The following is a 61149-nucleotide window of genomic DNA, read 5'->3' as shown; positions in this document are numbered from 1 at the left end:
TTTAAACAATTGAAGATTTGGTTAAAATTTTTTAAATATTAAAAATCAAATTAAAATTTAAATCAAAATTTAAAAATTATTGTTATTAACTCAATTCAAATAAAGTTAATGATTGAATTAGTTAACCTAGTGACTTGAACCTTAAATTTAATTCGATTTTGTAATTGGATCATTTATTCATTTAACATGATGAAACCCAGATTGGCTCAATTAGGTTATTTTTATTGATCTTGATTAGTGAAATACTGTTTACTCTATCCTCGAACCTTTAATCTAGTGATTAAAAACGTTTGAAAGGACATTAAAAGCCTTGTTTCGAATTACGTGTCTCTCATTCCCTTGTACAAAACTTTACCTTCACTTCTCACTCTTTCCCATAAATAATGTTATAGTTTGACTTTTAAATGTCAAAATTTTAAACTTTAAATTAATTTCATTTCAAATATTGCTAAGTAAAGTATGAGAAAATATTTTTTAAAAACTTTGAATGAGAAAGTTTTCAACTACAATTTTATAAAAAATTAATTCAATAAAATATTTAAAATATCAATAATTAAAATTATACTATTTAAAAATCAAATCAAAATAACTTGTAGGAAGGAGTATGATCTTTTCTTTTACTTTTATTAATGTAAAATATTTTATAAAAACGACAAAATATCTATTTAGTATTTAATTTTTAGTATGTTATGAAGAAAATTTACAACAAAAAATTTTTTATATAATTCTTTTAGAACGAAAAATTTTGTACTTATTTTTTATATATTGAATTTTGTTTGTTTATCAAACAACATTTAAATAAATATTTTTTTAAAAAATTAAACTATAAAAAACTAAAATGAAAAAAACAAGCTTTTTATGCTCAATTTTTTAATAATAATGAATATTTTAAATCCTTTAATCATAAAATTTTACTGTACAATTATTTTATAATATTTACATAATCTATAAATTTATAATATTTTAGGGCAACCTTTTGCCTCAAATCCAAATTATTTTTTTAACTGCCGTGTTTGATAAAAAAAAAGTTTGCGAATAAAAAGTTAATGTGAAAATTTTTATTATGTGATTTGAATTGTTTTTCTAGTGTCACTGTACTTTTAGCTCTTTAGTTTTTAATTTTTTCTTATTTAATTATAATCATCGGTTGAAAGATTGAATATGTCAGAGGTCAATGCATATCTTACGGCTACAAAAAAAACCGCCAAATCCAAAGGCTAAAGACACAGGACCGCATCAGAGTCAGACCTCACAGCAATTGGATGCAATCGAACCACCCCATTTCGGTGTGATTGGACCACTTTGCTTACTTTTCCAAAATTATCGTCTTCCTCCAACTTTCCTCTGCTGTTGTATGTTGAAAATGACCACATATTGTTACACTATAAATAAGAAGATCATATTTGATCGGATTCATCTTCTTTTCGCAGTTACAATGAAGTCCCCGGCCTCAAAAGCGCAAAGGCGTGGCGAATCGTCCCAAACAAAGAGTTGGGTAAATTTATTATTGTTATGGTCTCTTATTCTGATAATCTTCTTCGTATGTACTAAAACAATTTTGTTGTTCCCGTTTAACCTATGTATCTCAGGATTTGTTTGGTAAGAAAGATAAAAATTTTGTTTATTTAATGATTAAAATTCATGAAAACATTTTTACTTTGTAGCTTAATTATTAAATTAATAATTTTTTCGTTCTTAACCTTTTTCTTCTTTCCCTCCCAAGCAAACGCCAATGCAAAAATCTTCGTCAGGAAACAGATCTCATAATGCAGCAGAGTGCCCTTATTAGATGAAAATTTTATGGGTGTAGGATAGTTTCAATTTAATGGATTGGATGAAGGGAGATTTTTACTTTATCACCACTTAATATAGATTACAATACTAAATTCCTTTTTGCTTTATTTTTCTTTTATATACAGTAAACTGGGTGCACAGCAAAAACCAAAATGACCCAAGCTTTGGAACCAAGTGGGTAGGACAAGTGACAAATAAATGGCAAATGAAGCACTAAAGAGGATCTGTTGTCCAAATAAAAGTTGAGCTGTTCCAATAACCCATGTTTGGTCTCAGTGTTATTTTCTCTCCTTGAGAAAGTTCAAGATTGGAGTTCTCTCTCTCTCTCCCTTTTGACTTCCTTCTAGGTAAAGTTCAAGTGTGTTACCATAATTTTTTTTCGTTTTTTTTAAACCTTACCTTGTTTTTACTTTTGTTTTTTTTTTTTTTCATTTGGTTTCACTTAATTGTATTTTTTTTAATTATATAGACAATATTATTTATTTTAAAAACGTAATAATTTTTTTATAAAATTATATGAAAATAAAATTTTTTTAATATATTTTAAGTAAAAATCACTTTTTTAGATTAAAAACATAATTTTTATTGAAAATATGTTATGAAAAGAAATTATATTTTGCTTTTTATAATTTAAACAAAGGTCATGGTTTTTTTTTTTTAAAACATGATTTTTGTTGAAAATATAACAAATATCTTGTTTTAATCTAAAAAAAATCTGTTTAAAAATATATTAAGAAAATTTTTTTTTTTAGAAATTTATAGTTTAACAAAGATATTGATTTATTTTTTGGAAGATATATCTATACAAACGAATTTCTAATTTTTAATTTTGATTATGGATTTTTATATCCCTATAAATCGAAGGAAAGCAAGATGTGAAAGGTTTTCGCTTTTTCGGATTCAAAGACCTGAGAGAAGCTCCGACAGTCATTAGAGCTTTGGACGATGTTATATGGAATGGTTGAAAACTTAGTGTGAGTCTAGCAAAGTACAGACGGGATGAGAAAGTTAGGCCTTCTAACTTCGCTAGAGCATCAAGTAACAAAGGAATGGGATTCCTACATCAATAGGACAACACATGTACTGATAAACCATTTTACGCGGACGTGGTTAGGGGTAATAGATCAAAACAGGTGGGAAGCATCTCAAAGGACTCTTAGGATGGAAATGAAGTAATGACCAAAGAGGCAGTAAAGAAACCAGATACGGTGATAGAAGTAGATGGCAAGAGCTATGATCCGATTGTTATTGCAATGGAAGATCTTGATGCAGATTAGCTGGAGAAATGTGCAGTGGCAGAGGTGAAAAATCCACAAGCAATACGTTTTCTTCAACGTCAAATTATTAGCCAAGGAGTTATGGTTTTTCTGGACAATACCATGGAGCATATACTTAATTTCCATCGAAAAGTTTGTTTGGTTGATACTAGAGAATATCCCACTTCATGAATGGAGCTATGGTTTTTTTAAGAGAATGGGTAACCAATGGGGTAGTTTTATCTCAATCTATGATAGTACAATGAGAAAAAAACGTTTGGACATTAAACAGGTCCTTGCTCTGGTTAGGAAAGATATCTATATTCTAAGCTCCATTCAGGCGATTATAAATTGTAATTTTTACTCCATCAAGGTGGCAACCTCCAGATTTTCTTTGGAATTCAAAAGTGAAACAGATGCAAAAGGTTACACGGCCTCCATCATCTATAAGCTCAAGTTCATCTGAAGATACTAACGAGGGAGATGAGGTCCATAGCCAAATAGATGTTTCCTCTAATGGTTTGATTGATGCTGGTGTAGAAGAGGAACAACCCAGGGACAGAGTTAGTGGAATGAACGACCAACATGATGGTGAATTTTCGGAATCAACGAATACAGCTAGAATAGTCGTTAATAGGCCGCCGAATTCAAACGGATGTTGTTTGTACTGAATATCGGAAGACGTGGACTTACTTTTCAAAGAAAAGAAAAAGCGTTGCCATTTATTGAAGCTCAATTGTTGCTGGACGAGGCAATTCAGGCTGTGGGGATAATCCATGTTGAAGCAAGTGGGGACGAGCCAAATGTTAAAGATGGGCCAATTGATGGTACAAGCCCAAATGCCATTGGTGCATGTGATGGTCTTTTGTCAAGAGAAACCTTTGTACGTAAGACCCAAATCCTCATGAGAGTTGGGATGGCCCACAAAGTGAGGAGGTACAGGCGTATAGCTGAAACGATCCAAAAACTGAAAAAGATCTTGGCACAAGCAACTATTTTGCCCATGTAACATAACATCGTAATACGAATCCGTGGGAAAGCCTGGGATGTTAATCGCGTCCCCAATCACTACCCGAACAAGGTCAGGCATGTTCCATTCTGGGGGTAATTGCTTATCGGCTATCACCATCCACTCTGCGCATTCATCGCAGATTCTATCAAATACCCGCAACAACTCTGGTGGAGCGCTTTGTGCGTCCGACCTAGTTGAAGAAAGAGTTGACGAGGTACTCGAAGAGAAAGACAGATCCTCATCTACCGTAAAATTGAGGTCACTAGGCGTTGGATTTCCGTAAACAACTATATTATTCATTATAGAGCGCACTTGCTTCTATCGCTCCTTGCTCGCGGAGCGGTATAACCAAAAAAAAAAAAAAAACCTTGTTCGGATTCGAACGGATAACTTAAGGCTCTTTCTTGTTGGGCCGTGTGACTCTTCCTTTTGAAGAAAGACAGAACTCTTCTTTATATTCACAATTCTCAGTCATATTCAATCTCGAAGGACCTCCGTCATTTCTTCCCTGTTCCCGCCCTAGGCCCACTCACTCCCGTCGACGAGAAGGGAAAGGAGGCACTGGGGCGACAATCCCATAAGGGAAGGGGTCCAATCTATCTGCATGTGTTAAGCACCGCGCATTTAAGAAACGGGAGAAGCTAGCGGATAGCGGACGATGTCGATGCATACGGACGATCTCTTGCCGCTGTTGGAATCATCCGGCATCCTTCAAGTTTCAAAAATAGACAACCTATTCTCTAAACAAAGAGCTTATTCTAGCAACGATAGCGTTGTTGGCCAGTGGGGATATTTAGCGTTGATAGAGTTGCCTATTAAAGCTATTTATTGAAGTAGTGGTTTGGCTTTTGTCTTCCTTTGTTGCTTATCCATTTCTTTTTTCATCGAGTTGGTCTTCATCACTGTAGCACTATCTGACCTTGGTTTATAAGAGAGAAAGTTCCTCAAAAGGCTCTATTAAGGAACAGTTAGTCTTCCATGACCCAAGACCGACGTTGAAAGGTCCTTACAACAAGTAGAAAGCGGGTTAACGGGAGCTTTGTTCCGCTGGCGGACCCTCTCGTTCTCAGCGGCGGGGTTGAATACACGGATCGAATCAAAGATCAAATTCCTTCGTCATCCAAATATGCCAGGCGTTAGAACGCTTCGCACCTTTCTTGGAAGTTCGAATTGGCCTTCCATATCAAGAATTTTTCAATCTCTAGGACCATAGGACTTCTACGATATGCCCGGAGGGAGAAAACCTTTAGCAAGGAATCCCTTCCCGCTGCGCCCCTCTTGAGGACCTTTCTCTCTTAAAGATGATCTTCTTGGCAAAGTGCTTACTACTCATACCGGGTCATTTCACTCCTAAGGCAGTGAGCTCGGTTCAGGCTTCGCATCTGCATGAATGTATTGTTCGAGACCGCTATGACCTCAGATCCTGAAGCTTCCTTTTCGTTAGTTATCGAAAGCTGCTAGCGAGTGAACCACATTACAAGCTCAAACTTTGTTTGTAAATGAAAAAAATGAAAAAAAAAAAAAAAAAGAGTTAAGCTAGTTTGTAAAAAAAAAAGAATAATAAAACAAAACAATAAAGTGGTGAAAAAGTAAAGAAAAGAAGAAAAAAAAAAAGTAAGCAAAATCAAAGTTTAAGGGTTGATTGTTTAGTTAAGCTTTACCTTCTTTTTACTTTGAAACCTCAATTATGAATGATCTTAGACAAGTAATGCATTGTTAGGGTACTTGTGCCTAAATAACTTTTATCATACCTTAACCCTAGCCTTACATTACAAGTTTATGAAAGTTCTAAATAGTCTTTGGTCTTGTGTTTATCTACATTAATGGAGAGATATATGATAAGTAAACTTATAGAACTTGAGCACACTTTATTGATCTTTGTTATTGAAGTTTCATGTTTTGCATAACAATACTAGATTTTATGCAAGGATGTGTGAGAGGGGTTACTTACTTGTGGAATCATAGGAATGATCTTAACTTAGGTGTATTCTTGTATATTAACCTTTGTTCATAATTTTGCTTTAGTTATATTCATTGATCAATCCATGAGAGATTCATGTTGAATGAGACATTGAGAGTATATGATGATTATTGCTTAATCTTATTTTGCTTGAGGATAAGCAAAAACTTAAGTTTGGGGGTTTGATTGCACTAAAATTTTAGAATTTTCATGCTCATTTTTAGTGCAACTTTTCATATATTTTAGCTTATTCCTTGAGATTTGTGGTAAAAATACTTCTAAATAAATATTTTTCTTATGTGTAGGTATAAATAGAGAAAATGAAAAATTTTGGACAATTTGATACATTTTTGGAGGATTTTTTGTGCAAGTTAATAAAATTGCCTAAACTTGTGTCATTAAGCTAATATTGCCTTATGAGGGATTTTTTTATTTTTTTCTATGAATTTCTTAGTTTGTTTCTAGAATTTTTTTCTAGCAATTTTTAATGAGAAAAATACTCATTTTATGGCTTGAATTTTGTAGCAAAATAAAAGCATGAAGTTGGTAGCTAAATAAAGAAGGATGAAGCAAAAATAGGCAAGCTTGGGGCATGAAATGTCGTGTGAAGTTGGTGCCAACCTTCCACCATTTGAAGAAGGTCAAATGGGGTTGATGACATGGCATTATGGAGTGCTCCTATTGGCTATAACTTGGACTTTTACAAGAGGCAAAACACATGAGGAGAAGGCTTGTAACCAAGGAAAGAAAAGAGAGCTACAACCAATTGTGTACCAAGGATGAGGAGGGAACAAAGAAGTCTCTAAAAGACCTATCATTTCCAGATATCTTGGAGAGATTTTTTGAGGCTTTATTCATCACTCACATGCCTATAAATAAGAGGAGAGCTAGCCATTTTAAAGAGACTTTAGCTTAGGATTTTATTTTTTGCACTTTTCTTTTATTATATTTTACTTTCTTATCAACCAAATAGCACTCGATCTTCACATTTTTTTATTGATTTTAGTTGCACTTTTATATTTCTTTAAGTATTTTTTTGTGCTCTTTATGATTTTGGTAATGAAACTTGCAAATTTTATTGATTTCTAGCTCAAATCTATAAGTTTTCTCGTTGGTCTCAAATTTATTTATGTATTTTTGTACTTGACCTAGTTGTAATGTTTTAATCAGAACTTAATCATTTTGTACTTTTTTTACTCCAATTTTTTTTCATAATTTTTGAACTCTTTAGGCTTTAAAATGGTAAAAAATTGGCAATAAATTCATTCCCAATCAATACAGTTAATTTTTGTAATTTGATGTTGAAACCCTAAAGGCAATGAGGATCAGGTGTGCAATTCAAGTTAGAGCTTGGTTCTTCTCTCCTTTAGGTGATTTGTTTGCTTCTTTAAACCTTTGATCTCTTATATTTACTTATTTACATACTTATTTTCATTTTGTTGCAATTTAATTCACGGATTTGTTGGCTATTTGGATGAATTTTGTTGACAGTGTTTTGTTTACTTCTACTTTAAGTAAATCTAGATATACTATTTCATTAAGCTTGTTTTTCTTATCTTTGTTATGATTTTCTTGCTTGATTTTGTAGTAAACTTGTTGATGTTGTGTTTCTTAGCTCATTGTGAGTTCATTGTGACTATAGGCTTCTAGATATAATTTTCTTTCATCAACTCAGTGAGTTGATGTTGGATTTTGAAATTCTTTTATGGTTTTCTTTAGCTAGTTCTTGCATTTTTCTTGCTTTTTTTTTTTCTTGTTAATTCAATTTTCCTCTTAGTTCCTTAATTTATCCTTCTAATTCCAAGTCATGATCATTTTTTTGAGTAGTATTTAGATCTAAAACAACTGGTGCAATTTCAGGTTACAAGTTAGTCACTACTTTTGGATTTATTGTTCTTTCATCAGTTTGTGCAATTTTTCTTCATCCTTTCATATTCATTTTTCATTATGTTCTTAGACAGATCTTTGAATTTCCAGCTTGTTTCCATTTGATCAGAGTTCTTTTGTGATTTAAAAATAGTAGCTTAAATTCATAATTCCAAGTTTACAAGATAGTTTTGGTTTTAGCTTCTTACTTAAGTTATTGCAATTTTTTATTTTCATTTGAGTTTCAAACATGTTTTTAATCAAGTTCTTTATGTGATTTTGTGTCTTTGAGTTTTAGTTCATTACTTTGTTGGCATTTAGATTGCTATGTTGCAAGTTACGATTTAGTTTAAGTTAGTTGAGAATTTTTGATTTTGCAATGTTATCTATATATTGCATTTTTATTAGTTCAATTTTACTTCATATTTGTTTTTACCTTGATTTAGCTATTGTATTTTATATTTTATATCATGCATTTACTCTTTGTTCTTGTTCATTTTCTCTTTTACTTAGCTTTATATTTTTTATGCTTTATTCATTTTTATTTTTGTAGTTACTTTTCATGTTTATTTGTTGATCGAGCCAACTATAGAGGGGTATAGGGATAATATATATTTTGTTTGGGAATTTCTTTACCTAATCTCTTATAAATAGTATCTTAATCGAAAAATAACTATTATTATTTGTACATCCTGTGCACTTATAGTTTTGTCCAATCAAGTTTTTCTAACCTTATTTCTTCTAGTTTCCTTCTAGAAAAATGGCTGAATGGTCTCACTTTGAAAAATGCTTTCTCAAGAATCTATGCTTTGGCTGTTAATAAAGGTAAAAACATCAGAGATTATGGAAAACTGGTTGGAACGGATTGGTGCTAGAGTATTCAACTAAGAAGAAATTTGTTTGATTAGGAAAAGGATTTATGGGGGCACTTGATGGATCTGCTGAACTTTGTTTTCCTCTCTCCTTGGGCGTCCAATAGATTCATATGGTCTCACACAAGAAATGGGGTTTATTGCAGTAAATCTTTTCGAAAGGAGCTAGAAAGTTATTGAAACAGTGAAACTTTGGTTGAAAGCTAGATTTGAAAAAGGATTGCACCACCAAAGGTTGAGATATTTTGTTGGAAAGCACTAAGGGGTTGCATACCAATGATGAAAATATTTCATGCAAGAGGTTGTCTAAGAAACCAAGTAAATAAATGTGTTTTCTGTAATGAACCAGAATCAGTTGACCATCTCCTGATATTTTGCAACTTCTCTTGGAAATTTAGTGTAAATGCTGCCAACAGTAAGGCATCATTGGGCAATTATTAGTGAAGTCTTAACAAAAACTCATATAGAAGGCTTTGTTATATGCCATTGTTTGGTTTATTTGGCTTGCCAGAAATAAAACGACCTTTAATTAGAAATTTGTTCGCTTGACCAAATCTATAACTTAATTTCCATTAGACTTGGATGGTGGATGAAAGCCAAATTTCCAAACATGAACTTTTTGGTCACAAGCTTCCAGTCAAGCATTCAAGATATCACAACTCCGCTGCCTAGAAAATCGGTCAGAATACATGTATTGTGGTTGCCCCCTCCATTTGGGAGATTTGGAAAATCAACGTGGATGGGTTTACCATTGGCAAGCCTAGACCTGCTGGTATTTGGTCTAGGGAACTTCTCTCCATTTAGTGAGAACATGGTTTTTTGAATTTTTTTCTTTGGTCACTGGATGCCCTAAGGTATCTTGGGCTTATTTGGTTAGAATCCCTTGCAATTGCTCAGCAATGGTGTAGCCTATAACATTTTGGTCAACAGTTCCTATTACCTTTTGAAAGAAGGATATTGCTTCTTGCGAAATCTGGTCAAACGTGTCCAGTCTCCTTCCCTCTGCATCCATTAAGACCCTTATAGTATTCTTACTTTGCTTCTTCTACCATCTCATGGAAATACTTTGTATTTTGATCACCTTCTTACAGCCACTTTATTCTTGATTTTTGTCTAAAGTAACTCTCTTCAACCTTAATCAACACTATGACTTCCTCATGTATACTTCTCTCCTTTCTCACCAATTCTACTGAAAGATTTTGAGATAAAGTAGCCTTTTGTATTGCATCTAGTTTTGCCCTTTTTTCTTTCACTCTTCCAGGTAGATTTCCATAGCAATTCAGGTTAAACTACCTTAGCAATAGGTTCAACCTCTTTAACATTTTGTGCGAGATTAACATTGAAGTACCCTTGATAGGGACTTGCCAAGAGTTCTCCACTACTAACTTGAACTTTAGATTCCCAATCTAGTAGTTAAAAAACTTTAAGGGCTTTAGTGGGCACTAGGTAGCCATTCTAAGCTTTGATTAGTGCTGCACAATGATCTGAAACCTCTGGAGCTAGATACTCAACATACGACTGTACGAATACTGAGAGCCATGTGTCATTTATCAATATTTTATCCAGCTTCTTTGCTAAGTAGTTTTTTGGTTGGTGGTTGGACCAAATAAATTGAGGTCCAACATAAGCATGATTAAACAGGCCTAACTGAGTTAAGCAATTCGGAAATTCCCTTATATCAGTATTTGAATTCTGAGTACCATTATAATCCAAGCTTTTAGCTAGGTGGGCTATGACATTAAAGTCCCCTGCTAGCATCTAAAGATTGCCTTGTATTGTGCCATTGACATGTGATAAGTTCAGCTACAAGTTCCTTCTTTGAACTCCATCATTGCTACTATATATGGCAGAGAAATAAGTTGCCCTGGATTCGTATGGTGTATGGCAGGTGATACTTTGTTTAGAGAGTTCCAACAGATCAATTTTCACATTATCCCTCCATAGCATCCATATCCTTCCATTCGAAGATATTGAGTAATTATGAAATATACCCCAAATTTGAAAGTGCTTATCTAGAACAGGCTGCATTTTATGTTGCTTTATTCTGGTTTCTATTAAGCAAATCACATCTACCTTTATTTTGTATATTCTATTTACAACACTTATTTGTTTTTGAGGATCATTGAATCCTCTTGTGTTCCATACAATCAGCTTTATGATAATGAACAACAAGGTTTACTCCCAGAGGCAAAGGCTCCTGCCTTAACCTTTTTACCCTTATCAATTGGTCATTTCTTATTGCTTTTCAGGGCCTTCATCAGATCAGCAACACCTACAGCTGCTGCTCTCTGTTTCCTTGATGAAGGTGGTATCAATTTCACAGTTGTATCTTTCGGGTCCATTTCTACGTTATTCTCATCCACTACCAATTCTGACTCTTACACAACCTCTAAGATTGCAAATCTGTTAACAGAGCCTGCTCTGGCAATTGGGGGAGCAGTTTCAATCTCCTTATTTTTTCTTTTAGCACTATCTGGCTGCATCTCAACAACATCATTCTTCTTTGCCTCGGGTACAACCAAATTTCCCTTTTACTTTTGGTGCCCAGACCTTTGCTACCGCCTTAATTGGTTTCTGTGTACAAGCCTTATCAATGTGCCCGAATATGCAACAGTGCATGCATCTCTGTGGCAGCCATGGTATCTTGACTAAAACTGATATGATTGATCCATCCCTCTGTTCGACATCAATGTACCTTAGGATCTCCATACTTGCCTCCATCGCAATACAAATTTTTGCATAAGCCAATCTTTGCTTATTTGCAATGATCGAATCCATGTACAATGGATTACCCAGTGCACTAGCTATGTAGCTCAGCCTTTTTTTTTCTAATATAGCTCTAAAGGTACATTTCCTAGTTGCACCTACACTGGCAGCATCTCCATGTTAAACTCTAGAGATCTCATTCCTGGTTCCCATTTTCGAGCTATTAGTGGCTTGTTTTGAATATGCCATGGCCCATGCTCTATCACCCAATCCCTAGCTTCTTCATTTGGGAATTGAATCACAAACAGGTTCATTCCTGTTGGCTTGGTCCCAATTAGACCACACTTACCCTATAAAACATTAACCATCCTCTGAAATAGACTGAAGTTAGGCATCTTACCGATGAACTAAGCCACTAAGGAATTTTGTCATTGATGAATCCCTTCCTCAACGACGTCATTCGATGATTTTATTGTTAATCTTCCATCAGCCTTCTAAGGTGGAAAATACTCTGATGTTTGATAGATTGAAGCTGCAAATGAATTCCTCCAATCCATTATGTTCTCCTTTTGAATTAGCTCAACATTATGATCATTCATTTGCACTCCTCGTCCATTAATTGCAGAGCTCTTGATCGATTTAGAAGTCATACCAGTTTTCCCTAATTGACTCATCAAAATTTCAACAAACAGTTAAGAAGTTACAGTGGCACACTATATCTATCAATGAATGATCAAGAATTAATAGAAACAAGAGTCAATTTTTTGATGCAATTGCCAAGAAATGGTGAGAAAATCACAGAAGACGAGAAAATTCTAAGCTCAATAAAGCCTCACTAACGTGAGTTGAGAAAGTTTTCTAACATGCACCTCCCTATTTTTTTCATCACACTACCTAATATTGTTTGGCTTTTTTTTTTCAAAGAACACAGGTACTAAAGATTCAAATCAGGCTACACTATTAGCAGTATGTGGGGCCCTCTCTATTTTGGATGGAGCAAATTTTGACATTTTTACCAGAGATTATCATTAAAAGCGATTGAAAGTTGTTATCTCTTGGCTTAACAATCTATGCGACAGTCCGCAGAAGTCCAATGATATTTTTAGCAAAATGCTCAATTTGTATGCATGTTTTAAGAAGATCTCTTCTATTTATGTTTGTAGGGAAGCAAACCATTTTCCAGACTCCTTTGCTAAGTTGGGAGTCAACCGCAGTTCTGATAAGGTAGCTTGATTGTAATTCCAAAGCTCTATTATGAATAAAATTTTCTCTTAACTTTCAAAAAAAATGTTATGTAAATTGACATATATTAAATAGTTGCATAATGAATTTACTTCACATAAATTGTTAGACTATCTTTTAAAATTTTTTATTTTTACAAAATACTTGTTAAATTAAGTTTGTTCTTATAAGATATTAATTATTTTGTAATTATATTATTATAATATTTTGATAGACCAGTAAGCAAATTTTTATTTTTTAGTAAGTTTTTGGAATATATCTTTGGTATTATGAAACATGATAAATTTTATCATCAATACCCCGAGTAATAAATAATAATGAGTTGTGAAAGTTAAAATGGATATGAGTAAAAGTTTTATTCTAAAAGAGTAAATAAAATTAGTTTTGCAAATTTCAAAGTATGAAAGGTTTTTATTGACATATAATGTCACTAAAGCTTGTTAGGTTAATTAGCCTTAATTTTTTTTTAATCATAGCTCATGCTTGGTAATATTAAAAGTATAATATTTCTCATGTGAACATGTGACTTGTTTATACCATAATCATTATGTGTATAAATTTGTTTAGAAAAAAATTGTGTTATTGATATTCATCATATACTATTATGTTAAGATTTATGGTATGAAAATTAAAATTTTTTTTAAAATCTCAGTAAGTATATCTGTATTGGTAGATATTCTTTGTGGCTAGTTCATTTTTATTTTAATTTAAAAATTTTTTGTAATCATGCTTGAATTGAGATGTCATAATAAAAGCATTATTATTTGTTAAGAAAATTTACTTGGTAATATGGCATTCTAAATGTTTTTGTTGATTAATAGCATGATTATAGAGTATGACTTAAAAAAAATTTTAAGGTGCTTAAAATGGTATTGGGTATTCTAATGTTTATCTTTTAGTGATCCATAGAGGTACATTTAGATTGATATTTCATTTGGAGTAATCACATGTATAAATAGACATAAAAAAAAAATTAGTAGAACTGTAATGATTATGAAATTTCTTATATTGTTATGGTATTATATCTAAGTTATTACATATGATTATCTGCCCAAAATGGGTGGTATGTGTTTTTAATTTTGAGATAATTATAAACTATATTTTATGAAATGAAATGATATATAGACTAATGAAATTTATTTGCCCAAAAGGGATATATTTTCAATAGTGTTTGTATTTTTTCTTTTGTGGTGTGATCACACAAATTTATATTGTTTTCTTTAAAAGATTGCCCAAGATTACAATTGTTATAAGGCACCTTGGTTATTATTGATAAGACTAGTAAATATGTTGAATTGATTAAAGGCCCATATGTTTGGATTATGATTGGCTTTTGTTTTGAATTTCAGAATGATTGAATAATTGTTATCATAAGTCAATGTCTGCCATTAATGATAAGTTTTTGGATATTTTGTACAATATAGTAAGTTTATAAATTGTTAGTCACTTTAATTTATTACATCTAGAGATATACATTTGCTGTACAATGTCTTATGATAGCCAAAATGATTAGCTTCCACACAAGAAAATTTTAAAATTATTATGATATCTCAATTTGTTTTAAGTAAAATTGAAAATTTTTTAAATAAAATTTTATTTTGACAAATATTCATGTTGCTTGTTTAACTCTTAGTTAAGATATTAGTTTAGTTATCTTAACTAATATTATCAAACCTAGCAGTTATTGATTTGAAAAAGATATATTGTTGTCATTTGTTGATAATGTGTTTTTCTAAAGAAAATTTACTATTTTCTTTTAAGGAACTCATATGTGAAGGGAGAATATTATTTTATACTTATCATACATGTGAGATTTGAGAAATGAAGTTTTGTGCAAATAATTATACTACTTGTTTTGTTTTGATTGGTTCAATACCTTCCTTTAAAATCTTTCTTGAATTCTATTGGTTTACTTTTGAAAGAGAAAGCATTTTATAATTTTCTCTCATTTCACTCCCTTTTGTTTTGAACTATATATGAATTAATTTTAAGTGTTATTTTAAAGAATGATAATATAATGGTTTTGATTTTTTTTGCTATTATCTTTATAATTATTCGTGCCAAAACTATTCTTTTAAAGGAAGTGAAAATTAGTGGGAATTCTTTCGCATATGTTTTAAAGTAGTAAGAACTCATAAATACCCTAAAATTATTGATTTAGAGATATTATATAGGTTAAGGTCAGTGGAGTTCACATGCTATTGGTTTAGGCACATTTTAAACATAAAAGTTTGATAATTCAAGAATTTCAAATTTATTACAAATATCTCATGTAGAGATATTAAGAAATTTGAATTGTATGAACATATAAATATGAAAATTTTGTTCATTATATGTTAGTAATTTGGGGAGTGGTTTATTAAAATGACATCATAGAAGTCCAAGAATAATAGTTATCACATTTGGTATTAGTGCAAAAATAGCTAATTTTGTTATGACTCCATTTATTGTTGTGCTCCTTATTTATAATTTTGAATCTAATTAGAACATGCTTGTGATTCACTAAACCAATAGGAGTCATTGTTATTTGATAATATAAAGACATTTTTTCTATGTGAGGAATATGGTATTGCCAATTCATAATTTGGATATCCATAATTATGAAAAATAGAACTTGTGAAGGTATTGAATTGGTTATGGCAATGATGTATTGTAAATTTGATTTTGAAATCATTATTGTTTTAGGTTTCTTTACTTTGTTAAATGTATCACATGTTATAGCAAATTACCTATAAGATATAGTTTGAGATGAATAAGTTCATAAAGTACCATAAAGTTAAATGGATACAATTGTTTTATATATACATCATAGTTGTTATTTGTATTTATGTTTATTATTATATATGCAATCTCATAGTGACATGTCATATTATAAAATTTTAAGACTTGGTATCTTTTTAAGTATAACTTTAATGTCATTTGGGTATATTTCATAAGTGATACTATAAGTAACCTCGAGGATGTGAATGAGACATACAGGCATATTTGGATGGCAGGGAGACTTTTCAATTAGTTTAGAGAAATTGACAAGAGTATTGACAATGAAAATAATACATTGAGATCATATTTATATATTATTTTCTTGCTACACGGCCACACTGAGATCCATTATCAATAAAGTCTCTGATACTTGTAACCGTAGATTGGTCTTGTATTGATAAGGGGCATAAAAGCTACCATGATTCGTATTAGATGGTTTTATTAGATAAGATCATTAAGATGTTATTTTAAGTGCTAAATTGTTTTTTGAAGACTATGACTACATTAAAATAAAGTTAATCAGCTTAGAATCTTGTTTTCTAAATTATATTTTTTAAAATCAAACAACTCAATTCATATTGACCAAAGGGGAGAATGTTATAATTTTCTAGTAAGTGAGCTACAAATAATTGGTGATTTTAATATTTAATAAAATAGGTTGATAATTTTAACCTTAATACAAGATAAATATCAAAGTCTAAATAATTTAAAATAATCACTTATGTGTGGGTTTTGTACATCTCATTGGGTCAGTGTGGTTTGGCAATTATGTAAGGCTTTGGTCCAATAAGCCTTTAATGAGAAGGTTTTAAGGTTTTAATAATATTTGGCTAAAGTCTCCTTTTCACTTCTAATTAATAGTATCTAGCCATTGAGAGCCATCAGTAATAAAAGAGCGAAGAGGACTAATTATGTCTCTAGGATCAATGTTGCTTTCGTTTATCAACCATTACCGCCCAAACGTGTACACGATATGATTAAATTTGGTATTTAGTGATATTGGATTATACTTACACGGGTTACATTAAAGTTTAACCCATTAAATCTTTAATTTCCTTTTTTTCATATTTATCTTGAGCTCTTCATTTCTTAACATTCTATACTAGGCATTCAATTTTGTTTTTTGTTTTTTTTATTAACTATTTACCCAATTATTGAATTTTGAATATCTTGACCAACAGAAAACCATCGATTAATTTCTTCCAAATTTTTTGTATCTTACAAAACTATTTTTTTTTCATTGTTTCATTTTGGTTTCCTTAATTTTCATAGTGTTAAACATTTAAATGCAATATTTAAACATCTATAATCTATAATGCATATAAAGTACGAATGTAAAGATTCTTTTGAATTGAATGAAATAGGCATGGTTATTCATTATATTCTTAAATTTGATATTTATTAAAAATTAGTAATATAATCAATTAATAATTCTACTCAGTGTTAGCTTTGACAAGCTGAATTATAATCCAATTCATATATTAATACTAATAACTTATAAGAGTTTGAAATAATGTTGTAGTCTTAATAGTTTTAACTATTTAATTGTGATTATTGTAGAAGTGCTATAATTGATTTTATTATATACTTAGTGTTTTTATGTTTTTATGTTTTTATTTTTTTAATTTTTTTTTTTTTTGGTTGAAATTCTTTCTAATGTTTCAATTCTTAAATTTAATATTGTGTGTTTGTATTTATAATGATTCTTATTTCTAACTGTTCAAAAAAATTGTATAATAATAATAGTTAAGAATATATTTCCTTCGCAAAGTGATAATTAAGAATAATTTTCTTTGCACACCATATATTTTTCAAGTAAATTAAATGGAGTAATGTTGGTTAAGCTATATAACGACAAAGGTTAAGAATACAAGATACTTGAATTCTGTGCATGTTAGAAAGACAAATATATTGAATTTATTAGCTTGAATAAATACTATACAGAAATATTCTATTTATATATAAAAGACTCTTAATAATTAAAGTAAAAATTTCATTCGATATCGTAATCATATTGTAATTTTAGATATTATTTTAATTATAATATCGTAATCCCTAATATATTATATTTGATAATATAATTACATAATATTACAAAATATTACATTAACACTCCATCAAACTTAAAATGGTATTTCAGATGCCAACTTGAATTTGTTAATTAATTCTTGAAACTAGCAAGAGAAATGTGTCTTAGTAAAAATATTAGTAGTTTGATTTGAAGAAAACACAGAAGTTAGAAAAATAGTCCCTTACAATGCATTATGCCGTATAAGATGACAATCAATCCAATATGCTTGATGCATTCATGAAATACATCATTATAAGCAATCTGAATAGCATTGTGATTATCGCAATAAAGTTTGGAGGCAGAGGATGGTGAGATGCCCATATCTGCTAATAAATGTCGAAGCCAAAGTAATTCTAAAGTGGCATCAGTGAGAGCACAATATTCTGATTCAGTGTTACATCGAGCAACTACCGTTTGTTTTTTGCTTCGCTATGAAATAAGAGAATCTCCTAAAAAGGAAACCATAACCAGTGGTGGAATGACAATTTGTAGGATATCCAACCCATTCGACATCAGAATACACGAAAAATGTTAAGAAAGTGTGAGTAGAAAATTGAAGTCCATGAAATAGCGTGCCTTTGACATAACAAAGAATCCGAAGAATAGCTGAAAATGAGTTGAACGAATTGCAACCATAAATTGGCTAACTAGATGAACATCATAAGTAATATCAGGTCTAGCTACTATGAGTTAAACTAGATTGCCAACAAGTTGGCGATATAATGTAGAATCAAGGAGTAAAGTACAATCCATTTGAGTAAGCTTAAAATTAGGCTCCAAAGGGGTAGATACAGTTTTACAATAATAAGACTAGCTCGAGAAAGTAAATCAGATACATATTTAGCCTGAGGAAGATCCATTAGAATTAGGTGATATTTAAAGGCCCAAGAAATAACTAAAAGAGTCAAAATCCTTAATTTCAAATTGCTTATGAAGAAACTATTTTAATTCAGCAATGCAAGACTGATCATCATTAGTGATTATCATATCATCCACATAAAAGAAGAAGAAGAAGAACAACAACAACAACAATGCCCTAATTTGTATGTCGAACAAATAATTAGAGCCATTAAAGTTGGAAGTAAAACCAAGATAAGCAAAAGTATAATTGAATTTTGCAAACCAAGTTATGGATGCCTATTTTAATCCATATAAAACTCGCTGAAGTTTACAAACTATATAAGGAGGATGAGATTAACCAGGTGAAGGAAACATATATACTTCTTCTTGAAGATCACTATTGAAAAAGCATTTTTGACATCCATTTGAAAAAGTTTCCAATGCTTAACAGCAACAATGGCTAAGAGGCTTCGCATAACTAAGGTTTCTTCATAATCAATCCCATACTCCTGATTATAATCCTTGGCCATTAAACAAACTTTATATCTTTCAATAGATCCCTCAAAACAGGTATTGATTTTGTAAACCCATTTGTAGCCAACCGAAGTCTTGACAAAAGGAAGGTCAACTAGATCCCAAGTATGAATTTTCTCAAGAGCTTGAATTTCTTCAGTCGTAGCTTGCTGCCAATAAGGATTAGTACTAGCCTCACGGTAAGATTGACGTTCTTGTAGGTTAAAAATAGCAGAAAGAAAACGATAATCACTGAGATGATGAGGAGTTTCTCTTACCAAGTAAAACGAAGAAAAGTAGGAGTAGGTACAGTGTTAACAATTAGTTCAAATTCTATAGAGATAAGACCATGAGTGGGAGCTTGGTGGTGCTCATTAGATGTATCAGAACATTACATTAATTGTGTAAATATCTTTCGTTTTGACACATTTACATAATGCCACAGACCACAATATTATAAAAGGGGCAAGACTTAGATAAAGTTTTAGGTGAAATTCATAAAGTTTTTTACTAAAAAAAATTGAATAAAAAATATTAATAAAAAATCTAAATTGGAAAATTGAAGAGTTCACTAAAATATTAATAATATATAAAAAAAATTGAAAATACAAATTATAATTCAAATTTGATTAATACTTATTCAACAGTAAAAATTCTATTAAAATTTTTAATAAAAATACTTATTTAAAAAATATATAATTTTTTTAAAATTTTTTTTAAATTTTACATAATTTATATAATAAGATATTTCAATCTATCAATTTAGAACTTCAATTTTAATTTTTTAAATTTTTTAATAAAAATTTTCATAAATTTCAGCTAAAAAATTTTATCTAAAGATTATAAAAGTGAGTAGAGCTAGATGATTAGATTCTTTTGGCTGCATTAATTGTTAAGAGAAGTTTGACTTATAGTTTTTTTAATAAAAAAATATATTTTCTTCTTAATATTAAATCTATAAAATGGTTTTAAGTTTTTTCCATTTTCCTGATAATCACTTTTTCCATAATTATTTTTTTCTACGAAAGTAATTTTTTGTCAAAAGAAAAATGTTATTTTTCAAATTACTTTAGTTATATTTTTAATCAATAATTCCAGTTGATTAGATGATCTACTCATTGATTATTTCATTATATACGAGTTTTATGCATATTGCACATGTATTACTTAGTAGTGAGCGATAGCTGATAAGTAAATAACATCAATGTCCACCGATTTTACCAACTATTAAAACTTTCTTGTATTTATTTATTTTTGCTTTTTAATTTAAACCACTTTTTTTTCTCTCTTTTTTCTTTTTTTTGACATTTTGTTCATTTGACATCTTATAATTGAATTTCTAGATAGACCCAAGATCGAAATATTTCTAAAATTTATAAGGTATAGGAAGGATCAAATTATTTCTTTGGATTTTTAAATTGTATTTCTCACTTCTCTGGTTTATTCAATTAAACCGTAATTGATTTATTGATTTATATTTGTATTTTATATACGCATAAGGCGTGTTTCCTACTGCTATGAAATTTGCAACATTAACGAAAAGTAAATGGTTAAAATGAACTATATATTAATGGTAAAGAATATTATGGTAAATCGAACATGGAGTTTTCTTCTACCAAATTGACTTTTTATATTATTCAATATTATTCAACGCTAAGCCGAATTACTAATTAGAGTATCACTAATGAAGAATTTTGTGGTCCATGGAATGCTTTGGAGAAGAGATTAACTAGATAACTTCTCCTTGGTTTTCTGCCCTCTGTTAAAGTGATGGCGGGGCATTGAGAGGCATTATCCCTCGGAGGTGTGGGACAATTCTCGGCTATCCAGACTATCCCAACTCCAACTGGGTTTCTCACTCCACTAAATTTTAAATAGTTTCCTTTAAGCGAAAGCTAGTAACGTTTGTAAGTGAAACGTCATTACAAAATTACCACTAATTTTTCATTTTTTTATAGACTAAAATGGAATTTGCAATTTATTTATTTATTTTCTGCGGTACAATACGAGGGGATTTATTGTTTTCAACATTACAATCTCAAAAAAGCAAGTGCACAATCATGATTGTTGAGTACTCCCAAGGAGCAGTGGAAGTTTAGAAAATCCTTTATCAAGGTTTCCTTGTACAAAGGTGGATTACTTGCTGATAACAATTCCTTTATGGGGCCGCAAAACTTGTTCGATGGTTGAAAATGAGTTGTACTGAATAAGCAGACCACTGATACTCTTGGGCCTGCACGATTAGCCAAAACTCTGTGCTGAACGCTCCTGAACTTGTCGTTGGAGATCAGCTGCATTGGAACAGTAATTGAAATTATATCCCTCCTGTTGATAAAACCAAAATTTTGTATTGTTCTGTATTTTTCTCTAAGTTTTACAATATTTTTTTTCAAAAACCGCATTTAATTGTCATGAAAATAGTGGGAAATAAGCGAATTGTTTATAAAATAAATTGGTTAGACAGACATGAAAGTAGAAGCAAATCCGAATGGATTAAGACGGACGGTGCATGCATAAATTCCAGGGTCTTTAATTTTATTTATGTTCCTGCATACATACCTGTAAGAGGTCGCCAATATTAACTATTAGAGCTCCTTCCAGTGGTGGGACATCAATCCAGTGATCTTGGTGAAGAACTTGGAGACCTCCAATTTGATCTTGTAAAAGGACTGTGAGAAAGTCAGGATCACAGTGTTTGGCATGTCCTAGAGTCCGGTCAGGTTCAGGGCAAGCCGGATAGTACTGACAAAAAAGGGCATGCCCTTCCATACACCCCATATCTGTGAGGTGAGAAGGGTTGAGACCAAGGGCCTCGGACAGCAAACCAAAAAGAATTTGGCTTATGTTCTGAACATGCTTTGAGTACTCCATCAGTATTTCTCTGCATTAATTTGAAGGTCATGAGTAAAATTCTATCAATAGTATTCTGACAAAAACAAACATATGTAAGTGTAACTATGGTTGCCGCTGGGTCGATCTTAGAGTTTGTCATGTCTACCTGCAAGCAAAGGGATACTCCTCTGGAGGTGGAGGATTTGGAGCCATGACACAAACCAAAGTGTCCCTCCAACTAGCAGCTTTTGACTGGTACAAATCATAGTTGCTAGTAAATCTCACCTTCTTCTCATTCTCACGTGAGTAGAATCCCATCTTCACGTCATTGGGTTGCTCATGGAATCTATGAACACCTGCAAGGACCTTGTTCATGACGTCTTGCGGGATGCTGTGGTTTATAAGCTGGAAGAACCCCCATTTCTCTGATGCATATTTGATCTTTTCAACAATTTCTGTGTGTGCATCAGGATCTGATTTTATATCTTTTAGATCTATGATGGGAATCTGAAAACTATCTACATGATGATCATCCAACTTTGCAGACAGTATATCTTCAGGCGGCAAGCAAAAAATTCGAGGAATTGTAACTACACCAGCATCAACAAGTCCCTTAACACCGGCTTTTGTGTCATCAAAGGCCTTCAGCTCTTTTGCTCTATCATAATCTTCTTCTTCTGTAGGCAAAACTTTCTGCATATGAGAGTCCATTTCCATTTCTGCCAATGGTATATGCAAAACTAGTACTTTTTACTCGGTCAACAAAAAACAAAGCAAAGCAACGAATATATGCATGCAGAGGTGCATCCACTCCACACCACACAACAAAACAAGGCACGTCAATCATATTAATAATATTTGCCAATTCAACTGGACAGGTAAACAATTGGTTGTTCATTGGTCTTATTAACAATATCTATGAAATTAAAGACAAAGGGCCATCAATCCGATGAGTCATCAAGACAGCAACATTGCCTTTCCCCAAATCATTAGTTATATGACATTGCTAATTCATTGACTATATGAAAAATACAAAAGTGACTCTTTCTTTATAATTTATTGAAAATCTTTTTAAATGGCAAATTGTTTTCTTGTACCTTTCTGCATCTTCCCTCTTTGTATATCCTAGACAACAGATATATAAAAAAAAATGCTTACTGCGTTATAGTTTATGCGATCCACTTTTGTATATTATAAAGTTTTGTTTTTGAAAGACAAAATTGGATTTTAAATATTTTGTTTGGTTGATACTTTTATTACGTTTTTGTTATTATTTGTTTTCTATTTTTTTTTAAATAAATAATAAAGTGATATATGCACCAAATTCTCCAATCCAATGCTTTCTTTTTAAAACATTTGGAGTTTAATGCTAAGACGTTGTTAAATGACCTTGCTCATTTTTTCTGTCTCAACAAACGCGTTCCAACTAAGTTTTAGAAACAACTACCACCTCTGGAATTTCGGCACATTCAATTTTGGATATTTGGACAAAGGAGTTCTCTTTCCTTGTCAATTTGAGTTCAATCTTTGCAGAAAATGCATTCCACGGGTAAAATATCAAATGCATTAAGTTCTCATCGTGTAAAGGGTTAGGTTTAAGTAAAATTAGAGATACACTGCTATTACTAAAAAAAAAAAATTATTTTCTCAATATATATACATATAATATAAATTAAACACTTTTTTTTTTGTACCTTGGCAATTGTTTAGTGTTAAACAAATCAAGATTATGGGTGAATTGATGACAACATTGATATGTTTTTGGTCAATCACTATACAAAAGTGTTGGAAGTGGTTTCAATTAGGTCCTTTTGATTATAAAATTAGTCAAGTTGCTAAAGAATGAAATTCGTAGAGACCTTTTCTTTTTATTTGTAATATCAAATAACATTGTTAAGAAGACAAGATTCAAATCCCATTTTTTAATAGAAAAATACAAACATTTATTGTTAAGTTATAAGAACAACCTTTTTTAGCCTTTTAAAATTGGATGTATGATATTATTTTGATTTCTTTTGTTATTCCTTGGTTGGTGAGCAAGCAAAAGATTCTGCATACATGTTTAGTTTACTCAACTTTCCCCAAATTTTGTCATGAATCCCTTGGTAGATGCCTGTTGGGAGAATAAGTGGAATTATTTCTCAAACAATTTTTGTCAGGTCAGTTGGTAGATGTTTGTTGCTTTTCATTTTATATTTTGGTTAGGTTTAAATAATTTTATTCAAATTCAATTGTTTTAGGTACATCTAATATGTTAATTTTGTAGTGAATGGATGAAGGATAGGATGTCCACGAGACATCCCATTTTTTTCTCCATTCTTTATGTTTTAATATTTTTTATTAAATTTTAAAAATTTTAAAATTATAATCTATTTTTTATTAAATAAATTTTGTAAAAAAAATCAATGGAGTAAGGATGATAAAATATTTCGTATCCGATAAATTTTGATTCATATCATTCAACATAAGTGCGTTGTTTATTAAAAAATTGAATTGAGGTTTTATTTTGTTTTAAATAAGGTCGGGTTAGAGACGGATTTAAGTTGTTTTGTCCTATCTCAGGTGCATGGCACCTCCCTTTTTTTTTTTTTTTTCTTTGTTTTTTAAATATTTGCTTTTTTAGGTTTTTTTTATTAGATAAAATTTGAAATTAAAAAATTAATTAAGATAGAGATGACAAAATAACTCGTATTTGATAGATTATGATTCGATCTGATTTAGTTGTTGCACTTTTTTCAATTCAGAATAATTGGGTTGAGTTCTTTTACAGTGAGCTTAGGTCAAAGAAAAGTTTTGGATGTTATATCTCAACTTCGGTATATATTTATATATTCTTTTATTAAAAAAGTTATTTAATATCTTAATTTAATAAATTCATATGCTACCTCGTTTTGATTTTTTATCATTTTTTTAAAATTTTATTTATTAGATAAATTTTGTTAAAAATAAGTCAATGAATATAGGAATAACAAAACAACCTAGATTCAATGGATTTCAATTCATTATGATCCACTCAATGTATTTTTTTTAAATAAATATTGGGTTATATTTTATCTTTTTTAAACAATTTAGATCAAGTCACGATTAGGTTTAAGGTGCTCTACCTGACTCTCCTCACGATATGTAAAAGAAAATATTTTATTATTTATTTCATTTATATTTTTTATATATGTAGTATTTTAATAAAGATATTATTTAATATCTTAATTTAATAAAAAACTATATTTTTATATAATTAAGTTATAATTTTATATTAAAAAAATAATACACTTATATTTGTTTACATGTTATTATCTATAAAATTTAATATAAAATTTTTTTTTCTTTCTCATATTCAAAACATAATTTTAAAAATTAAAAATAATCCCACAATGAAACATGGGTCTAAATCTAGTATCTAACAATTTTAATAGGAGAAAAGAAGTGATAATATTAAAATATTTAACCATTTCTTGATCGATGTATAATAAGTAAAATATTACAAGTTGAACTTAAAAGTCACTTTCCCATTCTTTGTTCAACATAATGGCCTAGGGCTTACACTGATTCCGAACATTACAATTACAGCAAAACAAGCAGTTTATTAGGCAAATAAACAAACCAGTCATCAGGGAAGCACCTCTGTCTTGTTTTCCTAGCCACCCAATCAGCAACACAATTGGCCTTTCTTCTCACATGAAAAAAGGAAGAGAGCTGCAAACAATCCGTCATCAACAAAAAGTTGTCTTCAATAGCCAAGTTTCCCAACAATGATACGTCCTATCAGAATTCAATCTCTGGATAATCTCTTCATCATCGGACTCGAAAGTTACTTTTCCCCATCCCCCTCTAACAGCAAAAGCATAACTCAGGGTTGATGCTAAAGCTTCAGCCATAAGTGCAGAGCTTGTATGCACTAGTGCATTCGTTCCATCAATTACTATCATAATGTAGAAGTCTAAAAATTTGATGCTAGATACAAGATATAGAATTGTCACTAATCTTTTTTATTTAAGTACGATTGATCATTCGTCATCCTTTAAAGAGATCCTAAACTTAAATGTAAATTCTAATCTATTAAATCAAATTAAGTTTGGAAATATGATTTTGTGTAAAAAAATGTTATAGCGACCTTATAACGTTATTAAAAAAAAAAAAAAACAGTATCCCTTGATTGTGTTATTAAAAACCTAAAAAACATCTTAGAAAATGTTTTCAAATGATTTGATATCAAAATTTATTTTTAAATTACTCTAATAATTTAGTAAAAATTAAAAAATATTTCCTCACCTCATAGTATTTCGAAAGATTACTATTATTCTTGAAGAAGCTCCATCGTCGGATCATTAAAATTTTTTAAAAAATTTATATTTTTTTAAAGGAATAAATCTTCCAATAATATAAGACTTTATTTTAAAAAAATCCTCCAATCACCCGGTAGGATCAAATTAATATTCCAAAATTTTTCTTTAAATCTTTGAAATATTTCAATATTTTGATAAGATTCATGAATTTAATTTTTTAAAATTATTTTTAACCAATGAAAATATTTCAATAGTTTAGTAAGATTCATGAATTTAGTTTTAAAAAATTATTATTTTTTAAACCCATTAAATTTTCTAATAATTTAATAGGATTTCATGAATTTAATATCCAATTTTATTTTTAAACACTTTTGACTTTTTATTTTCTTATGTAAAAAAAATTCTACAATTAAATAACAAAAAAAATAAAATTTGGGGCTGCTCAACGTTAGTCAATGGCTCAAAATGACTTAGCGGTTCAGATCTTGCTTGTCAACTTGGTGTGGGCTCAACAATCTTTATCATGGCTCAACTCAACTTAGTTTGGCAGTTTGATCAAATGGCTTGGGTTATGAGTCGGATTTGAGTTAGGGCATAAGTCACCCTAAAGCAAAACGATATCATTTTACTGTTCTTTAAATAGCAAAATTTTCCCTTTCCTCTTCGCTTTTCTTCCTCCTCTTTATCTCTTCTTTCATATCACTTTATTCTCTCTCTACAAAACTAATGAAGCTGTCGGATACTTAAAGCTCTTTCTAGAATTTAACAAAGGTCTACCATTGCTGTCATAACCAATCGCCGATCACTAGTTTTGAGTTTATTCCAAAAGTTGCCTAAATGCTCGTTGTCGTATCCACTTCCCCTTTTTCAAATCGATTTTCTTTGAAATTATCCAAAATAGCCTGGATCTACAACTTTAGCTCATGACCCTAACCTCTCGAAACACCCTTTTCATCGTTCTGATTAGCTTGAAACTTTAGTGTGCTGTTTTCCTCAAACTACTCTTCCTTTCCATCAATTTTCAAGCTAAAATCTTATTAAGAACTATGAAACTAAAGATAAGCTCAACTATTGATTATACTAAAATTTTAGTATTTTTATACTCATTGTTATTGCAATTTTTTTTATATTTTGGCTGGTTCCTTGTAAATTGTGACAAAATACTCCTAAATACATATTTTTCTCATGTGTAAGTAAAAATAAAGAAAATAATGAATTTTGGATAATTTGTTCATATTTTGAAGGATTTTCTATGGTAAAAGCTAGCAAAAGCCATAATTAGTGTAATTGTGCTTATTGTTTATCAAGGGCATTCCTCTTACCTTTTTTTCTTCTATAGCTTCTTAACATATAGATGATTAAATTTCAAATTTTGGTCAAGTATTATAATGCCAAATTGGTTCATTTTATGGCTTGAATTTTGTAGCAAAATGAATGCATGAAGTTGGCATTAAAAGAGAAGGAAATAAGTAAAATTACCATTTGTGTGCATGTTTCATGCAATGTATTTTTGAAAACAAATGCATGAAATACATGAATATGATAATACGATGAATGGATGATAATTTAAACTTGAATGATGAAGAATGAATGCTTGACAACATAAAAATGCATGATTGGCTTTAGGGTTGAAGGGTTGGTTTGGATTTTTAGGTTTTGATTGGTTTGGAGTTTATGTTAGGGATTAAGGTTAGTTTAGGGTTTAAGTTAAGGTTTAGAGTTTAGGGTTTGGGTTTAGGGTCTAGAGTTTAGTTTAAGGTTTAAGGTTTTATGAAATTTGGGGTTTCATTAGATTTAAGGTTTTCATGAAATTATGCATGTGAAAAAATGAAATTACACAAATACCGTTAGTGAATACATGACAAAAGCATGACAAAGAACCAAATTAATTACAAACAAGTTTTGTATGAAAATTCAAAAGAAAAATGGATTAAACATAAAAAACTTTTGAAATTGGTTTAAATGTTCCATCATTTTGTTCTGTAAAAATCCAACCAAACATAAAAATCAACCAAACAACCTATTCAACTGGCATTTTTCCATTGAAAAATTAATCCAACACATTGAAAATTTAGTAAACATGAGAAAAACACAATCAAATACTTAAGATCAAGTAACATTTTGCCACAAATGGTTGAGTAAGTTTCGGCCAAGTAAGAAAACTACCTTGGTCGAATACTTTATGGCATTTTCACAAGCAATCACCATTTCATTTTATTCAAATATGTGTTGAACATCACAATTTTCATCATATGAAAGCTTCTACAATATATGAAGAGTTTCAATAAGTATATAATCAACTAAAAAGAGAAGGAACATGGAATATTATTATTATGATAAAAAGGAACATATCCAAATGCATTGCAAGAAGCTAAGAAGGGATATGGTTGCTTTCAAAATGACAAATGACAATAAGAAATTAGACGAAAAAAAGAGTGAAACTACTATTGTTGTGTCCAATGATGATGATGAGGTCATTTTGACGATTTGTATGGATGAGACTCAAACTTTGAAAAATGATAAAAGTTGGGTTTTAGATTTAATTACTACAATCCATGTTTACAATGATAAGAGTTGCTTTATGGAGTTGAAGGAGAATGAGAAGTAAGGAGATATTGTGGTTGCCAACAACAAAAAGGTGCAGATTCAAGACATTAGGAGTATACGCCTTAGAGCTCACAATAGTATTGTTAGGATGCTTCATCATGTAAGGTATGTACCAAGTTATAGCTACAATTTAATTACTTTAGGTGAGTTAATATTTTAAGGGTACACATACTATGGTAGTAATGATTGTTTGAAAGTGTACAAGAATGGTAATGTGATTCTACAAAGGAATAAGGTTAAAAATCACTTGTATATACTTAATGAAGGCTTAGTTGCTGGGATTCTTATGATAATGAAAAAAAAAGAAAGATAAACATGTTAACTTTATAGATACTATTAAAGTGTTTGGAGATTCAAGTCAAGGGAGAATTTGTTGAGGTTTACTTTAAATCTCATAATCCTACATTGAAAGTTAAGTAAAGTTATAAAAGTTGAAAGTTTATCTTGTATCCCACAATGGAAATTTAGTAAAGGTTTAAGAAGTTTCACCCTTATAAATAAGATGTTTTGGTTTTGGTTTGATAGTTCTAGATAGTTAAACATCAAAAGAATAACTAAGTGAGTAGACTATCAAAAAAATATAATTGAGTTTTGGGTTAAATTTTGAGTAAAGAGTTTTTAGTGACTTTTTTCATTCAAAAAGTCTCATGTTATAAAGATTTATTTGTTAGTGGATTAGATTTGGAGTAGGCCATTTTGAATTGGGCCAAATATATTTTTGTGTTGAGCTTGCTCTATTGTTTATTGTTTGTGTGTGTCAGTGCCGTGCATGTGAGTTGATTTCCCAACAAGTGATATTAAAGTTGTTGTGATCTTCAACACAATTAACAAAACTCTAGAGTCTTTAGTTAATGTGAATGAGGTGAATGTCTTCCATAGAGCCTTTTAGATATTGTAGAGACAATGTTTGTTATCAAATTAAGTTTTTTTCTACCATTTTTGCTTAACATACATGTGACAAAGCAATGCTTATGAAGAGTGAAGCGAGACAACCATGGCAAGAGAATGAATGGTTGTGATTGGAAAGGTAGTTTCTATCTTAATCAAGGATTTAAATTATGGTTGCGATCATGTTTTTATCACATCGCATTTATCACGATTATAGATATAAATGATAAGATAATGATCGTTATGCCCATCGCGGTCATAATTTTTTTTTTTTTTACACAACTCATTATAAAATGAAGTAAATTCTAATTGCAATGGTAAAAATTTTATTTTATGATTTTTAAAGTAATTTAAAACATTTTAATTTCTTTAGTTATATAAGAAAATAAATCATTAATATTTTTATATTATATTCCAATAGTCAAATTAAGCCAAATTTAAAATTTGTTAAATATATTCATAAATATCGTAAAATTCATTACCATAACTATATAAAAGTAACAAAATAGTATCATATAAATTAACCATTTTCATGTATTTTTCAATTATATGAAATGAAACTCATAAATTAATTTTGTTTAAAATATAATAGATAAAAATTTTAATATATTATAATGCACAAATTAAATCCATAGTTAACAACTAAACTTTAATCAAACACACACAAAAAAGAAAAACGAAAGAATAACATTAAGCAGTAAAACTTTACTTATTTAAATTTAATTATTTATAAATCATACTAATACATACAAAATACTTATAAAAATAAATACATTTTTTATCATCTTGTTCTCAATTTTTAACTAAATCATTCAAAATAATTCTCAAATTCTTAATTTTCACTATTTAATTGCTTTTCCCTCCCAACTTTACATATAAACAAAAAATAAAAAAATTAATTTTAATTTAAAATCACATGAGAATGTAACTAATTAAGGGTGTTCATTCGGTTGATTCAGTTAATTTTGAACCGAAATATCCAAAATTGAATTAATCGAATTATGTTATTTTATTTTCATTAATCAAACAGAATTTATTAATTTCAAAACTTAACCGACCGAATTTAATTTGATTGGTTCAATTAATTTTTTCGATTAATCAAATAATAAATATATTTAAATTAAATTATATTTTAAACTCTTAATTTTTGATGTTTTAAAGAAACTTAATAAAGTTATCTAACAAAATATTTAAATACTAAAATATTATGTTAAAAACTCCAACAACTTATAAAATAAAATGATCTATTTTATATATTTTTCATTTTATATATGTCTTTTTTTATATTTTGATTAAAAGTTTGGTTAATTCGGTTTTTCCAACCAAATTAATCAAAAATCAAAAATTTTCAAACTTTTTTACTAATTAACCGAAATTAATTCGATTACCTATCAATTAGTCAAATTAAATCGATTCTAAAACCAAAAACGAAAACCCCTATGACTAATCCCATAAAATCCCCGTATTCTTTGTTCTTTCTTCTACTACTCCACTCTCCCATATCCCCTACCTCAGCTCACTGTTCTAATTTTCTTCCCCAACCAAACAAACTCTTTCCTTTCAGACCCAGCCACAATCCAGCCCAACCATCCATCCTTATGCAACACCAGACCCTCATGGCCTCTACTTCAATTAATTTTCTCTACTCTCAAGTCTGGGCACACCTGCTGCAATTGATAAGCATGGAAGTTAAAAAAGAGCGCTATATGTTTGATCGCTGTGAGTTGGTGTGGACTTTTAATTTCGATTTTGCTACGTATTAAAATTTTGATTTAGTAAAACTGAAGAAAAAAGTATCAAAGAACCCGCAACGGTCAATTATAGGAATAACAAACCAACATTATCGTTATTTATCATTGTCTTGCTATTTGCAGCCATGAAGAGCTGAAGGATAACGGTTTCAAAGATGAGTGCTATCGTAAAATAGTGGCTGCTATACCGCTTTCCTACTACTATTTGAAATCCTATAATCTTAATCTATGTTCCTCTTGCATTCGAAAATTTCAAGTTTTCAAAGCTTTTTTTCAGCATCCATTGTTTTTCAGTTCAGTTAAACAATTTGCATTATACCAAGTTGATTTATTTCCTTTCTATCATTACCATATCCATTTGAAGTTTCATTGTAAGTTGAAGCTGGCTTGAATATTCTTACTTGTATCATCTAAATTAATGAGATCCATTCACTCAGACAGCAACCCTTCTTTGTCTGAGCTTTGTGATCTAAGTACCATGCATTCCAGTTATGAATTCAAAGTGATTTTCATTAAAACCCAATGCAATCTTTTAGGTTTTCGTGTGGGTATATGTAATTAACTCTTAATAATGCATATTTTTATTTTTACTAAGAATTCACGGTGAAGAACATGATATAATTATTACTTTAGATACTAACTTTTATGGACCTTTAAAGGTTAGTTTAGCATTTTTGTTAAAAAAAAATTGAGTTAAAAAAATATATTTAAAAAACATGGTGAGAAAAACACAATTAAAATTTTTAAATCTTTGAAATTATTGTGAAAAAATATTATAAGTAATTGAAAGTAGTTTAGCATTGCTGTTAAAATAAATTTTGCATTCAAAAACTGCTTTTTTTTTCAACCTTAATGCTAAACAATAAAAAAATGATTTTTCGGTTAGAAATTAATTTTAAATCTTTAAAATTATTGTGAAAAAATATTGTAAGTAATTGAAAGTAGTTTAGCATTGCTGTTAAAAATAACTTTTGCATTCAAAAATTACTTTTTTCTTTCAACTTTAATGCTAAACAAAAAAAAAAAAGATTTTTGAGTTTAAAAATTAGATTTTACAACTCAAATAAAAAAAACTATTCAAAAAGAGTTTTTGTAATGAAAAAAAAAAACTTTTGAAATAGAAAATCACTATATTTTTTATATTTTAATATTTTATTTTTTAAAATATTTAATTACTCACAATATTTTTTATAATAATATAAATATTTAAATTTTGAAAAAAAATTTTATCTCACTTTTTAAACATATGTTTTTTTTCTAACTCCAAATTTTTTCAACGTTAGATTTATAGGTCCACCCTCTTACGCTGTGGAAACTTTTTTCTAGGAAGAAAAAGCAACAGTGGTACTAGGTCAAGTCGTCATTAGGTTTGTTCTGGCATCGAATGCAAGGGTCAAGTCCACCTCCCCATAAAATGGTTGAGTCAAGTCCCCTCCGGGACCATTTGCGATTGGCACGGAAGAAGCCCACCTCGTTACATATTTTTTTTTAATTTGAAGAAGAGAATTTGTAATTTAATTTAAAAAAAATTTATAGCATCATTCAATCAAATATTTAAATATATTTCAATGCTCCTTCTGTCTTTTTTTTTAAAGATATTTCAAAATTATGTTTTTATTTTTTTTTAATATTTAAAATTTTTATTTTTATATTTAAAATTATTTTTTATTATTTTTATATTTTTTATATTAAAAATCACAAAACTTTAATTTTATAAAAAAAAATTTTAATTTTAATATTAAATATATTAAAGTCAAAATTTTTTTTTTAACCGGTTAAATTTTGTAAAAATCAATATATGACAAATATTTTAAGATAAAAATAGGTATAATTTTTATGGCATTAACTAGAAAACATAATTCAAGTGCATAGTTCAAACAAGCGAATATTTTTTTTTTTTTTTGATAAAGACTCAACATATTTTATAATAGATTTGGCTCTCTTCATTTTAAACATTAAATAAAAAAATTATTGATGATAAGATTAAAAGATAATAAAATTTATGATCTAAACAGTGTTGTGTTAGAGTTATAAATAAATAAAATATTGTTTGGTAAAAAAAAATAAAAAGAGAATTTTTAATAATAAAAGAATACTTACAGATTTTACTTATACTAATTTGATGATCATAAACAAAATTCTCTATTTAATATTAAAAAAGAATACGACAGGAGCTAACGATTTTGAATTTTAAATTTTGAATGAGAATCGTTTATATGATACTATTGTAAAACTCCTGAGCCTCACACTGAATTAGTGTCACAAGTCAAGCAACGGCAACACAGTTGCTGAATTTACAAAAATCTTTCTCTATGTAATAATAATAAAAAAAAATTAATAAAGATATATTCATCTTTTACTTTTTTAAAAACTATAATTTAAGATCACTTTTTAAACTACTTTTTTTTAATTGATAATTGTGCTTATTTTTCTCTATATTTCAAAATTATAACTTCACTTAGTTTTACTTTTTTCTCTTATATACTGTTAGATATGTAGCGTTTTTTTATTAAATGTTTATTTAAATGATAAAGTTACTTATAATTTCACTCATCACCTCACGTAATGGTTTGTCAAGAATATATATATATATATATATATATATATAAATATGAGAATGAATCATCTTAAACAAGTGTAAAATTTTTTAATTTTACATTTTTTTAATTTTTAATTTTAATATATCTTGAGAGAGATAAATCAACAAGAGAAAAAAATGCTTTAATCTCATTTTTTAAATATATTAAAATTAATAATTAAAAAAATTAAAATATTTTATATTAATATTAGTTGATCGCTCTTTATATATATAATAAGTTGATCTCCCCTTATCCCTTAAATCTCTTTATATATATATATATATATTAATATTTAATTTTAATAAATTCAAAAGAGAAGAAGAAATTAAAAAAAAAAACTAATTTCATTCTCTAAATTTATTAAAATTAATGGTTAAAAAGTACGTGAACTCCTATCCAAAGGTGACTCAAAGGCCTATTCAAAGCCTTGAGGTCAACATCTAATAGACTTTTCGCATGACTCCTTTGCTTGTTTAATTTGTAATGAGCTTGGAGCTCCTACCATAGATAGAAGCTGATTCGTCCACCATTTCCTTGATTTCACCTCTGCAATTACTAGCCTCCCACTTTCCAGATGTGACCAAGGAAAAGAAACAAAGTTTCCAAGTTACTACAGAAGTGGGTATATTGTCAAAAAGTATTTTAGTATATCAGCCCTTATCAACTAGATGTGTCTTTACGAGGAAAAAAAAGATATAAAAAATTTAATGGTGAGAGACCATCATATATAAAACCATAAAACCCAATATTTAATGCCAAGCATTTGGCACTAACTGGTACAGTGCTATCCCATAAGATGTCAGTAATGAAAGGATGAAGTGAAAACCAAAGAGCAGCCACCATAGACTCACGATAAACCCACAGCTTATTCTCAGCACAATGGTCAGAGACTTTATCAGAAAATTGGGCAGGTTCGACCTCACACTTACCAGGGAGACCAAAGTCATTATGAAGCTTAATCTAAAAGAGTAAATAAAATTAGTTTTGCAAATTTCAAAGTATGAAAAGTTTTTATTGACATACAATGTCGCTAAGACTTGCTAAGTTAATTAGCCTTAATTTTTTTTTATCATAGCTCATGCTTGGTAATATTAAAAGTATAATATTTCTCATGTGAACATGCGATTTGTTTATACCATAATCATTATGTGTATATATTGTTTAGAAAAAAATTGTGTTATTGATATTCATCATATACTATTATGTTAAGATTTATGGTATGAAAATTATAAAATATTTTAAAATCTCAGTAAGTATATTGGTAGATATTCTGGGGCTAGTTCATTTTTATTTTAATTTTAAAATTTTTTGTAATCATGCTTGAATTGAGATGTCATAATAAAAGCATTATTATTTGTTAAGAAAATTTACTTGGTAATATGGCATTCTAAATGTTTTTGTTGATTTGATTATAGAGTATGACTTAAAAAAAAATTTTAAGTTGCTTAAAATGGTACTGGATATTTTAACGTTTATCTTTTAGTGAGCCGTAGAGGTACATTTAGATTGATATTTCATTTGGAGTGATCACATGTATAAATAGACATAAAAAAAATTAGTAGAACCGTAATGATTATGAAATTTCTTATGTTATTATGGTATTATATCAAGTTATTACATGTGATTATCTGCCCAAAATGGGTAGTATGTGTTTTTAATTTCGAGATAATTATAAACTATATTTTATGAAAAGAAATGATATATAGACTAATTGAATTTATCTGCCCAAAAGGGATAGATTTTCAATAGTGTTTGTATTTTTTCTTTTGTGGTGTGATCACACAAAGTTATGTTGTTTTCTTTAAAAGATTGCCCAAGATTACAATTGTTATAAGGCATCTTGGTTATTATTGATAAGACTAGTAAATATGTTGAATTGATTAAAGGCCCATATGTTTGGATTATGATTGGCCTTTGTTTTAAATTTCAGAATGATTGAATAATTATTATCATAAGTCAATGTTTGCCTCAATGATAAGTTTTTGGATATTTTGTACAATATAGTAAGTTTATAAATTGTTAGTCACTTTAATTTATTACATCTAGAGATATACATTTGCTGTATAATGTTTTATGATAGCCAAAATGATTAGCTTCCACACAATAAAATTTTAAAATTATTATGATATCTCAATTTGTTTTAAGTAAAATTAAAAATTTTTTAAACATAATTTTATTTTGACAAATATTCATGTTGCTTGTTTAACTCTTAGTTAAGTTATTAGTTTAGTTATCTTAACTAATATTATCAAACCCAGCAGTTATTGATTTGAAAAAGGTATATTGTTGTCATTTGTTGATAATGTGTTTTTCTAAAGAAAATTTACTATTTTTTTTTAAGGAACTCAGATGTAAAGGGAGAATATTATTTACTTATCATACATGTGAGTTTTGAGAAATGAAGTTTTGTGCAAATAAGTAAACTACTTGTTTTGTTTTGATTGGTCCAATACCTTCCTTTAAAATCTTTCTCGAATTCTATTGGTTTACTTTTGAAAGAGAAAGCATTTTATAATTTTCTCTCATTTCACTCCCCTTTGTTTTGAACTATATATGAATTAATTTTAAGTGTTATATTAAAGAATGATAATATAATAGTTTTGATTTTTTTTACTATTATCATTATAATCTTTCATGCCAAAATTATTCCTTTAAAGGAAGTGAAAATTAGTGGGAATTCTTTTGCATATGTTTTAAAGTAGTAAGAATTCATAAATGCCCAAAAATTATTGATTTAGAGATATTATATGGGTTAAGGTCAATGGGAGTTCATAGGTTATTGGTTTAGGCACATTTTAAACATAAAAGTTTGATAATTCAAGAATTTCAAATTTGTTACAAATATCTCATGTAGAGATATTAAGAATTTTGAATTGTATGAACACATAAATATGAAAATTTTGTTCATTATATGTTAGTAATTTGGGGAGTCATTTATTAAAATGACATCATAGAAGTCCAAGAATAATAGTTATCACATTTGGCATTAGTGCAAAAATAGCTAATTTTGTTATGACTCCATTTATTGTTGTGCTCCTTATTTATAATTTTGAATCTGATTAGAACATGCTTGTGATTCACTAAACCAATAGGAGTCATTGTTATTTGATAATATAACGACATTTTTTTTATGTGAGGAATATGGTATTGCCAATTCATAATTTGGATATCCATAAGTATGAAAAATAGAACTTGTGAAGGTATTGAATTGGTTATGGCAATGATGTATTGTAAATTTGATTTTGAAATCATTATTGTTTTAGGTTTCTTTACTTTGTTAAATGTATCACATGTTATTGCAAATTACCTATAAGATATAGTTTGAGATGAATAAGTTCATAATGTACCATAAAGTTATAGACAACCAATTTGGTCTAGGCCCGGATCAATTGGGCCTGGTCCAAATGGGTAAGCCCAATTTGATTTTTTATTGTGTATTTTTATTTTTATTTTATTTTTATTTTTATTTTTTTTTTGTATTTTATGTATTTATTATTTATTTATTATTACTATGTATTAATATATGTATATCTTTATTTATTTATTTATTTATTTTTCTGTTAATATCTATATATGTATGTTATTTATCTAGTTATATATTTATTATTATAATTTATTTTTTTTATTTATCTTGTAGTATTTTTTATTTATCTTATTATTATTTTTAATTATCTGTTTTTTTTTCTTTTTTCGTTTATCTGATTTTTTTCTCGTTTATCAGATTTCTTTTTTTTTTTTTTTTGGTTGAGATTGAATTCTGTTGAAGAATCCTACCTAGAATGGGGATTCAATTAGAGTCCAGATTGGATTCAAAGATTGAATCCCCATCCAAAAAGAAGTAGAGATTGATCAGAAACTCTTCTGATCAATCCCTATAAATAGATAAAGAATATAGAAGCAAAGGACATACAAAAAAAAAACAGTGATCAAAGCTACTGATTTGAGAGAAAATGGGCATATAGAAGGCTAAGAAAATGTTTAGAAGTGTTTTGGGAATTAGCAAAAATTTTTTGAAGATTTTTGGTGATTTTTTTTTTGGAAATTTTTGGAAAATTTCAGATTTCAGTTGAATTTTTCGGCCAAAGTTGCATTTTTCGACAGAAATTTCAGCCAACTTTGAAGTTTTTAATAAGCTGCCCAATTTTCGGTGAAGGATCCCAAAAATCGATCAACTTTTCGGTGAACTTCTGACGAAAAACTCAGATTTTGACGAAATTTTTTAAAATCCGGTGAACATTCAATCGGAGTTCTTTGGCCGTTTAGAGAGAAGCAAGAGAAAAAAGGAAGAAGAGAGAGAGATGGGAGAAGCTTTCTACGAAAAAACAGAGGGAAGAGCCTTATATACCCTCCCAAAACGACGTCGTTTTTGCCTTAAGTGACCTAGAGGATCCCTACGTTTTACCGAGATCTGACTCGACTCGAGCGTCAACCCGCTTTCTGATCTGCGCGTGTCTTCCTCCTTTCGAGCCGATAACTGAGCCGAATCGAGGTCCCAAGCCGCTTCTCCGAGCCATTTCTCTTTCTTGAGCTGAACCGAGCCGAGCCGTACTCCAAGCCGCTCCAGGTTTTTTTTTTTCAATTTATTTATTTATTTGTTTATTTGTTTTTTTTATTTTTTTATTTATTAGATTAGGTTTATTTAATATTCTTTTTATCTTTATTTTATTTTTATTTTTGTTTTACTTTTCTTTATTTTTTTATTTTTATTTATTTTCACTTTTATTTTGTTTCATTATTCTATTTTCTTTAAATAAAAATAAAAAAAAATATTTTTGAGGAAAAGTTAAAAGTATCAATTTTTCTTAAAAATAAATTTTCAAAAAAGGATTTTTGAGGAAATGTTGAAAGTATCAATTTTCCTTGAAAATCAAAGTTTCCAAAGAATATTTTTAGGGAAAAGTTGAAAGTATCAATTTTCTTTAAAAATAAATTTTCAAAAAAAATATTTTTGAGGAAAAGTTGAAAGTATCAATTTTCCTTGAAAATCAAAGTTTCCAAAAAATATTTTTGGAGAAAAGTTGAAAGTATCAATTTTCCTCGAAATTAAAGTTTCAAAAGAATATTTTGGGAAAAAGTTGAAAGTATCAATTTTCCCTACACAAAAGGCAATCATTTTTTTTTCTTTTTGAATTTTCCTTAATGTCAAATAATCCGACGATGGAGCCTCTACAAGTGAAACAATAGTTTTTCTTGCATACTCTTGAGGTGAGAGAATTTTTTCAATTTTCTACTAAAAGTATTAGAGTCAATTGAGATTAATTTTCAATAATTAATTACTTGGTAAAATTTTAAGGCTCATTGGATAACACAAATTTAAGCTGGTACCATCTTTTGATGGGCGTTATGAGGGTACTATAACCTTCCTCACACGTAACCGAACTCCCGAACCTTGTTCTGGTTAGCAGACCTGAACCTATTCTTTTAGGGACTCTTAAACTTAGGTGTTCCCTGAAAGGACAAATTCTTTAGGTGGCCAATCGCACCTAGATAAAAAAGATTGGTGGCGACTCCCTAAAAGTCAATATCTAGCGATAGATCTCCGGATCTAGACGTTATGACAGCTTGGCGACTCCATTGGAGAATTTGAGAGTTAGGCCAGCAAATAATTTGTGTTATCCAAAAGCATAATAAAATTGAACCTGTTTGTATATATGTGTTATTATTCATTCATGTTTATTTACCTTGTTAATTATGTCATTCATATGCATGTCCATAACATGAGCTCTACACCCAAGCTCCGTCCCTCTAGGAGGGAGTAAAATACCTATTGCTTTCGTGAGGTTTAATGCCTCCGTAGTGACTAGCAAAATACTCCCACTCAAATTGAACCTTTTCCGCTTATAGCCTGTAATAGGTGAGGATTAGGGTGCCTTACTAGTCTGTGATGGACAAGGATGTAAGGAACAATTTGAGGACCTTTAGATTTTGACCCTAAAACCGCATATAGTGAACCTTAAGAGCACCTAACCTATAGATAGAGCCATCACTCTTCCCTTTTAGAATTGACCAAAAGCATATGATTCATCCCTTTTACTTTGTGTGATGTTTAAATTTACTTAGTTATTTGTTCTTTTTCTGGGTATACTAACCTTTTTCTTATTCTTTTGCATTGGTTCATATGCATATCATAAAGTTGCATAAAGAACATTTGCTTGAAAAACAGTCTTCAACAAATTTTTTTCATGGACACCAATGAACGCTTAGTTTGTTCTTCATCAGTATTAGCACCATGTGAGACACCCAATGATGTAAGGGCCCAGTCAGAAAAGATTCAACTGAAGATGGGAGATTGCTTGCCAATTGGGTATGATTCTACTCTGTCTCAAGAAACATCTATCCTCTTCAAACAGAACAATTTAGAGGATTTGATTGATATCTGGAAGAAGATGAGTCTGTCAAGACAAAAGCAGTTTTATCAGAAACATGGGCATATAGCACACCTTCTAGCAATAGTTGTTGATGATCAACTAATCAGAGCTGCAGCATAATTCTGGGATCCTGCATACAAGTGTTTTGTCTTTAATGAAGCTGATATGACTTCCACCATCGAGGAATACTTGGTTTTATTGGGTCTACATCTCAAGACTCCTGACAAGATATATGTCAAAAAACATAAGTCAGGATTTCGTAAAATTCTCGCTCAACTCATGGGGATAGACAAGGAAATTGTGGATTCTTATACAAAGAAGAAACAAGAACAGGTTTGCCTACCTTGAAAGTTTTTTCATGAGTTTCTGATGCAACATGCCAATGAAGAATGGGGGTTAGACATATTTGCCTTGGCTATATACGGACTGGTAATCTTTCCAAAAGTTTTAGGACATATTGAGATAGCGATGGTTGACTTCTTCGAAAGTGTGATCAATGGCTGTAATCCTTCAACGGTAATATTAGCAGAGACTATTAGATCTTTGAGTTATTATCATCGAAATAGAGTGTGCTTCATAAGATGCATACAGTTATTGTACTTGTGGATGAAAAGCCATTTTGAACAAGGAAATGGTGTTTTCTCGAAGCTTTATATCTGTAATCGTTTTTCAATCAAAGAATTCTACGAACGTGGGTGGTCAAAGCGAAAGTCTAAACAAGAATGGATAACTTTCTTACAAAAGTTGAAAAGTGCCAAGATAAGATGGTTGGCCCCATGGATGAATCGTGAGCCTATGTTATATCAATGTGGGGATAGTACAGTGGTTCCACTTCTGGGTTTATGGTGAGTGACGAATTATGCACCACTCCTAGTGAAAAGGTAATTTGAGGGAGAACAGTTTATTCCTATGACTTACGGGCTTCATCAGTTAGATTTTTCTTACAGTGAGCCTAAAGCATTTCAAAAGATGAATGAGATGATTAAAGCATGGAAAAATCCCTGAAGAGTGAGTCCTGGACCATTCACTGAAAAAGTCACCCTAGGGCACTTGGTTTGGAGAACAAAGAGAAGACAAGAAATGGTATTCACTTATGAAATCTCCCAACCACTAACAGAAGAAAAACTTAAAGAGACACCATCAAAGTTAGAGCTGGCAATAAAAGAATTTGAGACTGAAAAGAGCAAGTTATAGGAAGAGATTCAGAAGCTTCAAGAAGAAAAAGCCCAGTGGAAAGGTAGAGCTGAAAGTTATGAAGTTAAAGTTCACAAGATTACTAGAGAACGTGATACAGCTACTGAAGATCTAGCAAAGTTACACCAGGAGCATAAAAGGCTATGTATGAGAGAAAGAGCCAAAGAGATAACCATTGTCGAACTGACTGAGGAAAATACAAGATTGAAGCAAGAGTATGTCGAATTGGAAGAAGAAAGCACCGAAGCACAGGTAGAAATTAACATGCTAAACAGTTATTTGAGCAGGCTAAGTCAAAAGTTGGATGAACAAGGAGACCACATCGCTGCATTGGTTAGAGAACATAGAGAATTATCATATCAAGTCTGGTGTGGTAAAAGAGAGAACTTAGGAAGGCAGAAATACATTGAGCACTTAACAACCCAAATTCATAAAGGGGTATGTAAGGCAAGAGAGATGGTGGAAGAGGCAGAGGTAGTGAGACAAATGATGACCCCCAGTAAGAGAACATGGACAGCGTCTGTTGAACTTCATAGAAGAAGCCAAGGCCTAGTATGAACAAATCAAACAATTTTATGGCTATAATTCTAAGATGATAAACTCAATGTAGATCAAAGTTTTTTTAGAATAAATGAAATTTTTTAGTTGAATACCGTTTTAAAGAAAATGTTCTTTGCATACATGTATTTTTCATTCATTGCATTCTCATTCATTACACCTAACAAAGTAACCATGTGATGATCATGTAAATTTACTAATCCTAATATATAGTACTCAAGGTTCTAGGATAGCTCCATCTAGTGAAAACCCTACCCATCGATACAACACAAGATCCAGAGCAAGGCAAATGGAGCAAAAAAATTCCCATAGATTTGAAAAGATAGAAAAAGCATAAGAGAAGATTGAAAGTGAGCTAAACAAGATTATGAAGGCTCTTAATAACATGAATAAAGAAAAAAGAGTTGAAAAAAATACAAGCCAGCAAGTTCCTCCATTACAAGAAGTGGTCGACCCTTTGTACCCTCTAAGTTTTGGCCCACCTCAAGCCTAGTCTGCTCAAGAGGTCCCGTCACAACACTTCGCATATCCAACATATCCTAGAATGCCATCAGCTTCTAACCCAAGACAGTATAATAGCTATGTAAATCTTATCTTTATTGAAAAGACAGCAGAACCAATTCCTGATCTAGATGATTTAAAAGAGAAGGAAAAAGAAAAAATAAGAGTGAAAGTTCAGGAAAGCTCCAAGATTAGCATGCTAGAGCAAAGGCTACGGGCTGTGGAAGGATTTAGCTTTTATGGGTCAGTTGATGTTGCTGGGCTCTACCTAATTCCTGATGTGGTTATTTCTCATAAGTTTAAAGTATCGAAATTTAAAAACTATGATGGTACAAAGTACCCCAAAACCCATATCATCATGTATTACAGGAAGATGGCAGCTCATGCGCATGATGAAAAACTCTTGATACATGTTTTTCAAGACATTCTTACTGGTTTTACAGCCAGATGATATGTTCAGCTGGATAGAACTCACATTCGCTCTTGGAGTGATATGGCACATGACTTTATCGGTCAATATCGACATATCATCGATTTGGCCCCTGATTGTTTATCTTTACAGAATCTGGAGAAAAAGGCAAACAAGTCTTTTAAAGAGTATGCTCAGAGGTGAAGAGATGTTGCTTCTCAGGTACAACCTCTTCTGACCGAAAAAAAAACTACAGTGCTATTTGTTAGCATTTTAAAACCCCCTTATTATGAAAAGATGATAGGGAATGCAATAAAAAATTTTGTTGATATGGTAATCTCAAGAGAAATCATTGAGAGTGCCATTAAGAATGGCAAGCTAGAAAGAAATGAAGCATCTAGCAAAAGAGTCTCGAAGAAAAAAAAAACTGAAGCTCAGGCTGTGAGCTTTGATAGACAGCAACTTAGAGGTTATTCACCTTACCCACCACCAAAATATCTGCCATATCACCCTGCTGTAAATAACACTTCCTTTCACCCATACTAACCATTTATACAATCACCATACCCCCAAACATATCAAACCCCTCATAGACCTCAAAATACCATGTACAGTCTTAACATTCAACCTACCCTAAGACCCCAAAATTGTCCAACTAACCCTATTGGTGGCTCGTGGGAGCAACGAACCACTCGTGAGAAACCTATTTTTGACCCAATTCTAATGACTTATACGGAGTTATATAAGGAGCTCTACAACAATCATTTGATTGCTCCAAGTAAATTGGAACCCCTCAAGCCACCTTACCCCAAATGGTATGATCCCACCGTCCACTGTGACTACCATTATGAGATTGCTGGTCACTCTACCGAAAATTGCACTACCTTGAAACATAAAGTACAACAATTGATCAAGGATGAGATGATTTACTTTGATACTAAAGGGATGACTGTGTCGAATGTTAGTGGCAATCTTTTATCGAATCATAATGTGAATGCTATAGGTGAAGAACAAAAATGCCATGTGAAGAAGAAAGTGGCAGATATTAAGACACCTCTCAGTCAACTATTCAATGTTTTACGAAAAGCAGACATGATACAACTGGTAAGTCCACATAGCTATTATGGAGCATATATAATTGGTACTAGTTGTAAGTATCATAATGGGCAATGGGCCATTCCATTGAGACCTGTGAGCAGTTTCATCAAGAGGTACAAAAACTCTTGGATTCACATCAAATAGAGGTCTATGAAGAAAAAAAAGACTTGAAAAATGTTAAGGTACACATGACTGATAGGCCTGTAAAGCTGTTTCTAAAACCAGTGACAATTCAGTGTGGGAACAAATCGAGATCAATCATAGACAAACTCTTCCCCAGGCTGATAACTTTTAAAGTCTCAACTTTTTTTTTATACAAGGATGATAAAGCTGTACCCTGGAGATATGGTTGTGACACTATAGTTCAGGGGCAAGAAGAAAAAGTCTCCAAAGCCAACGCCTCCAATATAACTGGTGTAGGAGGCATTACTCGAAGTGGGAGATATTACATTTCAAAAATGCTAGAGAAGGCTAGAAGGGAGAAAGCTAAAGAAGGAGAAAGATGAAATAATCCTGAGATAAAACCTGAAGAAGATTAGTCAAAGCCAGTATCAGAAAGAGAGGTTTGTGAATTTCTGAAGCTGGTAAAACATAGTGAGTATTCTGTTATGGAATAGTTGAATAAAATGCCAACTCGAATCTCATTATTATCACTGCTACTGAACTCAGAGCCACACCGAAACGCCATACTAAAAGTGTTAAATCAGGCATACGTGGCACATAACGTGTCTGTTAAATATGTGAACCACTTGGCTGGAAATCTAGTCATGCCAAATCACATTTCATTCAACGATGATGAGATTCCTTTAGAGAGAAAAAGAAATGCCTAGGCTCTGCATATCACAGTTAAGTGCAAGAGCCATATTATAGCCAAGGTCCTTATCGATAATGGCTCTGCTATCAATGTCATGCCTATGTCAACTTTAGCAAGGTTACCCATTGATTACTCTCATATGAAGGACAGTCAGATGATTGTGAGAGCCTTTGATGAGATAAAAAAAAAGTCTTGAGGGATATTGAGATGCCCTTACAAATTAGGCCATGTACCTTCAATATAAAATTTCAAGTGATGGATATTTCTCCATCCTACAGCTGTATGTTAGGAAGACCATGGATTCACATGACAAGAGCTGTACCCTCTACTTTGCACCAGAAGATCAAGTTCAATGTGAAAGGTCAATTAGTAGTGGTAATTGGAGAAGAAGATATGCTAGTGACCCAACCATTGAGCACACCATATGTAGAGGCTGTCGAAGAAGCATTGGAATGCTCCTATCAATCTTTTGAATTGGTCAATTTTGTAAGAGAAAGATTTTAAAATCAATTTTTTTCAAGGATAATGGTGAGCCAAGTCATCAATAAAGGCTGGTATCCAGGACTTGGGCTAGGTAAAAACTTGCAAGGAATTAAAGAACCTCCGACAATAAGAGACAATAACGACAGGGTAGGCCTAGGCTATGAGATGACAGAGTGGAAAGTCAGAAGAAGGCCATCAAGAAAGACAGCAAGACTGATGTTTATCCCACACTTGTATGAAACTTTCAGACCTAAAGGATTCATGTACCCAGATACAAGAAAAAGTGTGGAAGATATTTTTGCCTAGTTAGCCATTAATGCTGTTGAAAATGAAGTGGGGCTTAATCAAGAGGAGTGGGTTCACCTTTGTCTACCAGATTACGAGTTGAATAATTGTAGTGCCATCAAGATGCCTTTGACTTTTGATATTGATACAATGTAATTGTAACATCTCAATAGCTTTTGCCCAAGGCTATAAGGTGATTTTTTTTTGTTTGAGCCATTTGTCTTTTATTATTTTTAACAAAAATAAGAAGAATGCATTTTCATTCATTTCTTCTTGTGTTTTCATTATTTCCATCTTTTCAAGCATATCTTGCCAACATATCCCATTTCATTCAATTTTCAGTTCTTTAAATGAACATAAAGATAATCATGATAACAATCAAGAGAGCTTTGAGAATTCAATTAACACTGATGAACTTGACAATGAAGAGGATTCTGAAGAATATGGTATACCTCCGAACCTAATGAGGATGATTGAACAAGAAAATAAACCAATTGAGCCTCATCAGGAGTTAGTGGACTTAATGAATCTGGGAGATTAAAAAATAAAAAAAAGGTCAGAATGGGCACTTCACTTTCATCTGGAGATAGGCAATGATTAGCAGACCTACTTTGAGAATTTATAGATATATTTGCTTGGTCTTACCAGGATATGCCAGGGCTGAGCACAGAAATAGTGGAGCATAGATTACCCCTAAAGCTAGAATGTAAGCCAGTTCAATAGAAACTGAGACGGATGAAGCCCAAAATGCTACTAAAGATTAAAGAAGAGGTGAAGAAATAATTTGATGCAGGTTTTCTACAAGTGGCTAAGTATCCAGAATGGGTAGCCAATATAGTCCTAGTTCTTAAGAAAGATGGAAAAGTATGAATATGTGTAGACTATCAGGACTTGAATAAGGCTAGCCCAAAGGATAACTTTCCTTTGTCTCATATTGACACACCGGTAGATAACACGGCTAAGCATTCGATTTTCTCCTTTATGGATGGTTTTTCGGGGTATAATAAGATAAAAATGGTTGCAGATGATATGGAAAAGACTACTTTTATGACCATGTAGGGAACCTTTTGCTATAAAGTCATACCTTTTGGGTTAAAGAATGTTGGGGTAACATATCAAATGGCCATGGTAACACTCTTCCATGACATGATGCACAAAGAGATCGAGGTGTATGTAGATGATATGATTGCAAAGTCTTGTGAGGATGAAGATCATGTCACTAGCCTTAGAAAGTTATTTGAGAGATTGAGAAAATTTCAGCTCAAATTAAACCCAACCAAGTGCACCTTTAGGGTAAAGTTAGGGAAGTTGTTAGGCTTTATGGTCAGTAAAAAAAAAATTGAAATCGATCTCGATAAGATATGGGCTATTCAAAATCTGTCACCTCCCAGCACACCAAAGGAAGTTTGAGGTTTTCTAGAGAGATTGAACTACATTTCTTAATTTATCTCTCAGCTTACTTACAAATGTGATCTCATTTTTAAGCTTCTCCGTAAAGATAATCCTGGAAAATGGAACGAAGAATGTCAAGAGGGGTTTGATAAAATTAAGCAATATTTATCGAACCCTCCAGTATTGGTGTCATCTGTTTCAAGAAAACCTTTAATCTTATACTTAACTGTATGTGAAAATTTAATAGGATGTGTGCTGGGGCAGCAAGACGAGGCTAGCCAAAAGGAGAGAGCTATTTACTATCTGAGTAAAAAGTTCACAAAATATGAATCCAAGTATTCTTTATTGGAGAAAATGTGTTATGCATTAGCGTGGACTGCCAAAAGACTTAGACAGTATATGTTCTATCATACTACATGGCTCATAGCGAAACTGGATCCAATTAAGTATATCTTCAAGAAGCTTTCTTTATCTGGAAGAATCGTTAGATGGTAAGTAATGCTCTCAGAATATGATATTATATACGTAAGCCAAAAAGTAATGAAATGAGGTGCTATAGTAAAATTTCTTACAGATCGTGCTACTGAAGAGTATGAGCCGATGAAGCTAAAATTCTCTGATGAAGACTTAATGAATATCTCCCAACTAGAGGAAAAAGAGCATGGAGAAAAATATTGGAGAATGTACTTTGATGGAGCTGCTAATGCCTTGGGCATAGAATTGGGCCAATTCTGATCTCTCTAAAAGAACAATACTGCCCTGTAACAGCGAGGTTAAATTTTAATTGCACAAATAACATCGTTGAATATGAAGCATGTGTCATGGGCTTACAAGCTGCTATAGATAAAAGAGTGAAGGTACTAAAAGTGTTTGGAGACTCAGCTCTAGTTATATATCAGTTGAAAGGAGAATGGGAAACTAGAGATTCAAAACTCGTTTCGTATCATAAGTATATTCTAGAGTTGATGAAATAATTTGAAGATATCCAGTTTGATCACTTACCTCGAGAAGAGAATTTGATTGCTGATGCATTGGCTACTCTGGCTACAATGATTCGAATCAATGATAATACCAACATTCAGCCCATCAAATTAGACGTTAAGGATATACCAGCTTATTGCTCTAATATAGAGGGAGAAGAAGATGGAAAGCCCTGGTATTATGACATCTTACAGTATGTCAAAGATCAACAGTATCCAGTTCAAGCAATAAAAAATAATAAAAGGGTCATCCGAAGATTGGCTATGAGCTTTTTCTTGGATAGGGATGTTCTGTATAAAAGAAGCAAGGATCAAGTATTAGTGATGTGCGTAAATGAGACTGAAGTGAAGAAAATCATTAAAGAGGTGCATGATGGAATATGTGAGGCACATACTAGTGGACATATAATGACAAGACAGATCATGAGAGTAAGATATTATTGGTTGACAATAGAGAATGATTACATTAATTATGCTCGTAAATGCCATAAATGCTAGATATATGCTGATAAGATCCATACTCCGTCATCTGCTTTACATGTTATGGCACCACCATGGCCATTCTCAATGTGGGGCTTGGATGTCATTGGTCCAATCACCCCAAAAGGCTTCTAATGGGCACATATTCATTTTTGTGATGATAGATTACTTCACAAAATGGGTAGAGGCAGCATCATATGCAAGTGTGACACGCTCTATAGTTTGTAAGTTCATAAATAAAGAGATCATCTGTAGATATAAACTTTTAGAGAGAATTATTTCAGATAATGGCAAGAATCTAAATAGCAAGATGATGCAAAAAATATGTGCTCAATACAAGATCAAGCATCATAACTCGGTACCATACCGTCCGAAAATGAATGGGGCAGTTGAGGCAACCAATAAGAACATAAAGAGGATTTTAGAAAAGATGATCGAGACTTACAAAGATTGGCATGAGAAGTTGTCATTTGCATTGCATGCATATTGAACGTCAGTTCGTACCTCTACTGGGGCAACCCCATTTTCATTGGTTTATGGGATGGAAGTTGTACTACTAGTAGAAGTAGAGATCCCCTCTTTGAGAGTTTTAAAAGAAGTTAAGTTGAAAGAAGCTGAATGGATTCGAGAACATTATGAGCAGTTGAATTTCATAGAAGAAAAGAGATTGACTGCACTGTGCCATGGTCAGCTATATCAAAGAAGAATGATGAAGGCTCATGATAAGAAGATTCAGCTCCGTTGCGTTCGAGAAAAAGAGTTGGTCTTGAAAAGAATTCTCTCAATCCAGCGCGATAGTAGAGAAAAATGGACTCCGAATTGGGAAGGGTCGTATGTGGTGAAACAAGCTTTTTCGGGTGGAACACTGATACCAACTGAGATGGATGGAAATGATCTACCCCATCCTATAAATTCTGATGCTGTGAAGAAATACTATGCTTGAAAAAATGAAAAAATAGAAAAAATGAAAAATGAAAAAATGAAAAAATGAAAAAAATGAAAAAAAGAAAAAGTGAAAAAAGAAGACTCAAGGCGAAAACTCTAAAAGGGCGGTTTGAGTAATAGAGGGTTGTCTAAGTTGAAAACTTAAAAAGGCAGCTTAGATAAGAAGAATATAGCATCAAATTTTAAAGTCTGCTGATATGGAGGCTAGCAAATTCGAAACAGTTCCAAGTTGTTAAATACATCAGAGGATTGGGTTTTCAGAAAAAACTTTAAGATGTGTTATCATGGTTATCTGATTGTTCATTTTGGGCGTTGTCTCCATGCCTAATCCTTGTAATTCTCCCTTGGCTGAAATTAGCCAACATTTTGCTAATAAGAGACATTCTATTTCATTTTTTATGTCTTTTTATATGACTATTTCTCAACCATTCAGATCCTTTTCTTTTTAATACCCCACCATGGAAGAAATGTGCAAATGCATTCTTACTTTTTGAGTTTAAAATAATGATTGATAAATGAAAAACAACATGAAAGATTTTTTACATTACATTGAATAAGTCAAGAGTGATAAAGGCAGAATCAAGATGTTCAGTTCCTGATTAGGACATTGAATCTAGGAAAAGATTTCTTACAAGAAGAATGTGAGTGGAAGAGACAATTAAGAGCTACACTGGCATGATCTTAGAAGAACAGTGTAATTGAATCTTTAAAGAATCAAAAGGCTTGACGCCCAAGAAAAAAAAAGCTTGAAAAACTTGAGTACCATACATTAAATAGGAATTAATTGGCCAACATTTGCATAGCATGCATTGCATAGCATACACTACTCTCAGGAAAGTATAGTGTATAAATTCAAGAAGCAGGGGTGTTCCAACATCCCACATAGAAAAGACAGATATGAAGATATTTTGCAAATTTGAAAAGAAACTTGTCAGGTAAGTTCCTAATCCTTGAAATAGGATGTCTTTTGGTGTTACGGTTGATTTATAAGACCTTTGGGCATAATCTCCTGAAATTCCTTCAAACACAACTTTCAACTCCTTTGGACATGAATGTTAAGGAGCAATTTACTTTTCAAAAGTCGTGGTGCCTCTGTTTAGAGGAGCAATTTACTTTTCAAAGTCGTGGTGCCTCTGTTGAGAGGAGCAATTTATTTTTTCAAAGTTGTTGAGCCTCTGATTAGAGGAGCCATTTATGTTTCTCAAAGTCATTGAGCCTCTGCCTAGATGAACTTTGATCAAAAACAAAAAAAATAAAAAAGTAAAAAGGTCGAGTTGAGTCCTGATTGGGTGTCTACGTCTTTGCGCAATTTTTGTTTCACAAAAAATGTGCAAAGAGAGGCAGCTGTAGACACCAAATTTGGTCCAGGCCCGGATCAATTGGGCCTGGTCCAAATGGGTAAGCCCAATTTGGTTTTTTATTGTGTATTTTTATTTTTATTTTATTTTTTTCTTTTGTATTTTATGTATTTATTATTTATTTATTATTACTATGTATTAATATATGTATATCTTTATTTATTTATTTATTTTTCTTTTTTTTCTGTTAATATCTATATATGTATGTTATTTATCTAGTTATATATTTATTATTATAATTTATTTATTATTATTTTTTTATTTATCTTGTAGTATTTTTTATTTATCTTATTATTATTTTTAATTATCTATTTTTTTTCTTTTTTTGTTTATCTGATTTTTTTCTCGTTTATCAGATTTCTTTTTTTTTTCTTTTTTTTGGGGCTGATATTGAATTCTGTTGAAGAATTCTACCGAGAATAGGGATTCAATTAGAGTCCAGATTGGATTCAAAGATTGAATACCCATCAAAAAAGGAGTAGGGATTGATCAAAAACTCTTCTGATCAATCCTTATAAATAGATACAGAATACAAAAGCAAAGGACACACAAAAAAAAAAACAGTGAGCAAAGCTACTGATTTGAGAGAAAATGTGCGTATAGAAGGCTAAGAAAAGGTTTAGAAGTGTTTTGGGAATTAGCAAAAATTTTTTGAAGATTTTTGGTATTTTTTTCTGGGAATTTCTGGAAAATTTCAGATTTCGATTGAATTTTTCAACCAAAGTTGCATTTTTCGACGGAAATTCTGGCCAACCAGGTGAAGGAAACATATATACTTCTTCTTGAAGATCACCATTGAAAAAGCATTTTTGACATCCATTTGAAAAAGTTTCCAATGCTTAACAGCAACAATGGCTAACAGGCTTCGCATAACTAAGGTTTTTTCATAATCAATCCCATACTCCTGAGTATAATCCTTGGCCATTAAACAAACTTTATATCTTTCAATAGATCCCTCAAAACAGGTATTGATTTTGTAAACCCATTTGTAGCCAACCGAAGTCTTGACAAAAGGAAGGTCAACTAGATCCCAAGTATGAATTTTCTCAAGAGCTTGAATTTCGTCAGTCGTAGCTTACTGCCAATAAGGATTAGAACTAGCCTCACGGTAAGATTGACGTTCTTGTAGGTTAAAAATAGCAGAAAGAAAATGATAATCACTGAGATGATGAGGAGTTTCTCTTACCGAGTAAAACGAAGAAAAGTTTCTTGTATTTTTTTTTTTTTTGCTTTTTAATTTAAACCACTTTTTTTTCTCTCTTTTTTCTTTTTTTTTTGACATTTTGTTCATTTGACATCTTATAATTGAATTTCTAGATAGAACCAAGATCGAAATATTTCTAAAATTTATAAGGTATAGGAAGGATCAAATTATTTCTTTGGATTTTTAAATTGTATTTCTCACTTCTCTGGTTTATTCAGTTAAACTGTAATTGATATATTGATTTATATTTGAATTTTATATACGCATAAGGCGTGTTTCCTACTGCTATGAAATTTGCAACATTAACGAAAAGTAAATGGTTAAAAATGAACTATATATTAATGGTAAAGAATATTTTGGTAAATCGAACATGGAGTTTTCTTCTACCAAATTGACTTTTTATATTATTCAATATTATTCAACTTTAAGCCGAATTACTAATTAGAGTATCACTAATGAAGAATTTTGTTGTCCATGGAATGCTTTGGAGAAGAGATTAACTAGATAACTTCTCCTTGGTTTTCTGCCCTCTGTTAAAGTGATGGCGGGGCATTGAGAGGCATTATCCCTCGGAGGTGTGGGACAATTCTCGGCTATCCAGACTATCCCAACTCCAACTGGGTTTCTCACTCCACTAAATTTTAAATAGTTTCCTCTACGCAAAAGCTAGTAACGTTTGTAAGTGAAACGTCGTTACAAAATTACCACTAATTTTTTATTTTCTTATAGCGATTTATCCAAATTTTGAGTTCTGAAATTCATGATTAACCATCACTAGAATGGAATTTGCAATTTATTTATTTATTTTCTGCGGTACAATACGAGTGGATTTATTGTTTTCAACATTACAATCTCAAAAAAGCAAGTGCACAATCATGATTGTTGAGTACTCCCAAGGAGCAGTGGAAGTTTAGAAAATCCTTTATCAAGGTTTCCTTGTACAAAGGTGGATTACTTGCTGATAACAATTCCTTTATGGGGCCGCAAAGCTTGTTGGATGGTTGAAAATGAGTTGTACTGAATAAGCAGACCACCGATACTCTTGGGCCTGCACGATTAGCCAAAACTCTGTGCTGAACGCTCCTGAACTTATCGTTGGAGATCAGCTGCATTGGAACAGTAATTGAAATTATATCCCTCCTGTTGATAAAACCAAAATTTTGTATTGTTCTGTATTTTTCTCTAAGTTTTTACAATATTTTTTTTCAAAAATCGCATTTAATTGTCATGAAAATAGTGGGAAATAAGCGAATTGTTTATAAAATAAATTGGTTAGACAGACATGAAAGTAGAAGCAAATCCGAATGGATTAAGACGGACGGTGCATGCATAAATTCCAGTGTCTTTAATTTTATTTATGTTCCTGTATACATACCTGTAAGAGGTCGCCAATATTAACTATTAGAGCTCCTTCCAGTGGTGGGACATCAATCCAGTGATCTTGGTGAAGAACTTGGAGACCTCCAATTTGATCTTGTAAAAGGACTGTGAGAAAGTCAGGATCACAGTGTTTGGCATGTCCTAGAGTCCGGTCAGGTTCAGGGCAAGCCGGATAGTACTGACAAAAAAGGGCATGCCCTTCCAGACACCCCATATCTGTGAGGTGAGAAGGGTTGAGACCAAGGGCCTCGGACAGCAAACCAAAAAGAATTTGGCCTATGTTCTGAACATGCTTTGAGTACTCCATCAGTATTTCTCTGCATGAATTTGAAGGTCATGAGTAAAATTCTATCAATAGTATTCTGACAAAAACAAACATATGTAAGTGTAACTATGGTTGCTGCTGGGTCGATCTTAGAGTTTGTCATGTCTACCTGCAAGCAATGGGATACTCCTCTGGAGGTGGAGGATTTGGAGCCATGACACAAACCAAAGTGTCCCTCCAACTGGCAGCTTTTGACTGGTACAAATCATAGTTGCTAGTAAATCTCACCTTCTTCTCATTCTCACGTGAGTAGAATCCCATCTTCGCCTCATTGGGTTGCTCATGGAATCTATGAACACCTGCAAGGACCTTGCTCATGACGTCTTGCGGGATGCTGTGGTTTATAAGCTGGAAGAACCCCCATTTCTCTGATGCATATTTGATCTTTTCAACAATTTCTGTGTGTGCAGCAGGATCTGATTTTATATCTTTAAGATCTATGATGGGAATCTGAAAACTATCTACATGATGATCATCCAACTTTGCAGACAGTATATCTTCAGGCGGCAAGCAAAAGATTCGAGGAATTGTAGCTACACCAGCATCAACAAGTCCCTTAACACCGGCTTTTGTGTCATCAAAGGCCTTCAGCTCTTTTGCTCTATCATAATCTTCTTCTTCTGTAGGCAAAACTTTCTGCATATTAGAGTCCATTTCCATTTCTGCCAATGGTATATGCAAAACTAGTACTTTTTCCTCGGTCAACAAAAAACACAGCAAAGCAACGAATAGATGCATGCAGAGGAGCATCCACTCCACTCCATACAACAAAACAAAGCACGTCAATCATAATAATAATATTTTCCAATTCAACTGGACAGGTAAACAATTGGTTGTTCATTGGTCTTATTAACAATATCTATGAAATTAAAGACAAAGTGCCATCAATCCGATGAGTCATCAAGACAGCAACATTGCCTTTCCCCAAATCATTAGTTCTATGACATTGCTAATTCATCGACTATATGAAAAATACAAAAGTGAGTCTTTCTTTATAATTTATTGAAAATCTTTTTAAATGGTAAATTGTTTTCTTGTACCTTTCTGCATTTTCCCTCTTTGTATATCCTAAACAACATATAAAAAAAAAAAAATGCTTACTGCGTTATAGTTTATGTGATCCACTTTTGTATATTATAAAGTTTTGTTTTTGAAAGATAAAATTGGATTTTAAATATTTTGTCTGGTTGATACTTTTATTACGTTTTTGTTATTATTTGTTTTCTATTTTCTTTTTTTTGTTAAATAAATAATAAAGTGATATATGCACCAAATTCTCCAATCCAATGCTTTCTCTTTAAAACATTTGGAGTTTAATGCTAAGACGTTGTTAAATGACCTTGCTCATTTTTTCTGTCTCAACAAACGCGTTCCAACTAAGTTTTAGAAACAACTACCACCTCTGGAATTTCGGTGCATTCAATTTTGGATATTTGGACAAAGGAGTTCTCTTTCCTTTTCAATTTGAGTTCAATCTTTGCAGAAAATGCATTCCACGGGTAAAATATCAAATGCATTAAGTTCTCATCGTGTGAAGGGTTAGATTTAAGTAAAATTAGAGATACACTGCTATTACCAAAAAAAATTTTATTTTCTCGATATATATACATATAATATAAATTAAACACTTTTTTTTTGTACCTTGGCAATTGTTTGTTAAACAAATCAAGATTTTGGGTGAATTGATGACAACATTGATATGTTTTTGGTCAATCACTATACAAAAGTGTTGGAAGTGGTTTCAATTAGGTCCTTTTGATTATAAAATTAGTCAAGTTGCTAAAGAATGAAATTCGTGTAGAGCTTTTCTTTTTATTTGTAATATCAAATAACATTGTGAAGAAGACAAGATTCAAATCCGATTTTTTAATAGAAAAATACAAACATTTATTGTTAAGTTATAAGAACAACCTTTTTTAGCCTTTTAAAATTGGATGTATGATATTATTTTGATTTCTTTTGTTATTACTTGGTTGGTGAGCAAGCAAAAGATTCTGCATACATGTTTAGTTTACTGAACTTTCCCCAAATTTTGTCATGAATCCCTTGGTAGATGCCTGTTGGGAGAATAAGTGGAATTATTTCTCAAACAATTTTTGTCAGGTCAGTTGGTAGATGTTTGTTGCTTTTCATTTTATATTTTGGTTAGGTTTAAATAAATTTATTCAAATTCAATTGTTTTAGGTACATCTAATATGTTAATTTTGTAGAGAATGGATGAAGGATAGGATGTCCACGAGACATCCCATCTTTCCTCCATTCTCTAATTTTTAATATTTTTTAGGATGTCCACGAGACATCCCATTTTTTTTCTCCATTCTTTATTTTTTAATATTTTTTATTAAATTTTAAAAATTTTAAATTTTATAATCTATTTTTTATTAAATAAATTTTGCAAAAAAAAAATCAATGGAGTAGTAATGATAAAATATTTTGTATCCGATAAATTTTGATTCATATCATTCAACATAAGTGCGTTGTTTATTAAAAACTTGAATTGAGTTTTTTTTTTTTTAAATAAGGTCGGATTAGAGATGGATTTAAGTTGTTTTGTCCTGTCTCAAGTGTTTACATGGCACCTCTCTCTTTTTTTTCTCTCTCTTTTTCTTTGTTTTTTTAAATATTTTTTTTTTAGGTTTTTTTTATTAGATAAAATTTGAAATTAAAAAATTAATTAAGATAGATATGACAAAATAACTCGCATCTGATAGATTATGATTCGATCTAATTTAGTTGTTTCACTTTTTTCAATTCAGGATAATTGGGTTGAGTTCTTTTACAGTGAACTTAGGTCAAAGAAAAGTTTTGGATGTTATATCTCAACTTCTGTATATATTTATATATATATTATTAAAAAAGTTATTTAATATCTTAATTTAATAAATTCATATGCTACCTCATTTTGATTTTTTATCATTTTTTTTTTGTTTTAAAATTTTATTTATTAGATAAATTTTGTTAAAAAAAAGTCAATGAATGTAGGAATAACAAAACAACCCAGATTCAATGAATTTCAATTTGTTATAATCCACTCAATGTATTTTTTTTAAAAAATAAAGATTAGGTTAAATTTTGTCTTTTTTAAACAATTTAGATCAAGTCACGATTAGGTTTAGGGTGCTCTACCTCGACTCTCCTCAATATATATAAAAGAATATATTTTATTATTTATTTCATTTATATTTTTTATATATGTAGTATTTTAATAAAGATATTATTTAATATCTTAATTTAATAAAAAAATTATATTTTTATATAATTAAGTTATAATTTTATATTAAAAAAATAAATACACTTATATTGTTTACATGTTATTATCTATAAAATTTAATATAAAATTTTTTTCTTTTCTCATATTCAAAACATAATTTTAAAAATTAAAAATAATCCCACAATGAAACATGGGTCTAAATCTAGTATCTAACAATTTTAATAGGAGAAAGGAAGTGATAATATTAAAATATTTAACCATTTCTTGATCGATGTATAATAAGTAAAATATTACAAGTTGAACTTAAAAGTCACTTTCCCATTCTTTGTTCAACATAATGGCCTAGGGTTTACACTGATTCCGAACATTACAATTACAGCAAAACAAGCAGTTTATTAGGCAAATAAACAAACCAGTCATCAGGGCAGCACCTCTGTCTTGTTTTCCTAGCCACCCAATCAGCAACACAATTGGCCTTTCTTCTCACATGAAAAAGGGAAGAGAGCTGCAAACAATCCGTCATCAACAAAAAGTCGTCTTCAATAGCCAAGTTTTCCAACAATGATACGTCCTATCAGAATTCAATCTCTGGATAATCTCTTCATCATCGGACTCGAAAGTTACTTTTCCCGGTCCCCCTCTAACAGCAAAAGCATAACTCAGGGTTGATGCTAAAGCTTCAGCCATAAGTGCAGAGCTTGTATGCACTAGTGCATTTGTTCCATCAATTACTACCATAATGTAGAAGTCTAAAAATTTGATGCTAGATACAAGATATAGAATCATAACTATTCTATTTTATTTATGTGTGATTGGTCATTCATCATTTTTAAAGATCCTAAACTTACCTTAGATTTCTTAAAAATGTAAATTCTAGTCTATTAAATCAAGTTAGGTTTGGAAATATGATTTTGTATAAAAAATGTTATAGCACCCTTATAACGTCTATCTAAAAAAAAGAAGTATCCCTTGATTGTGTTATTCAAAGCCTAAAAAACATCTTAGAAAATGTTTTCAAATAGTTTGATATCAAAATTTATTCTTAAATTACTCTGATAATTTAATAACAATTAAAAAATATTTTCTCACGTCATAATATTCAGGAAGACTACTGTCACTCTTGAAGAGGCTCCATCATCGGATCATTAAAATTTTAAAAAATTCATATATATTTTTTAAAATAATAAAATCTTCCAATGGTATAAGACTTTATTTTTAAAAAATCTTCCAATCACCTTGTAGGATCAAATTAATATTCCAAAATTTTTCTTTAAATTTTGAAATATTTCAATAATTTGATAGGATTCATGAATTTATTTTTTTTAAATTATTTTTTAACCGATGAAAATATTCTAATAGTTTAATAAGATTCATGAATTTAGTTTAAAAAATTATTATTTTTAAACCCATTAAATTCTCTAATAATTTGGTAAGATTTCATAAATTTAATATCATAATTTATTTTTAAACACTTTTGTTTTTTAATTTCTTATGTAAAAAAAATTCTAAAATTAAATAACGAAAAAAATAAAATTTGGGGCTGGCCAACATTAGTCAATGGCTCAGAATGACTGAGCAGTTCAGATCTGGTTTGTCAGCTTGGTGTAGGCTCAACAATCTTTATCACGTCTCAACTCAACTTAGTTTGGCAGTTTGGTCGAATGGCTTGGTTTATGAGTTGGATTTGAGTTAGGGCACAAGTCACCCTAAAGCAAAACGGTGTCATTTCACTATTCTTTAAATAGCAAAATTTTCTCTTTCCTCTTCACTTTTCTTCTTCCTCTTTATCTTTTCTTTCTTATCACTCTATTCTCTCTCTACAAAACTAATGAAGTTGTCGGATACTTAAAGCTCTTTCTAGAATTCAACAAAGGTCTAGCATTGCTGTAATAATCGATAACCAATTACTAGTTTTGAGTTTATTCTAAAAGTTGCCCTCCCCTTTTCAAATTGATTTTCTCTGAAATTATCTAAAAAAGCCTAGATCTACAAGTTTAGCTCGCAACCTTAACCTCTCGAAATACCCCCTTTCATCGTTCTGATTAGCTTGAAACTTTAGTGTATTGTTCTCCTCAAACTACTCTTCATTTTCATCAACTTTCAAGCTAAAATCTTATTAATAACTACGAAACTAGAGATAAGCTCAACTACCGATTAAACTAAAATTTTAGTATTTTCATACTCATTGTTAGTGTAAATTTTTTTATATTTTGGCTGGTTCTTTATAAATTGTGGTAAAATATTCTTAAATGCATAATTTTTTTTCATGTGTAGATAAAAATAAAAAAAATAATTAATTTTTCATAATTTGTTCATATTTTGGAGGATTTTTTGTGGTAAAAGCTAGCAAAAGCCACAATTAGTGTAATTGTGCTTATTGTTTATCAAAGGAATTCTTCTTACCTTTTTTTCTTCTATAGCTTCTTGACATATATATGATTAAATTTCAAATTTTGGTCAAGTATTATAATGCCAAATTGGTTCATTTTATGGTTGAATTTCGTAGCAAAATGAATGCATGAAGTTGGCATTAAAAGAGAAGGAAAAAAGTAAAATTACCATTTGGGTGCATGGTTCATGCAACATATTTTTGAAAACAGATGCATGAAATGCATGAATATGATAATACGATGAAATGATGATGATTTAAACTTGAATGATGAAGAATGAATGCACGACAGCATAAAAATGCATGATTGGCTTTAGGATTGATGGGTTAGTTTGGATTTTTAGGGTTATCTGGCCATTAATGAAGCTTTAAGCCCAGTTTATTTGGCCATCAATGAAAATTTAAGCCAATTTATCTGACCATCAATGAAGTTTTAAGCCCAGTTTATCTGGCCATCAATGAAACTTTAAGCCAGTTTATCTGGCCATTAATGAAGTTTTAAGCCCAGTTTATCCAACCATCAATGAAGCTTTAAGCCTAATTTATCTTGCCTCAAATGAAGTTTTAAGTCGAGTTTATCTGGCCAACAATGAGGCTTTAAGCCCAGTTTATCTGGCCATTAATGAAGCTTAAGCCCAGTTTATCTGGCCATTAATTAAGCTTTAAGCCCAGTTTATCTGACCATCAATAACATTTAAACCCAGTTTGTCTGGCCATCAATGAAATTTTAAGCCCAGTTTATCTGGCCATCAATGAGGTTTTAAGCCCAGTTTAGTTGGCCTTCAATAAAATTTAAGCCCAATTTATTTGGCCCTAAAAGAAGTTTTAAAGTTTTAAAGTTCTATCCAGAATAAAAATTCTCGATGCATAACCTTTTGAAAGATCTTGCATTTGCATTACTTGTATCATGAGAAAGAGATTTAACCTATAAAAAAAAAAAGAGATATTCAAATTTGCATCGTTCATTTGTGCATCATGAAAGGGATATTTGCATTTGCATCACTTACATCTGTATCACAAGAAAGACATTCGCATTTGCATCATTTGTATTTGCACTTGCACAAGATATTTGTATTTGTACCATAAAAAAAATAAACTGGGCTTATAAGTATAGTTTGAAGAATAAGTATTTCAATCAAAATACTACTGTAGAGGCGATGATGCAAAATCTACCTCGTAATATGATTAGGTGGCAATATGAATAACTAGTTAGATTTTGGTTCTCAAGAAAATGAGAGGTACTAGTTTATAACTTTGTATAATATAATGAAATGATGAAAGTGTTTGATGATTTCAGTTGGTAATATTTGTATATCTATCATATAAGTATTTATTTTTATGACAGAAAAGAGAATAGATTGGGATTGGTAGTAGAAAGCAACAAAAATATAGCCACACAAGTAGATCAAAAAGTTTTGCAAGAAAGCAAAAAGAAATCATAAGTTTATGATAATTAACTTATTCCAATGAATGAACTTTTTCTATCGTTAAAAGGTAAATATGGAAATTAACATTTATTGTTCTGTTTTAATATATTTGATTGTTTCAATACATGATATTAAACTTATAGAAAGTTTTGAACTGAGTTACATAGATGATATGTATGAAAAGTTATTGTTTACGTATATTTATGCCTTTAATATATGATTGTTGTTATTGTTGTATTTTAACAGTTTCAATAGCTTCAATACTTGATATTAAGCTTGTCAGATTAATTAAACTTGGTTTCTATGGTTGATATAGAAGAAAAAGTTGTTAGTTATGTCTGTTTGGGAATATTTTTGCACATAAAAGGTAAATATATAAATAAATTTCGGATGCCTTTCAACATATTGAATGGTTTCAATTCTTCATATTAAACCAGAAGAAAATAATTGAATTTGGTTTTCATGATCGATATGTGTGAAAACCCAAAATGCTTTTATTCTTTGCATATGTTTAAG

The 61149-nt window shown here is 30.7% G+C and overlaps 2 protein-coding genes and 1 long non-coding RNA gene across 3 annotated transcripts; 1 reads left to right on the top strand and 2 right to left on the bottom strand.

The window, feature by feature from the left end:
* The first annotated feature begins 1179 nt into the window (after window positions 1-1179).
* On the top strand, window positions 1180-7104 carry LOC149518027 (uncharacterized). The gene is made up of 3 exons (XR_016343510.1): window positions 1180-1490; window positions 1920-2141; window positions 2659-7104. It is a non-coding gene; the product is annotated as an uncharacterized LOC149518027 (long non-coding RNA).
* A 13743-nt stretch (window positions 7105-20847) lies between these two features.
* On the bottom strand, window positions 20848-22566 carry LOC111277703 (1-aminocyclopropane-1-carboxylate oxidase homolog 1-like). Its single transcript, XM_022864115.2, has 3 exons — window positions 21891-22566; window positions 21452-21773; window positions 20848-21183 (listed from the first exon to the last, which is right to left on the bottom strand). Exons 1-3 carry the CDS (start codon window positions 22439-22441, stop codon window positions 20923-20925), a joined length of 1134 nt encoding a protein of 377 aa, XP_022719850.1. The 5' UTR covers window positions 22442-22566; the 3' UTR covers window positions 20848-20922.
* Window positions 22567-52691: 30125 nt separating this feature from the next.
* Window positions 52692-54359, bottom strand: LOC111277702 (1-aminocyclopropane-1-carboxylate oxidase homolog 1-like). The gene is made up of 3 exons (XM_022864114.2): window positions 53716-54359; window positions 53277-53598; window positions 52692-53007 (listed from the first exon to the last, which is right to left on the bottom strand). The coding sequence occupies exons 1-3, from the start codon at window positions 54354-54356 to the stop codon at window positions 52747-52749; spliced, it is 1224 nt and encodes a 407-aa protein (XP_022719849.2). The 5' UTR covers window positions 54357-54359; the 3' UTR covers window positions 52692-52746.
* Between the last annotated feature and the right edge of the window lie 6790 nt (window positions 54360-61149).

Source organism: Durio zibethinus, chromosome 7 (genome assembly GCF_047325235.1).
Source record: "Durio zibethinus cultivar Kanyao isolate XHJ-2024 chromosome 7, ASM4732523v1, whole genome shotgun sequence".
NCBI lineage: Eukaryota > Viridiplantae > Streptophyta > Magnoliopsida > Malvales > Malvaceae > Durio > Durio zibethinus.
This window is presented reverse-complemented; position numbering and strand designations above follow the sequence as displayed.

What these genes read in the sequence shown, in the direction of transcription:
- LOC111277703 (XM_022864115.2), bottom strand. Translation starts at nt 22,441, where the DNA reads ATGGAAATGGACTCTCATATGCAGAAAGTTTTGCCTACAGAAGAAGAA. An exon ending in GAGTATCCCTTTGCTTGCAG is followed by an intron (nt 21,774 to 21,890) that starts GTAGACATGACA and finishes AAATTAATGCAG; the next exon opens with AGAAATACTGATGGAGTACT. An exon ending in ATATTGGCGACCTCTTACAG is followed by an intron (nt 21,184 to 21,451) that starts GTATGTATGCAG and finishes GTTCCAATGCAG; the next exon opens with CTGATCTCCAACGACAAGTT.
- LOC111277702 (XM_022864114.2), bottom strand. Translation starts at nt 54,356, where the DNA reads ATGCTCCTCTGCATGCATCTATTCGTTGCTTTGCTGTGTTTTTTGTTG. An exon ending in GAGTATCCCATTGCTTGCAG is followed by an intron (nt 53,599 to 53,715) that starts GTAGACATGACA and finishes AAATTCATGCAG; the next exon opens with AGAAATACTGATGGAGTACT. An exon ending in ATATTGGCGACCTCTTACAG is followed by an intron (nt 53,008 to 53,276) that starts GTATGTATACAG and finishes GTTCCAATGCAG; the next exon opens with CTGATCTCCAACGATAAGTT.